This window comes from Erythranthe guttata, chromosome 12, assembly GCF_056151865.1.
Source record: "Erythranthe guttata isolate IM_541 chromosome 12, IM_541, whole genome shotgun sequence".
Classification (NCBI taxonomy): domain Eukaryota; kingdom Viridiplantae; phylum Streptophyta; class Magnoliopsida; order Lamiales; family Phrymaceae; genus Erythranthe; species Erythranthe guttata.
The window spans coordinates 5,774,099-5,846,187 of NC_142544.1; the positions used below are offsets into that span (position 1 = coordinate 5,774,099).

Below are 72,089 nucleotides of genomic sequence, written 5' to 3' on the forward strand. Positions count from 1 at the left end.
AAACAATTAAACTTTTCAGGTAAAATACATTTTGCACACTTCAAAATTTTCAAATGGGTGGAAAAGATGATTTGACGCGTATACCCTTAAGTGGTGGAGAAATTTGGTTTCTGGTAAAAAATACACTGTAATTCTAATTTTGGGGCAAAGTGCAATTGGGACACAATTTTGAAGGGGGAAGTCTCTTTTTTGGTTTCTTAGGGGGGAAAGTGCGAATTGTAAGTTTTTTATGGGGCGAAGTGCATTTTGCCCATTTTTAAATATGTTGATGAAATGTATTTTTATTTTTGCACTTTATAGTTTCAAAATGACTTGTGAATAAAATATTTGACATTTGACATCCCAAAAAAGTATCACTAAGAATATTAAATTACATTTTTAGCTTTAAAAATTCATTTGGGGTGCAATATGCATGATTTATTATGTTTCGAGGGTGTAAAGTGCTATTAATTTTTTTCGAGGGTTCAAAGTGCCAAAATGGTATATTTCAAGGGTGCAAAGTGGGATTTAGGGCCGGCCCAGGGGTGGGGCAAACATGGCCCACGCCCAGGGCCCAATTTTCTAGACGGGCCCAGTTTTCCATTTTTATATATATATATATATATATATATATATATATATATATATATTATATTTTTTACACACAAAAATTAATAGTTTTGTTAATTTTTCTTTTTGCCAAAAGATTTTATTATTCCATTAAATATAGGTGAAATGGGGCATCGTTAAAACCTTGTGGGCCTAACACAAAGAAAAAGAGTACCCCTACAATGGTAATAAAATATCCGTGTCTAATCTAACTAGACTATTACAAAACAGCCCCAAAATGGGGTAAAAAGTGAAAGAAAAGAAACTACAAGTCCTAATTCTAGAAACCCAATAAAAGTTTGTATTATTGTTGTTAACAACATATATATGATCTTACTATATTTAAGAAGGTAGTTTCTTTACTACATTTGAACAGCAAAACAAAATGATACAATATAAATAAACGAGATGCAGAAAGGATTTTTTTTCTTCACAGCTTATCACGAAGAAGAAGATTAATAATATTTTTACCGAAACATCCGTAGATAAAGAAAAGAAAAAAGTCTTGGCTTGATTTGTGAGTATACGCCCAGTTAATTGCAAGACGATCAACAACCATATTTTTTTGACGAAATATATGCTGTAAACGGAACGTAGCATTGACCTCTTGCATGCAAAGTCGATGAACGTATGCAAGATCCCAGGCAACCGTATTGGTCCCAATGGAGTTTATAACCAACAAAGAGTCTGATTCAACAGTAACCGAAGTAACTCCCAACAATTTACATAATCTCAGCCCATGAACTACTGCTAGAAATTCCGCATAGTTATTTGAACCCACGCCAAAGAAGGTAGAAAAGCCAGCAACAAGATGTTCTCCTGAGTCTCGAATAATACTTCAACCAGTACAGTACTCTGCCGTAGCCAACCATCCGTATATACCACGCCACTCATTTCACTGGTATTGGAAAAAATCGAAAACCCTCAGCCTCCACTTGTACCCGTTGATTTTTCGTGGAAGGCTGCCTTGGCACATGTACCATGCCCATGCTCTGGACGTGATAAAAAACTCTATGGATAATATTTGCACTAGTCATCTTACCGCTATCGTACATCACCTTACATCGAGCAACCCAAAGTTCTCGAAGAATATTGCAGGCCACCGAGGTACGAACCATATTGTAGAAAGACACATTCTCGGGCATTGGAATCCACACATTTAATGCTTGTTGACGACCTAAGCTAAGACCCTAATATGATCCCAGTATGCTTTGCTTGAGAATTCACCATTTTGCGTGAGAGTAAAAATCAATCGATCAGGGCAATTAACGTCTAAAATAATCTGTCGAATCTTGTCATGCCAATGGGTGGGGATTATCGGTAAATATTCCTCGATATGTATGAGAGCTTCAGCTACCGTGAGACGAGCATCACATGGCAAGGGTACGGTCCAGTAAGTTGTTCACCAAGCCAATTCTCTGACCAAAATGTGACCGCTCCTCGCGACCCACGATTCACTGAGTGCATTCCTCCATTGTATCAACATGGCCGTGAATCAAGTTCCAAAGGGGAGACACCGTCCGCTTACTTATATTAATCCTCTTATTGCAGTATTTGGCTTTGGCAAAACGAGCCCATAACGAGTCACCTTTCATCACTTGCCATAAAAGTTTTCCATGCATGCATCTCATAACTTGTTTACTTGGACGAATACCCAATCCACCTTCCTCAATTGGTGTACAAACCGTGGGCCATTTAACCCAATGAGCACAAACATCACCACCCGAGCTCCATAAAAAGAAAGCCATAAGCTGTTCGAGACGGTTAAGAACTAATGCTGGGACTTTCGAACATGCTAATGTGTAAATCGGAATACTGGAAAGCACCGATTTAATTAGCGTGATTTTGGCCGCAAAAGAAAGGATCTTGCCTTTCCATCCGTGGAGTTTTCGACGGACTTGCTGAACAAGACATTCAAAGTACTCGATTTTACTTCTCCCCATGTAAATTGGCGCCCCAAGGTACAGTAGAGGTAGGTCTTTCGTACGTATCCCAGTTAACTGCTCGATACGTGTATACTCAGACTCCGCCCACTTTCCAACATATAGATGAATCTTTGATGTGTTGATTAACTGAGCAGAGGACTTCTCGTAGGCCGTAAAAACGGTCATAAGCGCTTGTATAGATTGTTGCCCCCCATTAGCAAAGACGAGGATATCGCCCGCATAAAGCAAGTCAGAAACCGCCAATTTCATTTTCGCCACTCTATACTTGAATTTGATTAGCTTCAATTTTTTGGGTGATATTGATCGTTAGAATTTACTGTGTCAGGATAAATAGGAGTGGAGATAGCGGATCTCCTTGGCAGACCCCTCGAGTCGATTTAAAATTACCCACAATATTTTTGTTGACTCGGAATGAGTACCAGATACCACAAATATTCCGATAGATAAGGTCACACACGCTGCATGTGAAAAAACAAAGGAGCGCATGGCTCGTAAGAGAAACCGCCATTCCAATCGGTCATAAGCTTTGGCCATATTCAATTTAAAAACAATATTCCCTCATTTACATTTACGATTGATGTCACGAATTAGCTATTGGGCTAAAACAATATGAGGTGACTTGCTGACCCTGAACAAATTCCGCTTGTTCATCCGAAATAAGAAGAGGTAAAATTTTCCTTAATCTGGTAGTGAGAATTTTGGAGATAATTTTTCCAGAGAAGTTACATAAACTAATGGAACGGTAATTGGCAATATTCCGAGCACTTTCGGTCTTTGGCAGTAAAACCAGGATGGTTCTATTCATCTCCTTAAGCATATAACCTCCACGGAAGATGTCGCCAATAAAGTTATTTAAGTCGTACTTAATATAATGGTCTCCCAAAAGGCTACATAAAAGTGGCCTGTAAATCCGTCATTACCTAGAGAGCTCGATGGATTCAAACCTTTGACGACATCATATATAGATTTCGTCCATGCTCGGAATTCGGCAAAAATCAACGTTAAGGTCATCATTAACCAAAGTAGATACTGTAAACCACAAATTTTCGAGTCTGCAAAATATAATAAAAATACAAGACAAGAAAATAGGGAACAAATATTAATCAAAACGATGTGGATTACAATCTCCGTAATTCCCCTGATTCTTCTCTCCTATTCTAATTTTGATTCAAGGACTTAAGAGCATGTTCTTGAATCGAACATATGATTTTCTATCACGAACACCTCGAATTCAAATATGTTATGAATTCGATAGATTTGACACAAGGGCTTAAAAGCTTGATCCTGAATCGATCGACTGATTTACTATCACGAACACCTCGAATTCAAATATGTTATGAATTCGAGGCGGAGGCTCGAGACTTGAGCTTGAGAGCTCGATATGTGTCTGTGTGAGTCTTATTTTTAGATGCACCAAAGATCTTCTTTTTATAGGCACAAGCTAGGGTTAGGATTTCTCGACTTGTAGAGTGGGTCGGACATTTAAAAGCCCAAATATGTTATGGACTTTAATTTGGGACCTCAATTAATAACCGATTTATTTTGGTTATTAATTAGTAATTTATCTCAAAATTTCGATGTCTACAAATGCCCCCACTTCTAGTCTCGGCGAAGAACATGCGTAATACTTGAGAGCCGAGACTTGAAGTATTCGGTGAAAAACATACCAAGTACTTGTAAAAGGCAAGACTTTGTTTTTTTTTTTCCTTTCTTTGCAAGACTTTGCTTTTTTTCTTTCTTTCTTTCTTTCTTTGTTGGCTCCAAAACCCGTTTCTTCCATTTTGGGGTGTATATGGAATTGCCATCACTTATGGGGACTTAAATGAAAAGTCCATTTATGTTATTGGAGGGCTGAAATTTGAGGCAAAATTGATATTTCTTTCTTTTCCACCTAGGGACCCAATTGCAATTTAAGACTTGATCGGAGGATTTGATTTTTTTTTTCCCGCCTTCTTTATTCAGCCGACCAAAATCCTCTTCTCCATTTTCACTGCTACCATTCCACCGCCGGGCGACATATTTTGGTTGCCATCCGCCGTTGGAACTCAACCTTTCACCAACTCTCGTCCCCTTCTCGTGGGTTTAACGAGATTTGTATTGAGCTGCCATTTATGTATACCGTGACTGCGGCGACCACGGACTGCAGCAAGGAGGAGCGGCAATGGGGTGAGATTTGGCTCGTACGCAACCGTCTTTATGTCTTCGAGAGAACAGGCGGCGCGGTCCTCTAGTCGAGGGTGAGTTTGAGGAGGCGGATCTGAGCGGCCAACGGTTTGCAGCGGTGGGAACATGAGATAACACCGTCGAGTACTTTACGCGGTGATGGCGTTTCTGGTCGGCGGCGAGGTTGAGGCGGCGGAGCGGAGTGCCATGGTGGAGTGTTCTCCGCCTATTGCCTTGTGTTTGTGGAAGAAGACATGGGCCAGCTGTTCCGTCGACGTGAGTTGAATGTGGCTGACTGGACTTTGTACTGGCCGGCAATTTGAAGCAGACTCTTATTACAGTAGCATCCTCGAACAAAAGCACTTCTCTCGCAGGCAAAAGTGATGACACCGGTGAGTGCTTCGGGCGACGATTGGTAGTTCGCTGGTGCAAATCTATCTTTCGAGAGTTATCAATGGGGTTTCCGGTGGAAGAGGAGGTGCGACACTTCCGATGGCGGAGACAGATTTGGATATATGGAGGTTGGAACGAGATTACACCGACGGCTGCTTCTGGTGGCGATGTGGCGTTTGTCGGCGAGCATCGTCTGACAGCCTCCTCAATTTGATGTGGTGGAGAGATTATTTGTTGAGGACGGTGAACTCTGACGGATATGGGGATGTTTGTCGTGGGTCCACCGTCGTAGCTTTGTTTGTTGCCGTGGCATGTTTCTTTTTTTCTTTTTTCTTTTGCTGAACTTTGCTGATTGTTTAGGAAATTTCCTTCAATATAAAGATTTGGTGGATCCTTAAATTGAGCACAAATCCTCTCTCGTAATGAATTTGAGGTATTTGAGTTTTGACTGAATTTTGTGAATTGCCTTGCCCCCAAATGTTTGATTTGACTATCGGTAACAACAACAGTATCGAGGCCTCTTTTTCTTATAGACCGTAGAAGACATGGATATCGGAGGAAGAGATGAGGGGGCGAAGATTGTCCCACTGGGCGTGCCAATTTGTAAACCACAAATTTTCGAGTCTGCAAAATATAATAAAAATACAAGACAAGAAAATAGGGAACAAATATTAATCAAAACGATGTGGATTACAATCTCCGTAATTCCCCTGATTCTTCTCTCCTATTCTAATTTTGATTCAAGGGCTTAAAAGCATGTTCTTGAATCGAACATATGATTTTCTATCACGAACACCTCGAATTCAAATATGTTATTAATTCGATAGATTTGACTCAAGGGCTTAAAAGCTTGATCTTGAATCGATCGACTGATTTCCTATCACGAACACCTCGAATTCAAATATGTTATGAATTCGAGGCGGAGGCTCGAGACTTGAGCTTGAGAGCTCGATATGTGTCTATGTGAGTCTTATTTTTAGATGCACCAAAGATCTTCTTTTATAGGCACAAGCTAGGGGTAGGATTTCTCGACTTGTAGAGTGGGTCGGACATTTAAAAGCCCAAATATGTTATGGACTTTAATTTGAGACCTAAATTAATAACCGATTTATTTTGGTTATTAATTAGTAATTTTTCTCAAAATTTCGATGTCTACAGATACTCCATGAAAAAGGTCATCGATCGTCTATATAGTAATCTGAGGCTGAAAATAAATTAGCGAAATTTTTTTCAGCAGTGGGACCAATATCTTGAGGATGTGTAGTAAGAGAGCCATCTTGACGAGCAACTTGGATACATGATCGTTTTCGCCGATCTTTAATATCGATGAGAAAATTATGTGTCTCTATGAATGCAGTATAGGATAACGTGTACAAATGTCTAACAGAGACTTGATATGCTTTGAGCTGACAAATGTGTCATATTCTGAATTCTGATACAGAAGTTGAAGGGAGCATAACGTGCATCTGTGGAATCAAGTAATGGCGGCTCGTGATCATAGGTGCATGCATCTCCAGTTTTAATTGCACACGGGTTGTATGTATATACACGAATATTCCTGAAAGAAACTTTGTAAATTATAAAACGTACTTTTGTTGTATTAAAGTGATCGAGTGGACTTTTGTTGTGTAAATGGACTTTTATCTTTAAAATGTAAACCACATAAAGCGAATTCACGTAATTTATGTCTGGAATTGGCATTGCTTAATAATGGAGCGGGCCTCGGTTGATTGTGATTGGGCCCGGAATTGGCATGTGTTGAGACTGGACTGGACCTATTTTTGTGGCTGCATGAATTATAGAATGCATGAAATGGGCCTTTATTTGTTGTTGATTAGGCCTCAATTAATTAGTATATGGTCCTTTAGTGGGCACGTTTTGGGCCACGGACGGGGCCCAAAATATATGCAAAATAAATATAAATCGGGGCGTTGCATAATGGTTCACTCGAGACCACTATTAGTCGTACAAATTGTATTCTCGTCCCGGGCCCCCAAATACGTCGGACCGGCCATGGAGGGATTAATCCTTATTTCGTTCTTGTCCAATTACACCCTTAACCCTATGTTCCACCATTATTGTTATTGCACTTCCTTAACCCTATGTTTTCAATGTCCTTTGTGATTCTTTAATTAAATTATTAAACGTGCATAGAATAGACCACTTGGTTATGAAATTATTGAAAAATAAAGATCTTTATTAATATAGCAGCGATTTTTGGAATTATAATTTCACAACCAACATATTGATGAGAAATACATATCACCAATCATACACTTTTGTGAAATCCTTTGGAGGATTACTAAATGACTTATATATACCATCACTCCTCGCTTCCCAATAACAAATACCGTTTACGCCGCAACGTTCACCATTTGTCTTATAAACAACAAAAGCTTTATCTTTTCCGTTCCACCAAAGATGGCAAAAGAATAAGGTTCTGCTTTCAGAGCAAAATTGGAAATTAAAATTCTGACCAACACCAAGTGTATGATATCCTAGATCATCATCACCTGACGCGCAATGCAAATACAAACTTGGAGAATTTGTAGGAAGATTGTTGGCAACATACACATGAATATGTTCCTCCAAGATACACGGTTGCGCTTGAACAATGAGAGTTGAAACAATAATGAACAGTTGTAACACGTATTTACCCATAGTTAAATGCATTTTGATATATGACGTTGTCAGTCTTCTTTTTCGTTGAATTTATAGATGAAATCGCTGCAATTTGAAATCAATTAATAAAAATGTAATTTGAAATGAACTATTTTAGAAAATTTTGCCAAATTTCGGTAATTACTTTCTATTTTCATGAAGTTTAAAATTACATTGAGTCGATTTGTTGGATAATATATTACTAAATGTGACTGATCGAATATTGTGCCCCAGAAATGACAATATTGGATTGACAAAACCAATCCTCAAATTATGGCATGAATCAATTCTTATTTTACATTTTTATCTTCGGAGAATGAGAAACGCCACAGAAAAGTTTATTTAAACGGAAAATATTCGACACGTTCTAGACATTTCAATCCCATATAAATAGATATAGAATCAATTTTCCACTGTGCTATTTAGTTTGAATTAAGGAAGCAAATCAAGATTTTTGGAGATTTTTTAGTTTCTTAATTAACACACCCACGTGAGAAGTTTGTTGCAGTAGGGTTAGAAGTTTTCTTAATTATGCTAATCCAATGAAATATATTTGACAAATTAATTACATATATTTACACACAACTATATATATATATATATATATATATATATATATATATATATATATACACACACACGCGGGGTGGTTGGAGAAAGACGAACTCATGATGTATATAATCATGGGGTTTTTGTGCATAAGTCCTGACCAACCATCTTTATTATTCTAGGTTCAGGGGCTATATTTTTTTGGCCAATAAGCCGATTCCTTTAATATGTATTATAAATAAAGGAAAAATTAATGTATACAACAAAATTACCACTAATCATTTACACTAAATTCTTAATTGTAACCCCAATTTAATCAATTTTGATGACAAAAATCCAATTTTGACGTTTTTTTAAATTTTTTTTTTTCAGAAATTATTTTCTTTCCGTCGGTTTCCAGCGTTGACTTTTTGATTTCTTTTTTCCGCCGCCAGTCTCTGGCGTTGACTTTTACGATTTTTTTTGTTCGTGTTTTTCCGCCGCCGATCTCCAGGTTGAACTTTGTAGTGGAATTTTTTTTTTGGCGTTTTTTTACGCCTGTCGCTAAATGTTGACCGTAATTGTACTGTCATTAACAACAATTATACTGTCACTGACAGTAAATTAACGTAATTATTATACTGTCGTTGACAGTACACATTTATGTAATTGTACAGTAGTTGACAGTACAATTAGAGTCAACGACAATATTATTATTTTTTTTTCATTTTGTTTGATTTGTTGACAAGTGAACATAATTATATTACTGTTGTTGACAGTAAAATAACTGTAAACACAATAATATTATTGTCAACCACATCAATATTATTATTTTTTGGGTTTTTTTGGTTTTGTTTGAGTTATTGACAGCGTAACGTAATAATATTACAATATATTGTTGTAATATTAATGTAAACACAATAATATTAATGTGGTTGACGGTAATACTACTGTTGTTACAGTAATATTACTGTCAATCATAGTAATATTAATTCTCTTGGCTTTTTATTATGTTTACCTTCGTTGAACGATCAACATATTAATATTACTCTATTACACAATAATAATGACTTTTCTTGTGTTAATATTATTGTGCTAGAGATTAATATAGCAATATTAATGTGTTAAACTGTAGTATAGTTAATTTTACTGTATTTAACAGTAATGTTGTTAATATTATTGTTAACCACAGTAATATTGTTGTTTAAAATTTAAATGAGTGGACATTATTTCTGTTTAAACGAGTGGGCAATATTGCTGACCGGCAGAAAAATCAGGAAAAAAAAAATCGAAATAGTCAACGCTGGAAACCGGCGGAAAAATTAGGAAGAAAAAAAAAGTCAACGCTGGAGACTAGCGGTTGACCTGGCAGTCAACGATGGCGACGGACGAAATTGTCCATAAAATATGTTTTAGATCAAAATTGAATAATTTGTGAAATTTGGGGTCAAATTGAGGTTAGATAATATTAAAGGATGAATTGGAACATATTAAAATGTGAGGGGCTATTTTAGTCTTTTACAAACCTCTGGATCATGTGTTGACTTTTTTGTAAAAGATTTTTTGTCTGGATTCCTTTGTGAATAAGTACTTATTGATCGACTTATTTGCAAAGTGCTCTATAAACATATGGGCAATGACAAGGCACTTAATTAGAAAAACGACATCCTATTTTTTATCTTGCAAATATATGCATATCATTCAAACTTATTTGTAAATAAAGGAACACTCTTTTATATATACCAAAATTACCCCCAATTCCTTGAAACACTAATTCAACTCCAATTTCATGATTTACACCCTAATTTTGACCGCCACCGCCGGTCCCCGATGTTGAATTTTTTTTTTTTCCGGCAGGTCAGCCGTCGTTGACTCTTTTTTTTTTTTTTTTTTTAAATTTAAAAAAAAATGTATTTTTTCAAAAAAAAAAGTGAAATTGGGGGTTAATGCGATATATTTGTTCAAATCCAAAGTCAATGTGCAATATTAAAATTGATGAAAATTATATTATGATGAGTATTTTAGACCAAAGGCATGTTTTTAACTCATTTATCTCTCTTATTAATTATAAGATAATGTCACTTTTTTTTAATTCATTTATCTCTCTTATTAATTAGGGTAAATAGTACTTAACCCCCTATGGTTTCCACGTTGTGCACTTTAGCCCCTTCTGATATCAATTTAAGCACTTAACCCCCTGTGGTTGTCAATTTGTAGCGGCCGTCTAATAATCCGTTAAAGTTAATGGCGATGTGCATCTCACTCTCCCAAAATTGAAGTAGTTGAAGGTTTTGCAAGCTAAAATTTCTGATAATACCCATATTGCCATTTTTCCTTCAATAAAAACCCCTACATAATAGATTTTTTTTTTAAATTCTATACTACATAATTTTTTCAATTTTAAATTAATTATTGTTTAAATACATATCTGAATTCTTTTACAGCTAATAACCATCATCTGCTATGCTATGGTCCGTAGAAAAAAACCAGTTACAAAATAAGGCTTTAATAAGGACTCGTTGATTTATCTAGCCCAATCAAAAATTCAAAATGAAAAAAAAGGAAAAAAGGTAAGAAAAAAGAGAAAAATAAACAGGCGTAAGAAAACAGAAAATATGGATGGAGAAGATGAGGATTTTGATCGATCGGCCACCGACAATCGAAAACACAAGTTTCTTTCTGGAAAATTTCGGAGGCCAACTCAATGCCCCGATTCAAGATCCTCAAATCTCATGTATTCTCTGTGTCTATAATAATACAAAATACTTGTCTTTCCAAAACCGTAAAATATCAAACCTCCAACCAAGTTCTCTAAATGTAATCATAAGGAACAGAGAATTATCAATATTCTTCACAAAATTGAGGACTTCAAAGAAGAATCGAAACCCTAGGAATCTGAGTTGTTCGTCTTTGAGACAATATTATATTTTGTTTGTTTAAAAGGTTTTCAAAACGACTGTGAAGAAAGAAGTCGGAAACTGCAAAAGTAAAGATCCGAAAATATGACCCTTTAATAAAACATTGTCATTACTCATTACAAATCAAATTCAAATTAATATATTCCTATTGTAACCTTAGAGCAACTCCAATGGGGTTATCAAACATAGTATTCAAACCATTAACCACTATTTATACACCAAAAAATAGAATTTTTCACTCCAATGGGGTTGTCAAATTAGGGTTATATTTTGATAATTCAAGTTTGGGGATGTAAAAATACTTGCTAGCAATTGAGTTATCAAATGTGCAATTATCTAAACATCCAATCAAAAGTGGACATGTGGCAATTACAAATAAAATAACCCATAAACGTCCAATTGACAATTAATTTGATAACCATAGTTGAATTAGATGAATTTTAATCAATATTAAAATATTATCTCAAATATCAAATAAATATTTGGTAATTCAATTTTGGTTTAAAATTGAAGTTGCTCTTATAAGTGGAATTTGACCGGACTATTAATTAAACCAGTATGAAAATAAGTACAGAAAATTAATATTGGGAGACAATTGCTTAAGTAGGTCTATCATTTATGGTCTGTTATATACAGTTCAAAAATTTGTTATAGAATGAGTTTCATTTTTCAAAGGTTCAGATGCAACACTTTCGTAAAAAAATATATTATTGTTTTGTTGACAAAACTAGAAAATAGGGAAAGGAAAAAAAAAATCGGGGTTTATTTTACATAACCCCTTAGACACCAAATAAACTAGGGATAAATCCAAGTTCCAAATCATCCTTTGACATAATCCCTGGAGAAGCGAAAGTACTATACTACCCTTTATATGCAATTTTCGGCCAAAACTGCATTCAACATTTCTGGACCTGTATTTATCATTTTCGCTGATTTATTTATTATTATTTTTCCTTTTCTTTTAAATAATTAACCTGTTTGTTAAATTTATATATATATATATATATATATATATATATATATATATATATATATATATATATATATATATATATATATATATGTATATCATTTTTTTTCATTTTTTAATTTTTTTTAAAAATTAAAAAAAAATTTAATTATTTTTTTTATATTTTTTTTAATTTTCAAAACAATATGTTTACTGTACTAAAACTAGAGTACCTTTAGTAATTCGTAGTTATGTTCGTTTTTTTCCCCATATTTTTAGTCGATCAATTGTATACTGTTAAGTGTATATTTTTACACTTAATTGTACCTTTTAATTGGAGCTTTTGGTGTGTTTTAACGATAATTGGTGCTTAAAATGGTTATTATTTGTATTTTAGGTGCAAATTGAAGAATTGTCAACTTATGGGGTAAAAATTGCAAATTTGGAGAAAAAGTGGGCCAAAAGTAGAAAAATCAGAACTCTGAAGAATTAAAGACCGGACGGCCGTCCGGATTTAAGAACGAATTCTCGCATGGCCGTCCGGGTGAACGAAGTGGCGCAGTGAAGGAATTTTAATTACACAAGGAAACCGCCCTTTTATATTTTTGCACCCTATTTAAAGGCCAAATAGCACACAATTAGGAATCTATCTTTGATCTTTCTACACGCTATCTAGGAGCACAAGAACGGGGCAACGAAGACGAAGTCTTGACGAATCTTCATCATAGTTCTCCTCTTTTTATTTTTATTCATAGCTTTTATGATTTTTCGTATTTTTATTATGCTTTTCGTAGAGAACATGAGTAGCTAAGTTTTTATTCTAGGATTTTGTTGGAACCCTATGTGGTAATTCGAACCTCTTTTTCTACTTTTATGCAAGTTTAATTCTTCGATTATTTCTTCTATTTTGATTTTATTTAGCGCATGAACGTAGCTAATTTATGTTGCTATTAGTTATTGTTAGAATTGATTGACAGAGCGTTTTAATAATTAGAACAGGGATTGAAGAGCCTTCGAGTAGTTTTCACCGGATAAGTGTGTTAATTGAATGTATTATCGTAGACATATAGATAATACCTTAGGTAGCCGTTTACGAGACTTGTTATTTAATGTTTTATTCATACTAGGTTTGCATAGACATATAGTAAATCGTTTATGAATAATAGACTTATAATACACGCGACAGCTGGTTATGAGTAATTTAGTGTCTTGGGTTAATAATCGGGAATCGTAACTTGCATGATAGAAGATTAATTGGGTGAAAAATTATCGCATAGGGGGAAGATAAAATCCTAGATCCGTTTTTATATTGATATTTTCTCATGATTATTTGCTTTCTTAATTAGTTTAATTTATTTAGTTAATTAATTTGACAACCTTGCGTAGGCTGGATAAAAATCATAATTGTTAGAATTTGGTACTTAGGATTAAATAATTTGAGTATTCCCTGTGGGATCGACATCCGACTCTCACGAGTCCACTTTTACTACTTGTTTGCGATACGTTCACTTGCGTGTTGGTATTTAGCACCCAACAAGTTTTTGGCGCCGTTGCCGGGGAATACGGCTAAATTATTTATTTATCCTAATATTAAATTTGAGCAATTTTTCTTACTTCAGTCGTTTTATTTATTTTATTTAATTATTTTATTTTTATTATTTTGTTTTAGGTACTTTTTATGCGAAGAGGACACGACACGAACTTGCTACCTCTCGATCCTGAAATTGAGCGAACGTTTAGGCAAGCCAGGAGAAACCAACGGTTAGCTCAAAACGCTCCCGCAATGATGGAAGAAGAGATTAATCATGGGGGAGATGACCAAGGGCGCCTACCGAATGCGGTGGAGGAAGTCGTCATTGAGCAAGAGCAACGCCAGCTAATTAATCCACCACCTCGTCAACGAGCACTACATGAGTACACCGTTCCAACACTCAATGGGTTTCAATCAAGCATCCAACAGCCCCCCATTGAAGCCAATAATTTCGAAATTCGAGCGGGACTCCTCACGATGCTCCAAAACAATGGGTTATTCAGCGGATTGGCTCATGAAGATCCACATCTCCACTTGGTCAACTTCCTCGAAACATGTGATTCGCACAAGATGAACGGAGTATCACCCGAAGCGCTGCAACTCCGCCTGTTCAAGCACTCCTTACAAGGAGCAGCCCGAGAGTGGTTACAAACTCGCGCACCGCACTCCATCTCGTCTTGGGCCCAGCTAGCACAACTTTTCATGAACACATACAACTCTCCAAAAACTGAGAGAATCCGGAGAGAAATTCAAAACTTCATACAAGAAGCCGGTGAAGCATTATTCGAGACGTGGGAGTGGTTCAAGCAGCTAGTAAGGAGGTGCCCGAATCACGGACTTCAAGAGTGGCGCCAACTGCAAATATTTTACGATGGATTGCAAGACAACTCGAGAACCGTGCTCGACTCTGCAGCTGGAGCCATGTTCATGAGTTTAACTTACGACGAAGCATACGAACTCTTAGAGCGAATCGCTAGAAATAAATACATGCGGGCATCGGACCGGTCGAATAGCGGAGCCGCTAAAACGGGAGGAATTTTGGAGTTAGACGGGGTCACGGCAATCACAGCCCAGTTAGAGAAGCTATCAAAGCAAGTAGCGGCTTTGCAGACTCAGCAAGTCCATGCAGTCCAAGTTCCCAACCAGCGCGTAGAAGAAACGGAGTCTTTGAATTATGTGCATGACATCAACCGACAACAGAGGAATCCGTACTCCAACACGTATAATCCGGGATGGAAGGATCACCATAACTTTGGGTGGGGAGAAAATCAATAAGGACAAAGGCAAACACCACCTCAAGGTCAACCGCCTAATTATTCATGACCAGCTCCCGAATTCCAAAATCCGCCTCAAGCTCAACCTCAAGGTGGAGATCTCGCAAATATCTTGGCGCAATTTATGACAACCACCCAAGCCTCCATTCGAAATTTGGAAACACAGATGGGTCAACTTGCAACCCAGCTAAGCGCGAGGCCATCGGGAGCACTGCCGTCAAATACAAAAGATCCTCGAAAGAACAACGTCAAGCAGTGCAACGCTGTAAGCTTAAGGAATGGTAGACAATTGGAGGAAGCCCCACGAAAAGAGAAGCAAAACACGGTAATCGAGAAGCCGAGAGTGATTGGAGAAAAGGAAGCAACTCACGAAGAACCGCTATCATCACAGTGAAATCACGGGCCCCTCCAATTCCATATCCTCAGAAGCTTATAAAGAAGAAACTCGATGCCGAACACCAAGGATTTTTGGACAAGTTGAAGGAAAGCCACATAAATATTCCGTTTATCGAAGCCATTCAAAAGATGCCAAAGTGGGTGAAATTCCTCAAGGATATCGTGACAAAAAAGGAATAAATTGCAAGGGAACGAGATGATCCAACTCACGGAGCAATGCAGTGAAATTCTTACACGGCCCCTTCCACAAAAACTCGGCGACCCAGGTAAATTCACTATTCCTTGTACTATAGGAGGCAAAAACTTTAGATCGCTCATTGATTTAGGCGCTAGCATTAATCTTATGCCTTATTCCACTTATAAAAATCTTGGGTTAGGTGAGATTGAACCAACGGCTATAACTCTTCAATTAGCCGATAGGTCTTTAGTTTACCCAAAAGGTATTTTAGAGAATGTGCTAGTAAAAGTGAACAAATTTATTTTCCCTGTGGATTTCGTTATACTTGATATAGATGAAGATAGGGAGATACCTCTTATTCTAGGAAGGCCATTTTTAGCCACGTCGAAAACTCTAATTGATTGCGCTAGTGGTGATCTTACAATGAAGGTGCACAATCAAACGATCAAATTTAACGTTTTTAGCGCTAATAAAAATCCATGTGATAATAATGATTATTATGCTATTGATCTTGTGGATTTTACAAATCATGAAGATTTTGACGTTTTGATCTTAGACCATGGGAAAGCATCTTTGAGTGCAGGAGATGGCGGCGGAAACGGTAGTCGAAAGGAGCAAGTTTATTATGCGAACTCAAGGTCAACTTCTCCGAAAGATAGCCGAAAGAGTTGGGGTGCTAACGACGATGAACGTGCAAGGAGGATGTGGCAACCTAAAGAACCAAACGAGCACTATCGAGGAGAGGTATTCAATCGCCAAGTGACTTCGGTCACGCTAGCTTTAACAAAGAAGCAGACAAAGTCCGGCTGAAGACTGTAAACTTAGCGCTTCTCGGGAGGCAACCCGAGATTTTTTTTTTCTTTATTTTATTTTATTTTATTTTAATTTTATTTATCTTGTTAGTTTTAGTTTTTATTATAAAAAAAAAAAAAAGTTTCAGGGGCACTAATAAGAAGTTTTTATTTTTCAGGGGCTTAATTGAAATTTCTGCAACTATTCACACGGCCGTGCAAGCATAAGGGCATAAATCTCACACGGTCGTGTGAGATTTTGGAGAGGCTACTGCCCAATTTTGAGAAAGGGCGCGGCCGTGCGGATTTCATGCCTAAATCTCGCACGGCCGTCCGAAATTTGAAGAGGCTACTGCCCAATTCTGCAAAAAGGCGCGGCCGTGCGGATTTTTCACTTAAATCTCGCACGACCGTGCGAATCAAAAAACGGGCATATTAAAGAAGGGTTTTTCACACCCCAATCTTCACAATTCCAAATCCTCTATCTCTCCTACTTCAAACCCTAGCCCTCCCCCTTCAAATTTTTTTCTTTTCTTTGACAAATTTCACCGAAACTTCACCAAATACACACATTTAATACTCAAACACGGTGATTTGTTGTTGATTTGTGCAGGGAGGACTCAAGAAGGGTGCAAATTTCTCTAAAAAACATTCAACAAGGACCGCCCACAAGGTGTTCGACGATTTGCCCAAGTCAAGTTTGGGGGAAATTTTGCACACCAATTCACTTCAAATCCCTTCCACAAGCATTCTCACATCATGGTGAAACGAGGACGTGACGGGGAGGGCACCTCACAAGGCGAAGGCACTTCTAAAGGCAAGGGGAAGGGCAAGAAAACCGATCAAATTCCAACACCCGACGACGATGCTTTTTGTGTCGAAGGCGCCAAGGCTCGTTTTGAGAAACAAAAAGTGAAGAAGCTTGTGACGGAGCGCGCGTATGAGATCACCCTTCTACAATTTGCCCCGTTGCATCAAGAATTCATACGACGAGGGTGGCAAGAATTATTGGAACCGGAGGGGTCGATCAACTTATCTTTGGTCCGCGAATTCTACGCCAACACCCGTATCCTCCTAACCACGGATCAGAAGAGGAGCACGGTTCGAGGGAAGCGGGTCGATTGGTGTGCCAAGGCCATCAACTCCTTCTATAACCTCCGACATGAGCCATTCAATTGGGAACAAATGCAACTCGCGGTTACAAGAGATCAACTCGGCGAGGTGTTGTGCGATGGCCCCCCAATTTGGTCCGAACTCTCAACCGAGGAGGCATACGAGTTAGAGTGGAAATGCATCCACCAAATAGGCAAGGCGTGCCTTACTTTCATATGTTCCAACCTCATCCCCACCCGCTCGTGGACGCACGTGGACCCCGAACGGTTTGCTCTTGCATACTACATTCTAAAGGGCACACCGATCAATATTGGCGAAATCATAGCCGACCGTTTTTGGATCTCCATGATCAACAACGCCAAAGGGTTCTATTTCCCTTGCCTCGTTACCGGCCTATGCAAGAAGGCGAAGGTCCCAACCAAAACGACGGATATTCTCACACTAATTCGGAAGCCGATGAGTAACCTTGCGGCCCGACAATACAAGGCACCCATCCAAGATGGCGAGCAACCCGTCGATAACCAACCAATAGCTCCACCCGAGGGTCATAGCACAAGTTCGGACCGCCGTTTTCAAAGAAGAATGGAGCGGGAGTTGGTGATCACTAGAAATCGGCTTGCCACGGTAGAGCACAAGGTGAGCACAATCGAATCCCTTCAACAGTGGTCGGGGAAGATGCTCCAAGCCATTGTACGCCATTTGGCATGCGGTACTCCCGAGTGCGCTGAACCGGCTCCGTTGCCCGTACCGATTCTTGAGCCGGTACCCGAGCTTTTGGATGATGAGGAGGATATGGATGCTCATGCGCAAGGTGGAGTTGGTGAGCAACCCGACGATGGTCCCGACGCTTAAACATGTGTTTTCTATCCTTAAACTCCGGGCGAATCACATTGAGGGCAATGTGAATTTTAAGTTTGGGGGTGGTTAACTACTTGTTTTCTTTTATGTGCGCCTTATTTGTGTTTTTTTTTTTTTTTTAGTTTGCATGCTTTAGTTTTTGTTTTAGTTGTCGTTTTATTATTTATTTGAAAAAAAAAATTGGTTGGATCGACGCATCAATGAATTATGATGATGGGAGATGGTCAATGTTTGATGATGAGATTACTTGTTTTATGTTGATAAGGAGTAGATATTCGTTTAGCTTTCGATTCAACGGAACGTAGAAGTGAATTATTCCTAGGAATCACGCCTTATGCATTGCTTTGGTTGAATGTTTTGTATTTTAAATTTGGAATTTATTTGTGCTAAATCATGCTTTGTTCGGTTTTAAATCTCACCTTAGGACGTTTATGATACGAAGTGTTGGGTAGTAAGTGATTGGGGATATGATTTGGGCCTTCTTTGAACCGTTTGAGCCTTTCAAGCCTACCTTTTTATCGAACTTATCCTTAGAACCTTGATTTGAGCCTCGGAGAAAAGGTGTTCTTTCTTTTAGCCAATATGTAGAAGGTAGAAAAGTGGAGATTTTTGAATAATTATCCCTTGGAGTTCGGTCGAAATGTTTTATAAGATCTTTCTTCTTCTTCGAAAAAAAAAAATAGATAAAAGGAGAAATAGATATATATGTGCATCTTTATATATATATATATATATATATATATATATATATATATATATATATATATATATATATATATATATATATATATATATATATATATATATATATATATATATATATATATATATCTAAATTCTTCAATTAAAAAAATAAAATAAAATAAAATAAAAAAGAAGAAGAAGAGAATCGAGTTTATAAAAGTCCTTAGAGGTGAATGCATTGTTTCAAACGCCTATCGTTCAATTTTTGGCGTAATCACCTCAATTCAAGAAAATTAGCCACACATACCCATATTACCTACCTCGGACCAAAGAGCCTAACAATTGAAAGCCACAAAGTCCCAATGATCCCAATAGCTTAATGCTCAATATTAGTTGAGTAAAATAATTTGGTTAGTATTTGGAGTCAAATATATGCATGTAAGTATAAATTCTTTCTATGTTTAACTTGCAAATATTAGATACTTGAAGCAATTGTATGATTTGTGGTTTTTGGTGATAGTAAGTGACTAAGTGCCGTTGAATGTTAAGCTTGCGAATACCTAGGAATTATCATCATCATTGCAAGTTCTGAAAACGCGAAGTTGACCAATCGATCTATGTAATGAGATGTATAGTCGAGTTTTGTGCTCATAAATTGATTTTACTTGAGGACAAGCAAAAGTTCAAGTTTGGGGGTGTGTTAAGTGTATATTTTTACACTTAATTGTAGCTTTTAATTGGAGCTTTTGGTGTGTTTTAACGATAATTGGTGCTTAAAATGGTTATTATTTGTATTTTAGGTGCAAATTGAAGAATTGGCAACTTATGGGGTAAAAATTGCAAATTTGGAGAAACAGTGGGCCAAAAGTAGAAAAATCAGAACCTTGAAGAATTAAAGACCGGACGGCCGTCCGAATTTAAGAACGAATTCTCGCACGGCCGTCCGGGTGAACGAAGTGGCGCAGTGAAGGAATTTTAATTACACAAGGAAACCGCCCTTTTTTTTATTTTTGCATCCTATTTAAAGGCCAAATAGCACACAATTAGGAATCTATCTTTGATCTTTCTACACGCTATCTAGGAGCACAAGAACGGGGCAACGAAGACGAAGACTTGACGAATCTTCATCATAGTTCTCCTCTTCGATTATTTCTTCTATTTTGATCTTATTTATCGCATGAACGTAGCTAATTTATGTTGCTATTAGTTATTGTTAGAATTGATTGACAGATCGTTTTAATAATTAGAACAGGGATAGAAGAGCTTTCGAGTAGTTTTCACCGGATGAGTGTGTTAATTGCATGTATTATCGTAGACATATAGATAATACCTTAGGTAGCCGTTTACGAGACTTGTTATTTAATGCTTTATTCATACTAGGTTTCAATAGACATATAGTAAATCGTTTATTAATAATAGACTTATAATACACGCGACAGCTGGTTATGAGTAATTTAATGTCTTGGGTCAATAATCGGGAATCGTAACTTGCATGATAGAAGATTAATTGGGTGAAAAATTATCGCATAGGGGGAAGATAAAATCCTAGATCCGTTTTTATAGTGATATTTTGTCGTGATTATTTGCTTTCTTAATTAGTTTAATTTATTTAGTTAATTAATTTGACAACCTTGCGTAGGCTGGATAAAAATCATAATTGTTAGAATTTGGTACTTAGGATTAAATAATTTGAGTATTCCTTGTGGGATCGACATCCGACTCTCACGAGTCCACTTTTACTACTTGTTTGCGATACGTTCACTTGCGTGTTGGTATTTAGCACCCAACATATACACACACGAATATTGGCTTATACAAAAGAAATTCATAAAAACCGAACAAAAATTTACAAATTTCAATATTTTTATTATGAATCACATCAGAACCAATAAAAAACAAATCGAAAATACACAAATATACGCATATGTAACTACATGTTACTATAGTAATGTATAGTAATGTACAATAATGTATACAGTCTGTTGAACAATTGAACAAAGCACATGTAACTTCAAAAACAAATATTGACACCTTCAAGGAAATGTTCAATGGCCTTCATTAAACTGCAATTGCAAAATCAAAACAAAAAAAAAATTACTTTAGTGCAAATCAACAAAATTTTTAAAAACATCAAAACACTCAAAAATCAACAAACACGAAGAGATCGAGAGATAGATAGAGAGGTTATTGCTGGGAAATGCTACAGATTTTAAATCAAACAAATAGTGACTCCTCACCCCCCATCGCCTCTTACCAAAACCCTAAACGCCGCTAATAACCACCCACGGTTTCGCGCGCTCATAAATGCAAAAAATATAGAAATAAATTTGAAAACATAAAAATAAACGGAATTGCCATCAAATTATAGATTTCGACGAGAGAAATCCAACAGTGGATAGCCCGTCAAATTACGACGGGTGGAACACAAAACAATGCTCCAGCAAGACCACCATCGTCGAATGAAAAAAATTTGCAGAAATAGATCACGGCTCTAAACTGAATGAAATCACCACAAAAAAAAAGAGCTCGGCGAGAGGAATCCAACGGTAGTTAAACCATCGAATTCCGACCACCGGAGAGGGAGTTATGACTCCGGGAAGCAATTTCACCGGTGGGAGATTTGTGGAGGCGGGATTTTGAATCTGAGAGAGAAAGAGAGAGACGATTGTAGTGGCTAGGGTTTAAAACTGATTTTAAAAGGGTAGGGACTTCAGGGTGTCCCAGGGGGTATGTCAAAATATTTTCGAAATGAGGGGGGTTTCCCCTAGAGTGTAATCCACTTGATAGTTAGTTCAATATAATTTGGAAGTGAGGGGGGTCTACAAAATAATCCAAAAAAAAAAAAAGACTTTTTTGCATTAATTTTTTTGTATAGAAGACTTTCTTTTTTTTGCATTAATTTGAGTTTTGCCTGGCCTAATTAATAAAAGTTGGGTGGACTAAATAAATATATAGATAAGATCGTAGAGTATTTTTAAATTGAGGGTAGGCTTGAGTCCACCCTTGTCCAAGGGGTGGACTTGACCCTGATTATTTGTGACAACCGATATGTGGCGTTTAAAAAATTGATTGGTTAGTTGTGTAATATTAAATTTATGGAATTGCCAAAAAACCCATGACAAGAACACTTAATTAAAAAATGGGGATATTTTACTTTTCTTTCTCACAAATATATCAATCTATCCAATATTTATTTGCAACTACGGAAAACTCTCTTGTAGATACCAAAATGACCCATATCTCCTTCAAACCCTAATTCACACCCTATTTCATGATTTAAACTCTTTTCCCTCAATTTTGACCCATAATTCCACCGGTCTTGGCATGCGCCGTGGATCCCTCGCCATCACCGCTCTCTTTTTGCTTCCAATTTCGGCTACCCTTGCCACCGAACTTCTTTCCCTTGGACTTATCCTTCTTCGAGCCTTCCTTATCGGAATCATCGGCACCCATCACCTTGTAATCGACAAGTCGGTCCGCTGTCGAGATGGCACTTGGCAGATCCTTCACACCTTGTCTCCGCAACTCGGTTTGCGCCCATGGCTGCAATCCAGCCATGGAGTTGAATAACTTATCTTCATCGGACATATCACGTATGTCAAGGAGCAGAGAACTGAAGTCCTTGACATACTCCCTCACGGTTCCCTTGTGCTTCAATTGCCGAATGGATTCCCTTGCAATCCAGCCCACGTTGCAAGGTAGGAATTGCTCTTTCAACTCCCGTTTCAGCACCTCCCAAGTCTCGATCTTCACTCGGTTGGCACTTGCATCGTCTGACAAACGAGCACGCCACCACAATTTTGCATCACCCACAAGATACATACTTGTAATGGTCACTTTCTCTCGGTCCGGAACCTTTGCTGCCTCAAAGTAATTCTCCATATCCCACACGAAGTTTTCGACTTCTTTGGCGCTGCGCACACCATCAAACGTAGTCGGTTCCGGCACACGAACTTTGGATCCCGATGTTCTGCCCTCAGAACTTGATCCTTTGTTTCGAACAGCCCTCTTAAGCACCGTCAAATCAGTAAGAATCCCATCAAGCTTTGTCTCAACGGCATCAACGAGAAGTCCCATCTCCTCGGCAACGGACGTGAATCTGCTCTCCACAAATTGGGGCAGATCGTCCAACGATCTTGACAAACGATCGATATCTCGCTTCCCATCAGCAAGCTTTTGTAAGATCGGTGGATCCGTTGGATTTAGGGGCGGCCCAACCAAGGCTTCAAGATGTTGCAGCCTTGATTCCATATCTAGCAACATCACACGAGTAGGATTTGGATTTGTCGAAGAACCAAAATCTTCAGCCATGCCGAACAACAACACGTTCAGAACCCTTGAACCGGGCTCTGATACCAACTGTCACAGGGGTTAATTTATCACCGAAATTTTCGCCCGTGCGGCCTGATTTGCCCACCAAATCAGTCAGCCTTCCTCACAATTTTCTTCGCACAAAATGCACAAACACAAGTCTTTTGAACCACGTAAACGAACACAAGAGTATTCAGCAGAAATCGAACAACACAAACACGTTTACGGGCAATACCCAACCTTTATATTAATTCCCACAAAGAATACAAAGGAGACTAAGGTGCACACACAAAATCCTCACTCAGAATGCCCAACAATTGCAATCTGAACTCTCCTATGCTAGATAATGCTAGATAATTCGGATTTGTGCACTCATAGCCCAATAAATACAAGGAAAAGGTCATTTTCACATAAAACTACCTAAGGACACATGGCAGCATACAAACATGACACTTGTCCAACTATTACAAGTATAAAGGGGCAGGTTTTCATGCTTTTACAGGCCTCAACCGCTCCGTAACTTCCTCAAATCCGCCCACAAAGCTGATTTCTGAAGCCCAACTTGACCGGGCGCGCCCCGCGCGCGCCAAACGGCCCAAACAGCCCGGCCGGTTGCTAGGCAGCCTATCTGCCTTGCTTTTTCCGCACGTTTGCTTGCCTTTACCGATTACTTGCCAGTTCTTTTCCCACACAGTCATCGGCACGCCCGCTCATCGGGCTGCCTTGCTTGACTTGCCAATTTGCCCACACTTGTCAAGTCGTGGTCGATTTCCCTCGAACGTTCATTTACCCACGTTATCGGCCACATGCCAATTATTGCCCACGCTTGTCCGTCTTTGCTGCGGAGCAACGCCCGTGCCAGCCACTAGTACTTTCGATCACCGTTCCCACTTGAATCAAGCCGATCCTTGCTTTCTCGGCCAAGCACCCCAAATGCTTACCGAACACTCGACCACTCATTGGCCGGTTGTGTGGCTGTCTTGTGCCAATCCCCACTTGGCACCATTTCTCGGCCATGACTCGGCCACACTCGAGTCATTACCGATATCACCGATTAAGGGGGTAACAGACCTCCCCCACCAACGGTGTTCGACGCCCTCGTCGAACCGAAACCATCAGCTTCAGTTTTCCCTCGTTTCCACTTGTCTTGCCACCGTCTTCGATTGTGCTTGATCAACAGCACCACATCCAAACCCAACTCCCAAGTCTAATCCCACGAACATCCCACATATTCTCTCAGCCCTCGGAAAAACGAACGCCAATCACGTTCAAACGGCAGCACCCAACCACAAGTGAAAATACTAGTTCTTGGCACAACTAGTATTTTATCTCGATTGCCCCGCCAATCAAGAAAGGAGACCTCCAACCCACAGAAATCACCCTAACACGGCTTCCATTCCATCAACAATAGAAACCAGCCCAACAAAAACCCAAGATGCCACATAAATTCAGAAAATACTACATTTCGAACCCACGAGTTGTGCCACGCACGACAGCAACTTGGAACAAAAGTAAGGCCACATTGCCCATTCATAAGCCCAAATGAATACCTTGACTTGCCTTCGGCTCTCGTCACATTTCCCGGCAATGCACGTACAAGCAAACTAGCCCGAGAATTCACCGTCTTGTTTCTAACGGCTGCAATTTGGCTCGATGACTCCTCGTCGTTCGATTCTGCCCCCAATTGCACCGCAGCCAACATAGCCACCGGTTTCTTTCCCGCCTTTGCTTTTGTGACATACGAGCATTCAAAGAAGCATGGACGCTCTTCGTCCATAATCATCAGCCCACCGAGAAACGGTATCACCGCAGCCTTGGCAGCAAGTAGGAACTCTTGCCCCAATATCACATCGAAATCATCTAGTGGTACGGCAGTCAATCCGCACTGCCCTTTCCACGAACCGATCACTAGATCATCATCGGTTCTGCCTTTCACCGGCCCTGCTTCTGAATTTACAGCCTTCACTTGACTTGCATGTTTTGAGAGAGTCAAGCCCAGCTTCTTGACTTCTCTTTCGGCAACGAAGTTGTGAGTTGCTCCCGAATCAACCATCGCCTTCACTTTTTTGCCATTGATCAGCACCGTGGCATACATCAAGCCCTTGGTGCCGTTAGGTGCCTTGTCCACGACCAAAGCACTCAACAATTGAATCGGATTCGCACGCCTCGTCTCGTCCGAATCTTCCTCACTATCCGACTCCCGCATCAAAGCATTCAACTTGCTCCTCTTCGGACAGTCCCTCATTCGGTGGTTGCCATCACATAGAAAGCAGCCACGGTTTTGTTTGTTGACGACGGGTTGTCCACCGGTCTTGGCATGTGCCGTGGATCCCTCGCCATCATAGCTCTCTTTTTGCTTCCAATTTCGGCCACCCTTGCCACCGAACTTCTTTCCCTTGGACTTATCCTTCTTCGAGCCTTCCTTATCGGAATCATCGGCCCCCATCACCTTGTAATCGACAAGTCGGTCCGCTGCCGAGATGGCACTTGGCAGATCCTTCACACCTTGTCTCCGCAACTCGGTTTGGGCCCATGGCTGCAATCCAGCCATGAAGTTGAATAACTTATCTTCATCGGGCATATCACGTATGTCAAGGAGCAGAGAACTGAAGTCCTTGACATACTCCCTCACGGTTCCCTTGTGCTTCAATTGCCGAAGGGATTCCCTTGCAATCCAGCGCACGTTGCAAGGTAGGAATTGCTCTTTCAACTCCCGTTTCAGCACCTCCCAAGTCTCGATCTTCACTCGGTTGGCACTTGCATCGTCTGACAAACGAGCACGCCACCACAATTTTGCATCACCCACAAGATACATACTTGTAATGGTCACTTTCTCTCGGTCCGGAACCTTTGCTGCCTCAAAGTAATTCTCCATATCCCACACAAAGTTTTCGACTTCTTTGGCGGTGCGCACACCATCAAACGTAGTCGGTTCCGGCACACGAACTTTGGATCCCGATGTTCTGCCCTCAGAACTTGATCCTTCGTTTCGAACAGCCCTCTTAAGCACCGTCAAATCAGTAAGCATCCCATCAAGCTTCGTCTCAACGACATCAACGAGAAGTCCCATCTCCTCGGCAACGGACGTGAATCTGCTCTCCACAAATTGGGGCAGATCGTCCAACGATCTTGACAAACGATCGATATCTCGCTTCCCATCAGCAAGCTTTTATAAGATCGGTGGATCCGTTGGATCTAGGGGCGGCCCAACCAAGGCTTCAAGACGTTGCGCCCTTGATTCCATATCTAGCAACATCACACGAGTAGGATTTGGATTTGTCGAAGAACCAAAATCTTCAGCCATGCCGAACAGCAACACGTTCAGAACCCTTGAACCGGGCTCTGATACCAACTGTCACAGGGGTTAATTTATCACCGAAATTTTCGCCCGTGCGGCCTGATTTGCCCACCAAATCAGTCAGCCTTCCTCACGATTTTCTTCGCACAAAATGCACAAACACAAGTCTTTTGAACCACGTAAACGAACACAAGAGTATGCAGCAGAAATCGAACAACACAAGTACGTTTACGGGCAATGCCCAACCTTTATATTAATTCCCACAAAGAATATTAATGAGACTAAGGTGCACACACAAAATCCTCACTCAGAATGCCCAACAATTGCAATCTGAACTCTCCTATGCTAGATAATGCTAGATAATTCGGATTTGTGCACTCATAGCCCAATAAATACAAGGAAAAGGTAGTTTTCACATAAAACTACCTAAGGACACATGGCAGCATACAAACATGACACTTGTCCAACTATTACAAGTATAAAGGGGCATATTTTCATGCTTTTACAGGCCTCAACCGCTCCGTAACTTCTTCAAATCCGCCCACAAGGCTGATTTCCGAAGCCCAACTTGACCAGGCGCGCCCGCGCGCGCCAAACGGCCCAAACAGCCCGGCCGGTTGCTAGGCAGCCCATGTGCCTTGCCTTTTCTGCACGTTTGCTTTCCTTTACCGATTACTTGCCAGTTCTTTTCCCACACGGTCATCGGCACGCCTGCTCATCGGGCTGCGTTGCTTGACTTGCCAATTTGCCCACACTTGTCAAGTCGCGGTCGATTTCCCTCGAACGTTCGTTTGCCCACGTTATCGGCCACCTGCCGATTATTGCCCACGCTTGTCCGTCTTTGCTGCCGAGCAACGCCCGTGCCAGCCACTAGTACTTTCGATCACCGTTCCCACTTGAATCAAGCCGATCTTTGCTTTCTCGGCCAAGCACCCCAAATGCTTGCCGAACACTCGACCACTCATTGGTCGGTTGTGTGGCTGTCTTGTGCCAATCCCCACTTGGTACCATTTTCTCGGCCATGACTCGGCCACACTCGAGTCATTACCGATATCACCGATTAAGGGGGTAACAACGGGTATGATAGACAAAAGACACGGGGATTGATTTTTTTACGACACTATTTTTAATCTGAACATATGTGTATTTAAGTCTTCCACCTTGCAATAATTATATGTAACCTTTTAAATTATAACGAAAGGCTTAATTATAAGAAGGGATTTTTATGTATAGGTCTCTGACCAACCATCTTTATTATTATCGGTTCAAGGCGTTATATCTCTAAAGTCTATCTCTTTAATATTTATTATAAATAAAGGCAAACTTAATGTATAGGACAAAATTATTGACCACAAAAATTGAATTTTGACTTTTCCTTTTTTCAAATTTTTTTGTGGCCAATTTTTTGCATTGATTTTTTTAAAAAAAATTTTATTTTTTATTTTTCTTTTCCTCCTGCCGCTACCATTTGATGGTAATTGCCTTGTCGTTGACAATACAATTACTGTAAACACAATAATATTATTGTTAATCACATCAATTTATTCTATTTTATTATTGGCTTTTTTATTTTGTTTGATTTGTAGACAGTCTACGTAATAATATTATTGTCTACTATTGTAATATTACTATCGTTGCCAGTAAAATTACAGTAAACACAATAATATTAATGTGGTTGACTGTAATATTACTGTCAACCACATCAATATTATTTTTTTTGTCTTTTTATTATGTGTGCAGTGTGCCTTTATTGAACGACTCAACATATTCATATTATTGTATTACAAAATAATTGTTATTTTTGTTGTATTAATATTACGGTGTTAGAGAATAATATAACAATATTACTGTGTTAAACAGTAATATATTTAATAGTATTGTCTATCACAGTAATATTACTGTTTAAAGAGGCAAAAAAAATTCAGGATTGTTTAAAAAAAAGTCAACAGCCCCGGAGACTAGTGGTCGACGGCGTCGATGGTCAAAATTGGGTTATCAGTCCAAATTAAATAACTGGTGAAATTTGTGGTCTAATTGAGGTTAAATTAAATTAGATGATGGAATTGGAGCATATTAAAATGTGATGGGGTATTTTATTCTTTTACACACCTCTAGACATTGTGTGGATTTTTTTATAAAATAGTTTTTGAATCTGGACTTATTTATGAATATATAGCCAATGATAGTATTATTTGTAATAGCCCCTTAGAAGAATCACTTAAAAATACAAAAAAAAAAAAAAAATGTTTCCCTTTCTTCTGGGATTTAATTGCGTCTGGATCAATCCAAACTCAGAAGTGCATCTTCTAGGTCTTATTTTGCTTGGTTTCCTTTATAGCCACCCTCATAAAAGATGTATTTGAAGTTTGAGCAATCTTTTGTCTTTTATACCAGTATTTGGATAAATATTAAATGTTCTTGAGGCTGAGACATAAAAGTGACGAAGATCATGTTACAATGAAAATTAACAAGACACGTGACATATGAGATTATTAACGAACATGTTGTACAAAATATAAAACAATGAATGCATATGGTGGACAAAATTGCAAATTCTATCACCATTTAAAAAATAAAAGTTAACAATAAAGCAACTTTAACTGGAGAAAGAAATAATTGGAGACATAAAATCTTAATTGGCAATATTATTGTTACTAGCAAGTACCACGTGCGTTGCACGTGAAAATGTAAGATTTTAATTATATATAAAATATAAATTTATATTTAAAAACTTAAAGTTAGATATAATATTTAAAAATAAATAAAAAATTAAGTAAAACTCAAGTACAAAAATTAATGAAAATATATGTATCTATGAATGGTGAAATACAATTGTTTTAGAAATGAAATGAATAACAATATATAATGAAGAAAAAAATAATAAAAATATTTTTTATGCATTATTTCATACATGCTCACATTAATTTTTCTCCAATTTTATTGTGATAGTTGAAACAATTTCATTCTGATGAGTAAATATTTTTACCTTGACCACATGTTGGGTAATTAGAGTTGTCTGCCCTAATATTAGGTCTAATTACATACATATACATATACATAGTACTTTTCACATTAAAAAAATATTTTATATTAAAGATAAACCCCTTAAAGTATAGTTTTAATTAAAATTTGAATTAATTAATTATTAATAACTAAATAATTTTTTAGAATATATTTTTATAGATAAATTATATTAGAAAATTAATACTATTTGAAAATCTATAGCATAAATGAAATTAAATATTTGGTTATTTCCATTTTGGACCCGAAAAATGTAGCATTTTCGTACTTAGCACTCCCGGAAAAAAATTAGAGCACTATTAATGAGGCCAATTTAATCTTTTAATAGTATTTTGAAATAAAAAAATTCTTGGTGTGATAAATATAATTCCGATAAAATAATTTTCATGATAAAATTATTAAATAGGTATGTCTTTAATTTTATTTGAATTAGTAAAAAAGTTGTTATTTTCTTTTTGTATTAAAATATATTTTTATTGTAATTTTAATGCAAAAGTAGTTGAAGGGTGGAAAACATAAAGTTGTAATATTCTGTACCAAGATGAGAAAAGTTTTTGTATAGATGTATTTATTGAGGGTATTTTTTATCTCTTAGTACTTATTTTTGTGCTAGAAAGTGTGAAGTAAAATTGTTTATTTTCATACATCATTAAATTATTTTCTCACTAAAATTACTGGAAACTTAAATTTTGTTATATACAATAAAATCCACTTCTTCTTTTGTTTTTTTTTGGTTTTCTTTTGTTTTATCAAAGGCATGTGAAAGAAATATTATTGAGAAAATTTTATTAAAACATTAATTGGAGTGCAATGTGAATGATTTATTACTTTCTAAGGGTGTAATGTGCTATTAAAGTTTTTCGGGGGAGCAAAGTTCCAAATGTATATTTCGAGGGTACAGTTTTTTTTTTTTTTTTTTTTTTTTTAAATTAGTACCTTTAAATTTATGATTACATATGTTCGTTTCAATTTCAAGTATATTTTTAACAATGGTAGTCATGTTTCAATACCATTTATTTTATGTAAAAAAAATTGATTGTATAAATATAATATTTAAAAGGGTAAGACGCGTAAAACAAATCACATTATCATATTTGTGCGATATACGTAATAAATATTATATAATAATTAATTTTAAATTTGAAACTACTTTAAGTATTGAAATAAATAAATTTCTACATCCATGCTTATAATATGTCATTGTAAATCTCTTCGAATCTAGTTTAAGACAAATTGACTTTTATTTAAAAATTTATTATGTAGAAAGAATTATAATAAGAAGAAAACTAACGATCACCTTATGTAAATATTTGAGCATATGAAAAGACACTTGATAGTTAAATAATATTATTTAACTATATTAAATTGTTATTTCATTATTCTTATTACACAATTGACCGTAACTAATTAATGGTGTACGCTAGTTATAAGGGGCATAATAGGAAGTACAAAAATGTTAAGAAACCAAAAACACATTCATCCTTTTGTAGTTGGTAGAGAGGTAGAGATAGAGATAGACATAGAAATTATGTTGATTTAGTTTTTACTATAATTATAGGTACGCACTAACTAATTAAATTATAAAATGTCAAGATCAAATGTTAAGGCAACCGTTGAATTTAACTGATTATAGCATAGAATAGACCGCTTGGGTAAGAGATTATTGCAAAAATAAAGATCTTTATTTATAAAGTATTGATTTTTGGGATGATAATGTCACGCAAGTTAAGAAATAGATATTGACCTCATCATATTGTTGAGAAATACAAATAACCAATCATACACTTTTGTGAAATCCTTTGGAGGATAATCAAATCACTTATTCATACCATCACTCATCGCTTCCTAATAACATATACTATTTATGGCGCAACGTTCATCATTTGTCTTATAAACGTCAAAAGCTTTGTTTTTTCCATTCCACCATAGCTGACATAATAATAAGGGTCTGACTTCAGCGAAAAATTTAAAATCAAAATAACGACCAACAATAAGTGTATGATTTCCTAGATCATCATCACTTGATGCGAAATGCAAATACGAATTCAGAGAATTTGTAGGAAGATTGTTGGCAACATTTACATGAATATGTTCTTCAAAGTAATATTTTGACTGCGCATGAAGGAGGGTTGAAAAGATGAACAATTGTAACCATTATTTACTCATTGAAAAGTGCATTTTGATATATGACATTATATGTTTTTTCATTGAATTAGTGGATGAAATAGTATGATTTTGCCCGACTTTTGAAATCGAGTGAATCGTTGCAATTTGAAACAAGTAATAAAAATATAATTTTAATATGACTATTGTAGCACGACCTTTGAAATTGAGTAAATTATTGCAATTTGAAATCAAGTCATAAAAATGTGATTTGGATTTTCCTAGTTTAGAAAAAACAATTTATCTTTTCAATTATTTCCTTATACCCCAACTACTTCCTTAACTGTGTATGCGCATTTTCTTTAAATATTTAAATTTTATGAGGCTGAGACATGAAAGTCACGAAGGTCGTGTTATAATGAAAATTAACAAAGACACGTGACAAATGAGATTATTAATAAACATGTCGTTAGAACGATGAATGCATACGGTGGAGAATTGCAAATTATGTGACCATTTAAAAAAAAGTTAACAATAAAGCAATTTTAACTTCTTTAAAGAAAAATGAAAAATAAATAATGGAAAGGTTATTCAATGGTTGAAGACGGTTAAGGAGATAATTAGAGAAGGAAATAATTGGAGACATAAAACCTTAATTGCCAATATTATTGTGATTTTGTTGATTTAATTTTTACTATAACTATAGTTACACACTAACTAATTAAATTATTAAATGGCAATATAAAATTGTTAAGACATCGATTGAATTTAACCGGGTATAGCATAGAATATACCGCTTAGGTAAGAGATTATTGCAAAAAGAAATATCATTATTTTTATAGTATTGCTTTTCGGGATTACAATGTCACAAGTTAACAAATAAATATTGGACTCAACATATTGATTTAGAAATACACATCACCAATCATAAACTTTTGTGAAATCCTTTGGAGGATAATCAAATGACTTATATATACCATCATTCCTCGCTTCCCAATAACATATACCGTCTAAGCCACAACGAGCACCATTTGTCTTATAAACATTAAAAGCTTTGTTTTTTCCGTTCCACCAAAGATGGCAGAAGAATAAGGTTCTGGCTCCAGTGCAAAATTGGAAATTAAAATTCTGACCAACACTAAGTGTATGATTTCCTAGATCATTATCACCTGATGCGCAATGCAAGTACAAATTTGGAGAATTTGTAGGAAGATTGTTGGCAACATATACATGAATATGTTCCACAAAGTAACATATTGATTGCACTTGAAGATAGAGGGTTGAAAAGATGAATAATAGTAACAAGTATTTACTCATTGTAAAGTGCATTATGATATATGACATTGCCCGTCTCTCCATTGAATTTATAGATGAAATAGTATGCTTTTGTCCGACTTTTGAAATTGAGTGAATCGTTGCAATTTGAAATCAAGTAATAAAAATGAAATTTTAATATGACTATCGTAGTGCGACTTTTGAAATCTTTGCAATTTGAAATCAAGTAATAAAAATGTGATTTGGATTTTCCTATTTTGAAAACTAGGTAGGTGCACGTGCGTCGCACGTGTCGTGATAATATAAACGTTGGAAAGCAAATAATGTAATATTTTGATCGAGCGTGTCTTGTGCATAATGTTTATATATGTTATAAATAGATCAGTTGTTATTTCCAGCAACAGTAGTTTTTCAAGTATTGAGTATGAATGAAATTATTTTGTTCGACTGCACTGAATATTCAAAAAGTAAGTAGACCTGAACATATGCGCCTAAAAACAAACATATTTTCAATGGTATATAAACTATCCACTGAACAGACCGATAAACAATACCAAAGATGAATGTTCTATATGAAAATGAGATATGTAATATCATTTCATATCAACATATTGACGAAATCCAAATTTATAACTACAGTTTACTATGATGACAAATAACAAAATTGTGCGGTCGATCATAAGTAGTTGAGATGCCATCGACCAATAAAGTATTTCTTGTTGTTTACTCTTTTTTATTTTTGATTTTAATAATAGTTTCTGCTTTTTTTTTAAGAACTTATGTCAAGATATGAAAATTGCTATCAGATAAGACATCCTCAGTTTATCCACTTATTGAACGCCAAACTCATCATAATATGGTTGTAATGCACTAATACTTATAACTTCAACTGAAATATCTGTAGAAAACTTCTAAACTGCACATTAGACCAACTATTTTTTTTAAATGTAAAAACCGTAATAGTTGAATTAGAAAAAACCAATGAGAAAAAGAAATATACATCTGATCATTCGGGAAACTTTTAGAATTATCTCAACATGTTGCTTGACTCCATATATTTCCCTCATCTTTTATGATTGAGAAGCTTCCTAGCAAGAAATAAGACACTGATAGCAATAGCTAGTGGTATTGAACAACAAGTAAATACACGAGGTATATATATATATATATATATATATATATATATATATATATATATATCGAACTCGAGATATAAACGCCTATACTTATTCATTATTTATTTTATGTGGTACTCTCATTCTAAATCCCCTAGTATAACAAATTGAAAAGTTTGAACAGTAAATAGTGGCATATTTTTTCTAACATATATAATGTACCATTGTAGATGTAACTTGCAGCGCCTGTATCGGGAACTCATGTAAAGTTAAGCATGCATCAGAATAGTGTAATGTAACATGTAAAAATTTGTGAATGGAATATGAAATGTGATATTTCTAAGTACAAGTACCTGCATGTAGGACTTCTTTGTAAACAACACTTTTTGTTGACATTTTGTGTCTAACATTGGCAACATCCTGCTTTATTACAACTTTAGTTGTAGACGACGGAATTCCTCTTGATAGAGCTACATATAGTTGGCCATGAGAGAAAATTGATTAGGGTAAATATACGCCTATATTATGAATTGTTTTCCTTGTGCTTTATTGATCGTCATTGAAAAACCAAGTTTCATAGAAAATTGTTTGCGCTTAAACTTGAAAGGATAATCTTCATTTTGAGCAAGTGGAAGTGGTATTGTAGTTATGAATACATGTTTGCCGGTGTGCTGGCCAAATACAATCCCCGCATCAATGACATTGTCTTTAAAATTTTACATACCATTCGTGTACATTACATAACCCATTTGATGGTTCTAAATTCCACAGGAGGATTATTGGACAATTTTTCTTGTGTACCAACTTATGTGGAGGCAAACCATTCGGAGTTAAAGAATTTAAGAACTCTTCTTCAAATTAGAATTTGTGTCATCGATAGCTTCATCAAAACTCTTAAATATTATTGGTTCTCCAGGAAACAAATCAATAGTCTTGTCACTCAACTTGTCAACATCTTCATTTTTTGCCGCTACTACCACTTGAGTTGTCATGTAGGAAAACGATTCAGCATTTACACTAAATTTTGCAAAAATGCTAGCAATAAGACGCTCTATTGAGTTCTCTTCATTGTTGTACTTAATAACCATCTTATCAATGATTTTTATGTTTCCTTCGGCATCACTCGATTCATCTCCATTTCCAACTCTAAATAAGAAGTCGCTAAATTTAGAATCTTTTTAGGCTCGAATATTCCTCGATAACAATTTTTTCTGCATTCTGTTCCAAAGAGGATGTCACAAGGCTTGCATATTTTTTTGGTGAATTCTTTCCCTTGGAACAACTGGTAAAACCTGTCGAAAATCTCCTCCAAACACCATAACTTTTCAACCAAAGTCATTAGTGTTTTCCATGATGTTCCGTAAGAATTTATTTACATTCTCAATAGCCCATCTCTTTGCCATTGAAGCTCATCATAAATAAATAATGTTGTTTTTCTTAATAATTCCGCAACACCACTCTACTTGGATATATTGAAATCAACTGACTCCGTTGGATTACTTGAGATTTTGAAACGCGAGTGAGCCGCTCTTCTGCCAGACAATATAGCAGCTGCAACTCCTAATGTTGATGTCGCAATTTCTATTTGTTTCTGAGATCTTAGATGAGCCAGTAATGCTCGATATAAGAATGTTTTCTGAGTAGCCCCCCCCCCCCCCCCCCCCCCCCCCCCCCCCCCCCGTTCCATAAATAAATAACATCCCACCTTTGCGTTTTCTTATGCAATCCAATATTATTTTGAAGGCCTTTTCTTGTTCTTCATTGAACAAAAATTCAGATTCTGAATCTTGAGAAGGTATTTCGTGTGACATCTCATCTTGTATCTCTCGTTGCACATTGTCAATAGAACTAACAATATGAGCTGCAATGCATCGAACATCATATGAATGAATATGTTTTCCGATTCTCTACAAGAAGAAATTGACACATTCCAAAGTTTTAGTAACTTGAAGCTCATTTGATGTTGCTGGCTCTATTTTGAAATACTCAGACATTGCTTCAGAGTATGTGTCCCAAAGATTTCTCACATGTATCGGAGCACAATAAACATAAATTGTTGCAAATAATCTCCGCAATTCATGTGGCATTTAAAAACTTATTGCTTCATTTAAGCATTCAATAAAACTTTGGCCAGACTCAAGTAGTCCTCTTTTTTGGGCTGATTTTTTTTTTTTAAAATCGAGCAATGTTTGCCATTGACCGCTAAAAAGTCTTCAAAGGATGTTGGACCTCGTACATGATTCAATAGCAATCGAAGATAATATCTTTGCCCTTCCATAGGATTTTCCTATGTAGACGGTCTATAACATCTTTTTTCTTCATTCCAACATCTCCCTTGTTGTCTCATACATAATGTTCAGGAAACTCTCTATACATAAATTTCTTGCTCTCACTTTTAGAACAAAGTAAAATATCCAATGAGCATGGTTTTGGGTATATGATCCCATCCGAGAAATTTATGTAAATCTTGATTTACCCACTAAGTCACAAATTGTTGGTTAGGAAGATGAAGATGTAGGTCGATCACGGGTGAAGATATTTCATTCAAATTGAATTCATAAATTCTCCAAATAGCTTCTTGAGATGAGACCCATCTAGTATCTTGAAACTCTTTAATTTCATCAATTGTAGTTTCTTAAATATTTTTTTAGATATTGATAGCCACTCTATCATGCCCTTTGTAGATATATTTGTAAAGATATTTCACTATTGTCATCCTAGAACATATCTCCACTTTAAAATAAAAATTGTATATGGACAAGAGATATGGGTTATAACGGTACTACCCATTAGTTATTCAGCCGACCCCTCCAATATAAATCGGATATCCATCCTTTCCTTGAATATTGTTTTTATAATACGGGCATGGATAATAATATTTGTATTTTTCATCAACCATGCAAGCGTTTCTTTTGTTCATTTCTTTAAATGGTCCATGCATCATATGTTTAACCACCAACTCATGAACTGCCCGATGTTTCTCATCAACCTGGAAGTTCGACACTTACAAATATATCATAGCCATATGGGCTTCAAATTTTATAATCATATTTCAGTATTAGCAACGTATCAGCTTGTGGAAGTCCTCAATTCTGAAATTCAATTACCTGGATTTCTGTTAGACTTTTTTTTTTATAAAATCGATAATTAAGTGCATTTTTTGTATTCAAAATTCTTCTGGTATATGCTTGTTCTATGCTTAAAATGTGAAAAAGTATGGATCCCAACTTACATTGTCCGCTTTATTGAAGCATATTTAATATGTTTCTGTTGGTTGAAATACCTACACGCAAGTGCACGTATCGTACAAGTAATATAGTGGACTATTAAGTCCGGATATCGAACCCACAGAGAATATTTAATTATCTAATGCTAGACGCTAAATTCTACCAATTAATATCAAGTCCACCCTACACAGTCGAAAAAGGATTAATAAACTAAATTAAACTAAAAAAATTAAAAAGACAAAAACAAGAAAGCAATTAAAATGAAGATTTAATCAAAGTAAACAAGCATAGGATTTTATTCTTCCCCCTATGTGATTATTATTCCCCAAATTCCTCCAATTATGCAAGCAATTAACTCGAATTATTAACCTGAGATGCTAAAATAATCATAACCCGCTTCCGCGTGTATTACGATTCTAATACTCTAGATTCAATTACTATATTCCTATGCAATTAATTCTAGAACACAGCATTAAGCACAAATCTCAATAATGGCTACCTAAGAGATTAACTAAATTCCTATGTTAATACCACAAAGGCTCTTCTACCACAGTTCTAATTATTAACCCGATATTCCGATTCATGCGATTAACAATAACATAAAAGCACATAAGTTGATCAAGTTCATGCACTTAATAAAACAAGTTGAAGAAATAATCCGGAATTAAAACTTGCATAAAATCATAGAATTGGGTTCGTAAATCCCACATAGGGTTCCAAATAAAATCCTAGAAACTAAAGACTTAGTTACTCGTGATTCTTATGATAAAGAAAATAAAAGAAATAAATTAAATAAGAAAAACTATGCTTGAGTCTTCGTTGATCTTCGTTCCTCGCGTATTGTGGTGTATAATTTCGTCCTGTAGAGACTTGTTGCTTTTATAGGCTTTTCTTGATAAGGAAGTAGTGGAAACCTAGTAGGAATCAATTTCCGCCACTTCCCCTCATCAGGATTTGTTCTTCGATTTTCTCCATGTTGGAGTCCGAATTGTGGAATCTTGCGTGAATAAGAATTCTAGCCCTTGAAATTAGCTTTACAATGCCACCAAAACCAACTAATTTGGAGTTCGTATGAGAGAGATATGCTCGAAATGGTGGACACTGCCAAATCTGTGGCGAGATTCCTTCTTCCAATTTGATTTATTTCCTTATTTGCAAGTTTTTCCTTTCTTTTTGATCTTTTTTCCTTTATGGACATATAATTCTCGTTTTTGACCTATAAAACACAAAATCAATCAATTAAAGCACAAATATAATTAAATCTAAACAAAAGATACACGTAAAGTAAACGTATTGAGCGTAAAATCTACACTCAACACACCCCCAAACTTGAACTTTTGCTTGTCCTCAAGCAAAATCTACCAATAAGCAAATAACTCAACTACTACATCTCATTACATAGATCAATGATCAACTTCAGGTTTTCAGAATTTGTAATTATAATGACAATTTTAGGCATTCGCAAGCTCAAAATTCAACAACACTTAGTCACTCACCATTACCGAAAATCACAATTCATACAATTGCTTCAAGCATCCAATATTTGCAAATTAAAGATAGAAAGAATTTATACTTACATGCATATGCTTGACTCCAAATACTCACCAAATTATTCTACTCTACTAATATCGAACATTAAGCTATTGGGATCATTGGGGCTTTGTGTCTTTCAATTGTTAGGCTCTTTGGTTCGAGGTAGGAAATATGGATATATGTGGCTATTCTTCTTGAATTGAGGTGATTACACCAAAATTTGAAAGATAGGCGTTTAGAACAATGAATTCACCTCTAAGGACTTTAATAAACTTGATTCTTAAGAGTTCAAAAGTCTCCACTTTTGCTCTTAAGACAATGGATCGAGCTTTCAAAACAATTCAACAACTAGTCCTTACTTCTCCCTTCTAGTCTCTTCTTCTTCTTCCCTTTTTTTTTATATATATAGACACATATATATTTTTCTTCTTTTTTTTTTCTCTCTCTCTTTTTTTTCGAAGAATAAGAAGAAGGACCTTAAAAAAATTTCCAACCGAACTCCAAGGGTTAATTTTTCAAGAGTGTCCACTTTTCTACCTTATACACATTGGCTAAAAGAAAGAACACATTTTCTCCGAGGCTCAAATCAAGGTCTAAGGAATTTCGATAAAAAGGTCGGCTTGAAAGGCTCAAACAGTTCAAAGAAGCCCAAATCATATCCCAAATAACTCACTACTCAATACGTCGTATCATAAGTTTCCTAAGGTGAATTCTAAAATCGAATATAGCATGATCTAGCACAAATTAATTCCAAATTTAAAATTCAAAACATTCAACCAAAGCAATGCACAAAGTATGATTCCTAGCAATAATTCGTTTCTAAGTTCCGTTGAATCGAAAGCTAAACAAACATCTAATCCTTATCACACAAAAAAATCAATTTCATCATCAAACATTGATCATCTCTCACCATCATAACTCATCAATGTGTTCGACTCTGGCAATTTTTTTTTTAAAGAAAACAATAAATAAACGAAAAAAACTAAAAAGAAAAAGAAAAATCCTAAAGCATGCAATCTAAAATATATAAAGAACAGAAAAAGTGTTTTTCCACCCCCAAACTTAAAATTTACATTGTCCTCAATGTAATTAAAATGAAGTTTAAGGATAGAATACACCTTGATTAGTCGAAACATCCTCCACGTGTTGTACCCCTCCATCTCTTCCTCTTTCAAGCACACACCTTTTTATTTTTATTTTTTTCAAGGGGTGTTCCGGACAGCCGTCCCACCTTTTGCACTGTTTTTGGGATGGCCTTCCCACAAACAGTAGGTTCACAACTCGCCGTAACTTCTCCGGACGGCCGTCTGGGGTTTTTGCTTGATTTTCAGACTGCCGTATGGGCTTTTTGTGTCCGTTTTTAGACCTAAAAATTCAAACATGATTAAATTATTAGATTGCACGCTTATATATATATTCTAAGAAAATTAAAAACAACTAAAAATACGAAAAAATATGAGAAAAAAAACCGATAAATGCTCGGGTTGCCTCTCGAGAAGCGCTAAATTTTAAGTCTTCAGCCGGACTTTGCTTCTTGAAATTGTTATGTCCAATCCAAAGCCTTGTAGATTGCGCATCCATCCATGAGCTTTGTCACTTCAATTGCAACCGATACAGGGATAGGATTGCAATATGTCAGGGTCCACTTTAGTTTGTAATCTTTCTTGGTTGTAATCAATCGGTACGAAGCCAAGATGGGATCTTCATCACCCGCTCCCTCAAATCGGTACACAAAAACCTCAAGTCCGCGTATAACCTCCACTTCAAACACATTCGTCTTCTCATCAACCTCTATTGATGCCTTCAAAGCCACGTCGGGAACAATGATAAGATCCTCAATTTTAATATTTGCACTAACCACATCCATCTCCTTCTTCTCTTGTTCCGAGACATCTTTGGAGTTTAGCTTGATTGGATTCTTATATTCATCATCCTTAAGCGTCTTCGTAATTTCTTTTTCCCTCTCATCGACACTATTTTCTAGGTCTAAAGGATTTTTCTCACTACAAGTTTCAGACGAAATTTCTTTGTTGCAACCATTCTCGATATCATCAGGAATATTTTTAAGAGACATCTTGGACTTGATCTCTTCAAACATTATTTCCAGTTTTCGGATACATGCTTGAGTGGATTTCATAAAATCTTCAAGGATGGATTTCCTATAACACTCCTCAATAGTGGGTTCTCGTGACCTTGCATAATAGGTTTGAAAATCATCAAATTGCGGCTCTCGATGTTGAAAATTGTGGAAATCTTGGCTTGGAATGCTCTGCTCGTACGTGTTGGAATGTGTTCCAATAACCTCTGTTGATATTTTCTATGAAATTATTCACCTTCGGTGCATACCAACAGTGGTTAGTGTAATGATCTCCACCACATATTGAACAAAATAATGGCATATCGTAGGTGTTTTGGAGGTATTCGCCAGACGGAAGCCATTCATTTCCCGTTTGAGATGCAAGGAAATTATACCCTGACATGTAACCAAAGAGAAAAAAAAAATTAAAAAAAAAATAAAACGGAAAAAATAAAAATTAATTTGGGTGAATCGTGAAAATTGTTCAAATTTAGAGTTAGAATAAAATAAATAATTAAAATATTCCCCGGCAACGGCGCTAAAAACGTGTTGGTTGAAATACCTACACGCAAGTGCACGTATCGTACTAGTAATATAGTGAACTATTAAGTCCGGATATCGAACCCACAGAGAATATTTAATTATCTAATCCTAGACGCTAAATTCTACCAATTGTTATCAAGTCCACTCTACACAGTCGAAAAGGGATTAATAAACTAAATTAAACTAAAACAATTAAAAAGACAAAAACAAGAAAGCAATTAAAACGAAGATTTAATCAAAGTAAACAAGCCTAGGATTTTATTATCCCCCCTATGTGATTATTATTCCCCCAATTCCTTCAATTATGCAAGCAATTAACCCGGATTATTAACCTGAGATGCTAAAATAATCATAACCCGCTTCCGCGTGTATTACGATTCTAATACTCTAGATTCAATTACTATATTCCTATGCAATTGATTCTAGAACACAGCATTAAGCACAAATCTCAATAATGGCTACATAAGTGATTAACAATATTCCTATGTTAATACCACAAACGCTCTTCTACCACAGTTCTAATTATTAACCCGATATTCCGATTCATGCGATTAACAATAACATAAAAGCACATAAGTTGATCAAGTTCATGCACATAATAAAACAAGTTGAAGAAATAATCCGGAATTAAAACTTGCATAAAATCATAGAATTGGGTTCATAAATCCCACATAGGGTTCCAAATAAAATCCTAGAAACTAAAGACTTAGTTACTCGTGATTCTTATGATAAAGAAAATAAAAGAAATAAATTAAATAAGAAAAACTATGCTTGAGTCTTCGTTGATCTTCGTTCCTCGCGTATTGTGGTGTATAATTTCGTCCTGTAGAGACTTGTTGCTTTTATAGGCTTTTCTTGATAAGGAAGTAGTGGAAACCTAGTAGGAATCAATTTCCGCCACTTCCCCTCATCAGGATTTGTTCTTCGATTTTCTCCATGTTGGAGTCCGAATTGTGGAATGTTGCGTGAATAAGAATGGTAGCCCTTGAAAATAAGCTTTCCAATGCCTCCAAAACCAGCTGATTTGGAGTTCGTATGAGAGAGATATGCTTGAAATGGTGGATACTGCCAAAGCTGTGGCGAGATTCTTTCTTCCAATTTGATTTATTTCCTTATTTGCAAGTTTTTCCTTTCGTTTTGATCTTTTTTCCTTCATGGACATATTATTCTCGTTTTTGACCTATAAAACACAAAATCAATCAATTAAATCACAAATATAATTAAATATAAACAAAAGATACACGTAAAGTAAATATATTGAGCGTAAAATCTACACTCAACTGTTTCCCATTCTCTACTATCTTTGTTATAGTTGTGTTTTTTTACTGCTGTTTTTTATTCATACTATTGAAAGTCCTAATAGTGATTATTTCACTATTAGAATGCATCATTCTTGTAAAATTATTGAGCTTAATAGTTGAGTTTATGTGGGTGGTAAAATTGATTATTTTGACTGGTGTGATGAAGATTAAATGTTTATGATACAATTGAATGAAATGGCTAAAGAGTTAGGATTGGTTGATGTGCTTCATTTTCTTCACAATAGGGATATGGTGAATGACTACAATTGTGTTTCAAAATTGTAGCATGATATTAATACATTGTTAATTGTGAACTTTCCTAACGATCAGAGAGTCACTGAAATATTTGTTCAACATACAAAGTTGGAACAATGGAGTGAAAATGAATATGGGAAGGATGAAAATGAATAGATGGATCAATTTCCTAATATAGATAAGCCTTTAGGACATGTAGGTGATATTGATGAATACCAAAATAATTTTAATGACCAGCTTGGATTTGATGTTGACAAACCCCTTCAACCAAATGACCTCAACGCACCTGATACGGAATCATTCGATGATGTGAATGAACCATTAGATGGTTTAATAAACATGAATGACAGTGGGGATAGTGATGGACAATCGATTGGGGAGGACTCAAAGCATTCTGATTTCTTGGTTGACAATGATTTTGATGTATCCGATGATAATTTCCAATATGATGAGGATTTGGATTTTGATGCAGAATGGTGACTTGTAAGGGAAAAAACCAAACAATATCCTATCATGACAAGATCTAGGAAGTTAAAATACCTTAGTTGATGAAGATAGATCAAAGAAGAAAAAACGGAATCTATCTTCCCACAACAACTTCCCTGTTTTCAATGAAAAAATAGATACGACAGACCCTCAGTTTTAACTTGGACTTTGTTTTGTTGATGTTGCAACATTTAGATGTGCTATTAGACAACATTCTATAGTTAATGGTAGAGATATAAAGTTCAAAGAAATGAAAAGAAACAAAACATTTTGAAGTGCTATTAGGCAACATTCTATTGTTAATGGCAGTAATTGTACGTCAACCATATCAATATTATTATTTATTTATTTTGTTTTTTTATTTTATTTGATTTGCTGAACGGTCAACGTAATAATATTATTGTCTACTATTATCACTGCCGTTGACAGTAAAATTACTATAAACACAATAATATTACTGCCAACATCAATATTATTATTATTTGTATTTTTATTTTATTTTATTATATTTGTTGACCGATCAACGTAATAATATTACTAGCACTAACAGTAAAATTACTGTAAATACAGTGATATTACTGTAGTTGACAATAATAATACTGCGGTTGATAGTAATATTACTATCATCCAAATTCGTATTGTTGGGTATCCATTGAACTCAATAGGATTACAAACAATATAATCAAAAGATAAATACAGAATAATAAATCATGTGGGGAATGAGATTAGAAGTACAAGCAGACTGATTATTCAATAACAATAAAATTACAGATTATTATAATAATTATAATTGCTAGCCCAACATATCCAAAATCAGATCTGGCTCTGTCCTGGCTTTGTCGATCGTCTTCGTCCAAGACCCATTTTACTGCCTCCAAGTAGGGGTGTGCACGGCTCGGTTCGGTTTAGTTTGTGGCTAAAAACAAACATGAACCGAATACATCGGTTTTTGTAAATCAAAAATCATATGTCGGTTTTTCATCGGTTCGGTTTCTTTCAGTTTCGGTTCGGCTTCGGGTTTTTTTGGTTCGGTTTCGGTTACTTTTCCGTTCAAGAGTAACTATATATTCAAGTTATACAAACAAAAGAATGCAAGTACAATTACTTTCACAACTAACTAATACAATGAAAATATAAAATCTTTAATCCATAGGACTTCCCTTAATTTAGATGATATATTATGCTTCATTTTTTTTCCTCCTTTCATCAACGAGATTATTAAAACCTCAAACTCAAGTAAAATTTTAGTTACTAAATAAATAAAATAAAATGTCTCAATTTATGAACAAATGCTTAGTATGAGACAAGTAACTGAGAGATAGAAAGTAAACATTAGGTTAAAATAATACATATATGACATAAAATGAAGTCATGTTATAGTTTCGGTACGGGTTTTCGACTCGATTATTTACCCTTTCCACCATATAGCGAACCGAATAATTCGGTATTTCAAAAATAAAAAACCATACATACGGTTTGCTATTCGATACGGTTTGAAATATCTCGGTTTTTCAGTTTTTTTGCTCACCCCTACCTTCAAGCATTCATCGGAACGCCTTTTACTTAGCCACAATGTTCACCTCAGTAACTCAGGAACTCCGTAACCCTAAGGTACCACTGAAACGCACGAAGCAAACAGATCTTACCAACTCTCACTCATACATAGAAAACCCACAACCCACACACAACAAAGAAGAGGATTCGAATGTGGGAAAAGGAATAAAGGATATTTTTGTCCCACGCAGAGAGAATTATTATATAACCACCACTCAACTAATCTCTACGGGAAACCGGAGTCAGCCATGTTTTCCAGCAAAAGAAATGGATCGAAAGAGAGAGAGAGAGAGAGAGAGAGAGAGAGAGAAGTGAGCAGCGGCGGAGGTTATGTTTAGGGTTTTTGAGAGAGAGAGAGTACCTTTAGACATATGTAATCAAAGATCAAGATTAATCCCTCATAATTGATGGACATGATTGAACTCTCATAGAAGACTATGCTTTTACTGATGGGCCGATTCCAGAGAGAATAGACTGCAAAGGTGTTTTGGTTGTTGGGCCCAGAGTAAAAAACCCATTTGGGCCCATATATCCCAATAATTATTATTTTTTCGGCTTTTTATTATGTATTCCTTTGTTGAACGGTCAATATATTAATATTATTGTATTACACAATAAAAGTTCTTTTTTTGTGTTTTACTGTCCTAGAGAGTAATATAGTAATATTACATTGTTAAACAGTAATATACTTAATTTTATTGTCAACCACAGTCATATCACTGTTTAACCGGGCCAAAAAATGTTCAAAAAAAAGTTCAAAAATGATACATAAGATCAAGGTCTCCAGAGACCGGAGTTGACCACCGGTCAACGCCGAAATCGGCAAGGGTAAGGGAAAAAAAAAAGTCAACGCCAGCGTCGGTCAAAAGTGGGTTAGGGTCAAAATTGAATAATTGGTGAAAAGTTTGGTCAAATTAAAATTAAATTGGATTAAATTATGAAATTATAGCATATTAAAATGTGAGGGGATAATTTAGTCTTTTACACACATGTGGATATTATGCGGACTTTATTGTATAATAGTTTTTTGTCTGGACCCCTTTATGTATAAGTAGCTTACGATAGACTTATTTGTAATAACTAATAAGCCCCTTAAGTGGTGTTTGCAAAAGCTTATTTAAAAGCATAAGTTTGTGATTGTATTTTAATTGATATTAAGTGTTTGATTCTAAATGTTGAGGGTGTTTGAAAAAAAAAATGGAAAATCAAATTAAATAGAAAAAAGAGGTATATGGGTACTTTTATTATTATAGCTTAAAGCAACTTATTCTAATAGAAGCAAAACCAAAAGTCGGTTTTGCAAACACCTAAAAATAAATTTTAAAATAAAAAAAAAGCTCATAATTTGTTTTTAACATCTTTTGCAAACACCAACTTAGCTTAAAGTCCCTAGACCACGCTTTTATCATTTAACCTAATCTACTTATTGAAAAAATACCAAGGTTACCCTCTAATTTTTTATTCATCATCTTCCTAAAATGGGAGAGAACTATCGATCTAGACCAGAAACACTTCTCTTATGAACGATTTTATTGAGGCCACCTGTCGTGACCTGGGAAGAAAAGAAATTCGAAGAGCTAGTGCAAGAGTAATGAAGATGGATGAAGAAAATATGGGGATTTAATTAAATTGCAAGTGGAAGCGACAGTGTTTTGGGTGACACGCGTGTTTTAACGCATGAAAAAAGGTAGCGCGTGAAAGATGCTTTGTGAGGAGCGTGAGAATTGCTGATGAATATTTTATCTGCAAGAATAAGGACACTTTTTAATTATTTTACTATCACAATTGTACTACATTGTATACTGCACTTTTAGTAGATTTGAGTATTTGTAAACGTTGGAATTATGGAATGATTATTCAGAATTTATTTCCAACATCTCTTATCCAATTTTTATCTGTCTCTCCAAGTTTCTCTATATTTATCATCAATATTTTATTACCAAAATACAAAAAACACAAATAATATCTGGATCTTACATTTGGTATTCGAAGCAAGGCAACATATCTTACAACTAGGATTATGGATGAATCTACTAGGGAAAAACACATGGAGAAGAAGCTACAACAAGAACTAGACATGAGGCAAGTTATGGATGTATCTTCCTAGGACCAGCTCAACATACTCTCCAAATATGTGGCAGATAGTCAAGCACATATGCAGAGATCTCATTACACATCGGTCCAACAGATGCAAAAATCACAAGAGATGCTCCAGATACAGTTTTCCAAGGTAGTAGAGAGGATGAAATTTTTGCAATGATAAATCTATCATGGGAAGTGTTGGTTCTACCTCTAACTGTTAGAGCATGTCACCGAAGAGTCAACTAATTGTTGTGTTTTTTCTCACGCTACTTGTTATTAATCTATTTCATATTAATGATAAATACATTTTGGCATTATATATCTTTGTCTCTGAATAAGTATAGATATAGTCCTTACAGTTACTTAATTACTATAAATAGATCTAGTAGAATTATGATATTATTCAAGTATAGTAACTGTTAAACATGGCCGGTCCTACCGTTTGGGGGCCCTACACGAAAGTATAAATCACGGCCCTTTTTTATATATATAAAAGTTCGAATTTTTCTATGTGGGGCTATAGGTCTTGATATTAAATCATTTTCATAAAAGAAGTAATTGAATTCACAAGAAAGAGAAAAGAAAAAAAAAACCAATGATAAAGAAAAGGAAAAACCAAAACTCTCACCATTATTTTAATTATTTTCTACACATACGTACATATATTTTACATATATATCTAAATATTGCCATGTGGGGCCCTTGGGTTAATATTATTTTATAAGATTTATAAATTCTTGTATATATGTGCAAAAATTTATTTCACATATTATTATAATACGCGTTATTAAGTTCTACGATATACGCTCCTGTCTCTCTCCTCTACCCGCCCTAACCCTAGCCCCTATTGTCGTTGTCCTCCTGTCGCTGCCGGCATGCAGCCACCGGATAAAGCTGATCCGCCAGGGCAGCAACTCCCCTATCAAGTTACCGGGCGCCCTTCGTTTGCGGAGATGATAGTCTCCAAGCGAACAATATCGCCTCCACGCCTCGTCCTTGTTGCCCTAGCGCCACGTCCCACAGCCTCCTTTGAGCAAGGGCCTGCTGTGTTCTTCTCGCCGGTTGAAGTAGATCAACTAAATCGCCAAGTGGATAACACGTTGATCATGAAGTTCTCGGCAGGCCGCCTGAGCTTACATGATATCTGCACCCACATATACTCGGAGTGGAATTTGGCATCGGAACCGGCAATAGGGTTTTGGGACCCCCATCATATTACCATTCACATGGGATCTATCCAAGATGCAAAATTAGCACTCTCCCGTAACTCTAACAACATCAAGAATTGCATGTTCCGCTTGTTTCGGTGGACCCGAGATTTTGCTATTTTTTCTTTGAAGTGGGTTTTGGAAGATCTTGTTTCTTCGTAGACTCACCTACAAGAATTCGGATAGCAAAATTCTTCGCTATCCGAATTCTTCGCCGAGGTGATCCCGAGACTACTACAAAATTTGACGATCAGCCTGCTCCTAAGATGGATTTCGTTGGTGCTAACCCTCATCCTGTAGTAGAGAAAGAGGCTCCCAAAGAACCATCTCCACGTCTCAAGTCTATTGACGATGGCTTAAAGCCTAAGTGCCAAGAAAACGAATTTCCAAATCCTAATTTACAGTTTTCCGCTGGTAAGGAACTGCGCCAGGCAAAAGACGTGAGGAAGGAGACGCACATTCAGCCTCTTATCGATCAACCTCACTCCACGGGGGTGTATCTGAATACGACCAACAAGTCCCAAGAACATAGATTGGATAAGAGAGACGTCTCTGTTGCCGTTGGAAATCAGCTTGAGGCTCTTCTAAGCTCCATAGGCGAGGAGCAATATGCCATTACTGTTTACCATTCGGATGGGGAACATGATGGCGAAGCAGGTATCTCCTTCTCGCCTTAATCGGATTGTGAACTTACAGAGATAGAGAGGGCGCCTGGAACAAGAGTAGAAAATCCCAATAGTAGGTAGTTTGTTCCACCTACCGACCGAATTACACTAGGCCAAAACACAAGACTGGCGACGAAAAATCGCGACGAATTTAATCTCCTAGCGACGTTTTTTTCTCGGTTAGCGACGTTTTATTTTCGTCGCCAAATCAGTCCAAATTCGACGCCAAATACCCCGTCGCAAAGTCAGCGACGAAAATACAATTGCGTCGCCAAGTTTGACGACGAAAAACACACTTCGTCGCTAAAACCGTATTTTCTGGAAAAAAATATTTATTTATTTTTCGCGACGGATAATACAAGTTCGTCGCAAGTTGTTGCTACGATTTCATATTCCGTCGCAAGTTCACAGAATCTTTTGGCGACTAAATAGTTTTTTCGTCGCCCGGCTTTAATTAATTTGGCGACGTTAACGGAATTATATTTCGTCTCAAGTACTCATTTTTGCTTGTGACGATTTTGTTTTCGTCGCAAACGTTTTTTTTTTTATTTAGTTTATTTATTTTAATTATTTTCTATTACAAAATAAAATCAGCTGTTAAAAAAATTAAAAAAAAAAAACAAAACCATATTTACTCAAAAATACTAAAAACCACGATTACCAATTAAATATCAAAATACAACACAAACATCAATTCAAAAATTACATAAAAACTTGAAATCATAAATGTATTAGTTGAAGAGGCACACTAATTTCATCTCGTGTTTGTACTCCACTATTAAAACGCTCGAGCAAGGTGTTCTAAATACCTCGGGTTTCTTGCAATTGCTCTTCTAATCGATCAACTTTTTCATCTTTAACTTTATTTTGTTCTTGCATTGTTTCTCGGGTTTCCTGCAATTGTTGTAAGGACTCAATTTAACTTAATTGAAAATTAATGACTCAATTGAACTTTTAAACTTACCCAAACTAGAAATTGATTGAAATGAAGCTCTGGTTCTTCTTCTCTTCCATGGGAGTTTCTCCCCCACTATTTTTTTCTTGACTAACAATAATACCCTTTGAAGGGTAACCTCTGCGCATGTGCATCAAAATTCCTGGAGACAAATGGAAAGAAAGAAGGGGCCCAACGGCAACGGAATTGAATTTCGTAAGCCTATCATACTTTAACTAAATCGGACACAAACTATAGCACAAATCAGAGCTGTTGTCGATTATTTTTATTTTTACAGTTTAACCTTTTCTTCTAGTCGAACACAAATACGAGTTTGAGCCAAGTATATAAGCATTTCCAGAACACAAATACGAGTTTAAGTTTATTTCGTACTGTTAACAAAGTGAGTTTCAATAATCGTTCGAAAGTCCGTAGTTTAATTTTTTCTTGAATTATCGAATGTTATGGAATATAACATTCGATAATTAAGAATTAGCAAACAGTATATATCTTGTTCGTCCCACGACGGAACTCATTAGCAAAAGCTTCCCAACAATCCCCAAGTTTAATTATGTCATGCATAATATGGAATGCTTATGGAGTTAACCAACAAGCTACGGTTAATCATATTCAAAACATAATCCGACAACAAAGGGTCGTATTAATGGTCATCCTGGAACCCAAACTTCCAGCGTCGAGGTTAAAAAAATTTGCAAGGAAATTAGGGTTCTCATCGTTCTTGCATGGGGACGATACTAACAAGTATATATGGATTACGTGGAAAGTCGACATTGATATCGAGTGCTTGAATGTGTTTGAGCAGGCTATCAGTGTTTCAGTAACTAGCCTTGTCAACCATTATTTACATCTACATTTATATAGTTGCTCGTACCTATTGCGTAGAGACTTATGGGCGCACCTCTCGTCATTGAACGAGGTTATTACTGGACCGTGGTTTTTGGGTGGTGACAATAACGCCATTCTGGATAGTTCGGAGAAAAAGGGGGGATTGGTTGATAACTCTAAACTGTATGATTTCCAAAACTTTGTTCTCCAGAATGGATTGTTAGATGTCGGATTTATAGGGAATCCATATACGTGGAGTAATAACAGGACTAGTCTTAATAAGATTTGGCAGAGAATAGACCGTGTGTTGGTGAACACGGATTCCATACAAGTTTTCCGACACTGAAGGTGGTTCATCTTGAGCGTGTGGTATCTGATCATGCTCCTCTGCGTATAAGGTTTGAGCAGGTGCCATCACTGGGTCCTCGGAGGTTCATTTTTCAGTTCATGTGGACCAACCACGCAACATATCAAGAGGTTGTTAGAAAGGCTTGGGATATTCCAATACTTGGGTTGCCATCTTATGTTTTCCAGCATAAGTTATATAATGTACGTAAGGTGTTGAAGACTTGGAATTGGGAGATATTTGGAGATCTTCATAGGAATATCAAGGACTGCCAAGATAATATTCAAGGTTTTGAAAATTCATTGCAGCGTGGCTGGAGTGACTTGCTTCAGAGAGTTGTAAGTGATTTTTTTCGTGGGGATACTTACTGAAAGAGATGAACCGGTCTACCTTGGTCTTAATCCCGAAAGTCGAGAATGCTAGTATTGCAGACTACCACCCTATTAGCTTGGGTAAGTTTTCTAGAAAGATTGTCTCTAAAATTCTTACTACACGTTTGGGTAAAATATTGCCTAATATCATATCGAAGGAGCAGGTTGGATTCGTTAACGGTCGACAAATATCGTCGCACATTGTTATTGTTGGGTTTCGGGCACGTGTACGCAGCGGAAAACAAAAATTTAATGCGATTTAAACGACTTTAAAACACATAAGCACATGCCCGACAAATTAAAATCAATTAATTGCGTACCTTTGCGCTTCCAGCAAAATTAAAAACAACATTCATGCTAATTAATTTAACCAAATTTAAATCAATTAACATACTCGCGTTTAAACCAAATAACATGCTCGCAATGATTTAAAACGATTACATTTAATCACATAAAATCATACGAAAGCAAACATGAATACATATAGCGTTTAAACGAAACAAGAACTTCGAGTCCGTGTGTTTACCTCTTGAAGCGTGAGGTAGGAGCGCTAAACAAGTCGAGATTGCTACGGAAACCAATCCGTACAATCGGGGCAGCAACGGTGCAGCGGCAGCGGCGGTGAGATGGCCACGGCGGCGCGTGAGTTTCACGCGCGGTCTTCCGGGGCGGCGCGTGGGGCAGTGTGCGGCTTCGGCTCGTGCGCTGCTCCTCGATTCTTCGATCTTCGGTCTTCCTCCTCTCGGATTTCACCTCGTATACTTCGATCTACTAAACACGTGGCACTAGACATGTAATAGTTAGAAAAACGGAAGAAAAAGAGAAGGAAAGATAGTACCGAAACAATCGGCCGACGAACGGCTGATTCCGGTGAAGCTCCGGCGACGGCGCCGGTGACGGCCGCGGGGAGAGAGCGATAGGGAGAGGGAGAACGGCTGCTAGGGTTAGGGTTTCACTTGTTTGTGCAAGACCTATAAATCTTGTATTTATAGTGTCTTGCATAAAACCCTAGCGGGCTTAAGTTGGACCGGGCCCAACAGCTTAAGTTTGCTAGTACTTTTACTTGCTCGTTTCTCTCAATCCAATGACCGAAAAATTGCAACGATTACATTTTCGGAATCATTATAAAGTCCTCGTCATTACGAGTGTCAATTCTTATTTTCCAACTTTCTAAAAGTGGAAACCCTAGTTCAGTGCACTTTCTAAATTTGGAAACTTCCCGATTTAGAAAGTCCACTACAACTTTCGCCTATTCTTTTCCTTATCTTATTCTCATTCGTAATTCCAAATCACGAATGTTGGACTCAATCGTATTGACTTCCAATTATGCAAAGATAAACTATTTTATCTCTGACCGTTTATTCAAAGATCTCATGTGCACGAGCAGTGTGACCCTCGATGGTTCAGGTGTAAGCTAGCCGTGGGCCCACAACTCTTTGTGGTCAAAACTCGTCCCTTAGAGTTACGATTAAGATGAAGCTCGTTTCACCTTAATCACCCAACGAATCAAGATTGGCGTCTAGCAACTACGCGTCATGATTCCCTAGATACAAATGAAGTGCCTGCAAGAACCTTCAGATATAGTTAACGTACAGTACGGTCCCTTCGATTCATATGTCCCGATCGAACTAGAGGCATTGGTTCATCGAGACATCTTTATATGTTCGATGACGGTGCGATCGTTCCAAGTGTTGTATTCGTCACGTGCATGACTTAGAGAATCGAATTCTCTAATCATCACTTAGTCAGCTCTGGCGAGAGACTTAGAATGATTACAAACTTTCAGAACACACAGGACATCCAAGACTATTCTAGCGATCGAATCCCCGACTACAATGCACAGACCTCCCACTAGATTTCGGACTGCACGAACACTGGCCCTTGGGATGGTCCTCGGTGGAACTCAGGGACAGGTGACGATACAGCTGGTCCTCTAGTGAAGTCACGGTGATGTCTAGGTCATAAGGACTAATGGTGTACAACTATACCATAGATATCTCTACTCGATTATGCATGCCGATATCACAATACCGTTTACTGATGAGATGCAGTACACATACACTAAGTGCTAGTCTTAATGGGAAAGGCCGATATCCTCATTAGTGGCGTAACCCTTCGACTAGGAACACGTTTAACAGTTATAATACTTAAGTAAATATCTCACGATCCTAATGATCAATTACTAGTACTTGTAATAACTGTAAGGACTATATCTATGCTTGTGACAAAGGGACAAAGATATAGAATGCCAAGGTGTTTTATCATTAATACGAATAAAGGTTCGTTTATTACAATAATAAATACGAAAGACCACAGCCACATGTTGGCTTGTTGGTCACCTACTCTAACAGTTATGGCACGAGAATTGATTAGAGATATTAATCGTCCGAGTCAAGGGGGAAACGTGGTCCTCAAACTTGATATGGCCAAATCATATGACCGCCTGAAATGGCAATATATGCAATATATGCAATATATGAAATATATGCAATATTTGGATTTTCTCACTCTGCATTCAATCTTATTTATTGCAATATATGCAATGTATTGTATGGTTTTAGCATTAACGACAATATTGTAGGTAACTTAAAATCTTCACGCGGGGTACGCCAGGGTGACCCTCTTTCTCCCCTTCTTTTCATAATGGCTCGACAAATTTTGACGAATAATATACATAAGGCAATTGCGGCGAAGCAAGTTGACCAATATAAGGTGGGAAGACATGAGCTGGCTATTTCCCACCTACTTTAAGCGGACGACATTCTCGTTTTTTACGAATGGTGGAAGACACTCTATACAGGCCCTTATGGAAATAATCAGATCTTACGAACGGTCCTCCGGTCAGTTAGTTAATGTTTCGAAGAGCCACTTCTACGTTGGGAAGGGGACGGAAGGAGAGTATGAATTTCTTGCACAAGTGACGGGGATTCGACGAAAAGCTCTTCCCCTTCGTTACCTTGCGGCGCCTATTTATTTTGGTATAAGCAAGGCGGAGTATTATGAATATATTGTGAAGCAAATCAGAGGCAAGGTCATTATTATGAATATATTGTGAAGCAAATTAGAGGCAAGCTCATTGGATGGAAAGGGAAACTCTTCTCTTTTGCTGCCAAAATTACTTTGATATAGGTGTAACTAGCCAGTATTCCCGTTTACACATTGGCCCGTATGAAAGTTCCAGCATCGATTATTGCCCATATCGAACAAATTATGGCATTTTTCCTATGGAGCTCTGGTGGTGAAGCAAGAACCCATTGGGTCAAATGGGCAACAGTATGTACACCCATAGAGGAATGTGGGTTAGACCTTTAAAACAAGTGATGGATTGCCTTCATGGTAAACTTTGGTGGCAAGTTCTCCAAGGAAAATCATTATGGGCTTGTTTTGCTAAGGCAAAATACTGTGAGGAGAGGTTTAATATTAATAGACGGACGACTTCACCGTTATGGAATTCGATTCATAAGCATGTTGAGAGCATGGATGAATTCACCCAATGGATTGTAGGTTGTGGAGAAATTAAATTTTGGACATATAATTGGCTTCGAGAGCAATCGATAGGCCCATTACGATAATAATATCACTGTGGCAGCCGCTTTTCATAATATTGCGGAGTTTATGCAGTTTATCCATGTGCAATTACTTGATAAAATTAGACGTGTCAGGCTAGATAGAAATACCCCTGATCGGCTATTTTTTACTCTTTCTCAAAATGGAGAATTCTCGATCAAGGCATATTATAATCATCTTCGGATTCGGGGGCACCCGGAAAGTTGGACGGATCGGATTTGGTTTAAATATCTACCCCCTAAGGCAAGTTGGTTTATATGGAAGCTAATTCACCATGCACTTTCGGTAGATCAGCGCATTATTTCTCGGGGTATCCCTCTAGTATCAAGATGTGTTATGCTGCAAAAATCCAAAGCAAGAAGATGTCCTACATTTATTTTTTTGGATCAGAAATTGACACGGCAGTATGGACACGCTTGGGTGATTTATTCAATCTCCCATCCGAATTTTCTTCTACCAAATATGCTTTAAGTACGTGGAATCCAAAGCCGAAGGCGCTTTCCAATTACATGATAATCCGAGCGTCGGCGCGATGTGTCACATTCTTCGAGAAATTTGGCTTGCTCGGTGTAAGGTGGTTTACGACGGAGGAAGTATGTCTTTTGAAGCCATAAGCAGACGAGTTTTCCATAATATTCAACATTTGGGTACAGTACATGCTCCTCGACAACCCTCCTCGACACTAAGATTCAAAGGTTGCAATTGGAGGCGGCTGGATTTCGCTTGTTTCATTCGCCAGAGAAACGACGAGCGTGGCACAAGTGGGAGTTTCCATTAGCGGGCGGCTATAAGTTAAATACTGACTGCTCTGCTAAAAAACATAGTTGCACGAGGCAGGCGCTACAGTTAGGAGATGATATTTTTTTAAGGGAGGCCCATTAGTTGTACGGCGGCAATCAGTCGCTAAAATTATTGGAGGAAGTTGTGACATTGTGAGGGCCTGAGCCGCGAGCACCCCGACAAAGTTATAGAGGGTGGTTGGGGTAAGCATGACATCACGCGGCAAGGAAACTCGTGCGGCTGGGTCAGCTGCAGCTAGTGAGTCAACTCGATCGGCTCAGGGTCAACAGGTCTGCAACTTGCTCGAAAAAAGAGGGTTGACTGGTGACGTGACGTCAGCTGGGGAAAGTGTGTTGTCATGCGACTCAAGGACCGAAACAGAAGCTGTAGTGTAGTTTAAGGAAGTTGTGACGTCTGTCATGTGGAGGCCTGAGTTATGTAGCGCTGACTTCGAGGTTGAAAGGGTGGGGATAGATAAGGTGTTGGGCGGTCATACCCCAATTCACCTTTTTTTATTTATTTTTTTATTTATATTATTATTATTATTATTATTATTATTATTATTATTATTATTATTATTATTATTATTATTATTATTATTATTATTATTATTATTATTATTATTATTATTATTATTATTATTATTATTATTATTATTATTATTATTATTATTATTATTATTATTATTATTATTATTATTATTATTATTATTATTATTATTATTATTATTATTATTATTATTATTATTATTATTATTATTATTATTATTATTATTATTATTATTATTATTATTATTATTATTATTATTATTATTATTATTATTATTATTATTATTATTATTATTATTATTATTATTATTATTATTATTATTATTATTATTATTATTATTATTATTATTATTATTATTATTATTATTATTATTATTATTATTATTATTATTATTATTATTATTATTATTATTATTATTATTATTATTATTATTATTATTATTATTATTATTATTATTATTATTATTATTATTATTATTATTATTATTATTATTATTATTATTATTATTATTATTATTATTATTATTATTATTATTATTATTATTATTATTATTATTATTATTATTATTATTATTATTATTATTATTATTATTATTATTATTATTATTATTATTATTATTATTATTATTATTATTATTATTATTATTATTATTATTATTATTATTATTATTATTATTATTATTATTATTATTATTATTATTATTATTATTATTATTATTATTATTATTATTATTATTATTATTATTATTATTATTATTATTATTATTATTATTATTATTATTATTATTATTATTATTATTATTATTATTATTATTATTATTATTATTATTATTATTATTATTATTATTATTATTATTATTATTATTATTATTTGGAAAGAAAAAAAGAAATACCATGGTCAATTTTCTTTGGAGAAAATGTCTCGAGACTTTGTGAATTGGGAGTCCGTTCCTCATTAGGAACGAGGACTTATTTTATCTTCCTTAGTGGGTGATATCCCTTGGCTTTGTTGTCTAGCGAGAATTGCGCATTTCCTGAAGAATGAGTTATGTTTAAACTTTTCAAGGGAGACGGTATCCCTTGGCTATATCGCTTAGTGGGGGGTCCGTCTCTCGTAAAGAATGGGCTTTACTTTATCTTTTTAGTGGGACAAAATCCCTTGGCTTTATTGCCTAGTGGGAAACATGCATTTCGTAATGAATGAGTTATGTTTCATCTTTTCCGGTGAGACGGTATCCCTCGGCTATATAGCCTAGTGGGAGGCTCGACTCTCATAAAAAATAAGCTTTTACTTTATCTTTTTAGGTAAGACGGTATCCCTTGGCTTTAACGCCTAGTGGGAAGTCAATAGTTTTGTAAGAAATGAGTTATGCTTCATCTTTTTTAATGAGACAGTATCCCTTGGCTATATCGCCTAGTGGGAGGCTCGGCTCTCGTAAAGAACAAACTTTTACTTTATCTTTTTAGGTAAGACTGTATCCCTTGGCTTTAATACCTAGTGGGAAGTCCGTATTTTTGCACTTGGTGGTTTATCAAACCCTCAAGTTTTTTATGCATAATGTCTGCCCGTTTACCTAAGTTTTTTTGTGACGGGTAAGACTCCCGCCTCAGCTTTAGTTGCTCCTTTTTTTTTAGCTTTGGGGAGCGAAAAAACAAGGTTCAGGTTGGCTGACCCTTTGTGATCCTTGATATCTTCCTATTTAGCTATTTTTTAGTCCATTGATTTTTTATTAAATCGATTGTAGATACCTTGAATGAAAACGCGTAGAGAAGAAAAATGGTTGATGTAGAAATCACGGCGGTGATATCCCACCGACTAAAATAGTTTATTAAGAATCATGCGGCTGGCAGTATGCCTTGAAAATATTGTGCGGGGCGGTATGCCACCGACTTATTGCTGAAAAGAAATTACATGGGGCCCGTGTAGGGCAATAGTAAATACTAAGTAAAGTGTTTCATCAGGATTGCGATTGTTCTAGGAATTCTCTCAAGTGCCCGTTTTGGACAAGTCTTTCGAGCGCTCGCATAAGCTCAAAACACTCATTAGTAGTGTGACCTCGATCTCTGTGGTATTCACAATAATCATTTAAATTGTGTTGTTCTGGATTCTCCTTCATCCATCTCGGTGGTTGTAGAATTCATTTCTTCTCTGCGATGATCATCATGTCAACAAGCTTATCCTTGAGAGGTGAGAACTTCTCGAAGGTGCGATTTTTGGCGGGACGCCTCTCTTCTTCTCTATTATAGTTGTGGCTTCCCTCATCGCGCTTTCACTTAAGGAGGACCCTCATCTCTGCAGTTTCCTCAACATATTTCTCAGTGCGGTTCAGGAGCTCCTCTAGGGTCATAGGGGGGTCGGCTTGCGATGTACTCTTGAAAACAAACATGCTTTAAATTGTGTTGCGGTATGTCGGTTAACATTTCGTGATTAAGGAGGAGCACTTCATGTACTGCTTTAACAAATCGTTGCAGGTAATTCATGAGTGAATCTCCGTCCCGCTGTGTGACCTTGAAGAGATACGACCCAGTTTTGGCATTTTCTTACTTATAGAGTATTGGTGAAGGAAAACCGTTGCTAGTTGGTCCATATTGTCTATGGACCATTCGGGCAAGCTGTTGAACCAAATTTGTGCCAGATCAGCTAAAGTGGTCTGAAAAATCTTGCAGTGAGCTGCGTTACTAAGACCGTAGAGGTCAATCTTGGCGTAAAAATTAATTAAGTGATCTTGGGACCCCCGGTTTCATCGAATTGGGAGAGATTGGGATCCTCAATCAGAGAGGAAACACTTATTCCATAATATGAGGAATAAATGAGTAATTCGGGTGGAGAATGCTCCAAAGTGAGCAGCCGTTGACTTCGAGACTTCTCGCCGAGGACTCCTTTAGTTGCAGTCGCCGGAGCCTTTTCGATGCCTTCTTGTTTCCAGGTGTCGGGAAGCTCTACTTCCGAGTTGGTTTCGAGGGGAGTTTTCGCGATGATGTGCATCTTCGCGGTGTCCTCCGCCTTGAATCCCTTGACGATAGTCATACGACCGGGAATAACCGTTTCTCGTCCGACGGCTTTGCGTCGCTCTCTTCCTTGAAGGGGCTCGGGCTCTTTGCCTTAGTGGACGCTGTGATTAGCAACGAGTTTCCCTTCGAGGCGCGCGGTCTGAGGATATGTTACGCTGAGGCAAGTGGCGGTGAGCGTATCTTCGAGGCGCGCGGTCTGAAGATGTGCTACGCTGAGGCGAATGGTGGTGAGCGTATCTTCGAGGAGCCCGTTCGGAGGAATAATTTTGTTCGTAGAGCGATACTCTTTCCTCTGAGTCATGGAGCTCCACGATTGGCGGATTGGTACGTGATGCATGGAATTCGTAGAATCGCTTCCCATATGAATAGTTTCTTCAAAGCCAGTTGTACTTTGAGCATTGATATACTGAGCTACAGCGTTCGTCGCTGCCCAAGCTGCTACTTTGGCCACCGTCTTCTCCGGTAAGGCTTGTAATTCCTCTGCAGTCATCTAGATGACCGGCGCTTAAGATCCCGCAAGGTTGGCCACTCCCGTCCTTCTCTTTCTTCGATGCGGCTCTATGACTCCACCGCTACCTTGAAGCGGCTGGTTGAGATTGCCTTGACCACCTTTGTTGTCCTCTCCCGTAGTTCTTTTTCCTTCGAGGCAGCTCTGAGACTCCACCGCTATCATGAAGCGGTTGGTTGGGATCGCCTTGACCCTCTTCGTTGGCCTCTTTTCCTTCGAGGTAGCTCTGAGACTCCATCGCTACCTTGAAGCGGTTGATTGGGATAGCCTTGACCCTCTCCGCTGGCCGCTCCCGTAGTTATTTCCTTCGAGGCGGCTCTGGGAACCTGTCGCTACCTCGAGGCGGCTAGTTGAGATCGCCTTGACCACCTTCGTTCGCGACACGCGCTCTAGTTTTCATTCCCAGACGGCGCCAAAATGATGTTGCTCCAAAATGTTGGGTCAGCCCAATGGTCTTGAAGCCCACATGTCTCCTAATTCCGCGAATCTTCAAGCCCAATATCAGGAATGTCGAGAGTCACTGACACGCGTCCGAGGTAGTCAAAGGGACGGCCTAACTTGATAACCTGCAAAACAGTTGAATACACTAGGTGACACGCCGGGGGTAGCCCGGCGATTGTCCTCCGACGCTCAAGTCATAAAACTATCACAGTATAAGCAAATAATATTAATTAATTGCATAAATAGTACCTACCTTGTTATGTGATTGATAACACATATTTATAGGTGGAGTTTGGTATGGTTTTCTTGTAGAAAACCAATGTGTGATAAAAAAAATATAAGCTTTCTTCCCATAAGCTTCTTATGAAGTTCCCAATTAAGGGCATTTGTGTTGGCATTTCCTTTTAATGAGCTTCTTGGACTTTTGGGTTAAAGCCCAATTAGGCACATCATAAGGCAACTTGTAATTCATTAAAAAGTCATAATCATGTTGTATCATCAATATTTAAAAATTCTAGAAACTACTCTTCTATATTAATTGGAGAATGTGAGACACACATCTGAAGTCATTTGTTTTTTATGATTTGCATCCGGTGTACAATCAAGAATCAATGAAAAATACATTGTTTTTTTAATTTTTTTAATTATTGCAGTTTTCAGGGAAAATTATATTTTTCGTCCTCATACTTTACCAACTTTTTCAAAATTGTCCCTAAACATTTTGGAGTTACAATAATAGTCCTTATTCACGCCATTTTTTGACAGAATTGGTCCGCCGTTAATTTTTGCAGTTAAGTTGGATGGAAAATGGCATGTGCGTCTCACATGCCTTCAATTCACAACACTACATTTTAAAATAATATTTTCATTAAATTTCCAAAAATGCCGATTTTAAAACACAATATTATTTTTTTAGACAATATTATGATTTTTTAAATAATATTTCTGGATTTATTTTGAAAACAATATCGAGTTTTATAAGATTATTAAATAAGGGTGAAAACTAGAACAGGGTTTTCTTACTCCGCCTATTGCGATCAGATTTTTATTTTATTTAAACAATAATTTTCATTTGGATCAAGAAATTCCGATTTTAAAACATTATATTATTATTTTATAAAATACTTCTAAAAATATTTTGAAACAGTTTATCGAGTTTTACATTATTAAATTAGGGTGAAGATTGAAATGGAGGTTTCTTATCCCGCCTATTCGGATCGAATTTTTATTTTATTTTCAAACAACGTTTTCATTCGAATTCCGAAAATCTTGATTTGGAAGCAATATTTCATTTTTTTAAAACAATGTTTTAATTGTTTAAAGAATATTTCTCGAAATATTTTAAAACAATATGTATCGATTTTGTTTTTTTGGAATTTCTATAATTTCGAATTTCAATCAAGTTTTAATTATGAAAAATATGTTTTAACTAGACGCAACGCGTTTTGTTTAAAGTTCATTTTCATGTAGTGATGTATATTGAAGGCATGTGAGAGGCACATGCCATTTTCCATCCATCTTAACTGCAAAAATTAAGGGGGGACCAATTCTGTCAAAAAATAGCATGATTAAGGACTACTATTGTAACTCCAAAATGTTTAGCGACAGTTTTGAAAAAGTGGGTAAGGTATGAGGACGAAAAATGTAATTTTCCCCAGTTTTCACCTTAGAGGATAAGATAGATATCCCAAATTATGACCAAGATAGTGATAATGTCTCTTTTTATCCCGAAATAGTCCAAAATGCCCTTGCATTATTGGATCAAAATCCGCAATCATTTCAAGCATGCCTAAAAAGTTACCATTACTATCTTCATAATTTTTTTCATGTGTACCACGAAATGCCAAATTATGTGTAGCAAGCCATTTAACAACAGCAATAATTCTCAACATAACATGCTTCCAATGTTTTTTATATTTTCTAATTTGTTCTTATAATTCTTTATCAATGGTCTTATTTTTATTTAATCGCATTTCTAGTTCAACACAAGCTCTCAAAGTAGTAAGGTGTTCAACACTATGTTCATGTTGTTTCAACTTATCACCTAAATGTTTCCAATCATTAATCACATCGCTTGCTAAATTACTTCTAGTGTGCATTACTTTAAACAACTTGCAACAAAAACAAAATATTTTATCTAACTTCTTTGAGTAAACCAACCATTTTCTATCTCGAGTTTCACCATTTGGTAGCATCTGCACATAATATGTATATGAAAAATGTCTAGATTTTTTATCCAAAGAAAACTTGAGATTGTATTTTTTTTTTGGGACCCTTTTCAACAAACAAATTTCTCATTTTTGTATTTAAACCATCCCAAACTCTTGGGTCAAGAATGTCTAACACATAGCTTGTTTTCAAATGGTCATTTTCATTCTCATGTTCTGTATTGCAAGAAGAACCAATATGTTTTTTTTTTTTTTTTCATTTAGATCATTCTCATTTTCTACTAACGCATTCACAACATTCTCATTTACATTCACATCATTCTCATTTTCTACTAATTCTGCATTCACAACATTCTCATTTTCCACAAATTCAGCATTCACAACATTCTCATCTTCGAAAAATTCAGCATTTATGTCATCTTCATTATTTAGTAATTATTCATTTGCATCAAAATTATTTTGTTGATTACGAACTAAATTTAAAGGACCAAAATATCTATTCAAAGAATACTCCAAACTTTTGGCAATTACTTCTTTTCTTTCCTTTTTCTGTGTTTTTTTTTTATATCCAGATAATTGTTTCATGCTTAGAGAAGTAAATTAAACGCTCAAATCCAAATAAAAGTAACACACAAGAAGAAAAAAACACAGAACCAGCAAACTATTAATAAAATAAAAAAAGAAAATAATAATTAGCAAAAAACAATAAAACTTGATGCAGAAAACTTCTTGTATTAATCAGTGAATCGTGGCAGAGACAACTTCTTGTGTTTAATTGGTGAACATCTTAATCTGCAAAATATAGACAAATAATCAGAAATACATAAGAATATGAGAGATATTAAGAACAACAGGCTTTAAAATTGAACACATACCACTTTAATCTCCATGGGTCTGAAACAAATATATATAAAATCAATACTGCAAACACAATTTCAAAGATCGTTGTTTTGAGAAAGATGTGAAAAACTTTTGTATGATTTCGAGCGAGAGAAAACAAGAGACGATTGAGAACATTGAATACATTTAATTAATCGAGAGAAATTAAGTGTGTAAAAGTTGAAATTGAACTCATTTAAATAAAGAGATGGAGGCAAAAGTATCGGCAGTTTAAAAGGCAGGAGGTTGTAATTGCAAAAGTATCGGTAGATTAATTATTCTTTTGGAAAAATCTAAAACAAAAACAAGAATAATTATTTTTAAAAGTACATTAATATATTACGTTTTATAAAAAAAAAAATAGAAAAAACACAATAATATATTATATTTCTCATTTTACAAAAAAATACATTAAACTTTTCATTTTATAAAATAATTATTTTGACTTGATAGAATTTAGCCTTTTCCAGTTTTCTATTCATGGGGTTTATGTGTCAATTTCATATCATAAGGGGGTCATGTGCAAAATGTCAAAACCACAAGGGGGTTATGTGTCTAATTTCATACCATAAGGGGGTCATGTGCAAAATATCAAAACCACAAGGGGGTTATGTGCATAATTTCATACCATAAAGGGGTAATGTGCAAAATGTCCAAATCATAAGGGGTTAAGTTCTATTTACCCTATTTTTAAAATAAGGTGGTGAAGTGAGAAAATTTGAGTGTGGAAATAGCACAACTCCTACAAAAATCACTATTATTGTGTTAACAATAATATTAATATGTTGACCGTGATAATTAAAACCAAAAACATTAATATTGATGTGGTTGACGGTAATATTACTTTCAATCACAGTAATATTGTAATAGTGCTGTCAACCGCAGTAATACTACTGTTAACCACAGTAATATTATTGTATTTACAGTAATTTTACTGTCAACGACAGTAATATTACAATAGTAGACAGTAATATTATTACGTTGGTCGGTCAACAAATCGAACAAAATAAAAAACCAAAAGAAAAATATTGATGTGGTTGATATTAATATTATTGTGTTGCAATTATTTTTACTGTCAACGACGGGATATTACAATAGTAGACAATAATATTATTACGTTGACCGGTCAACAAATCGAACAAAATGAAAAACTCAAAAAAAAAAAAGTAATATTGATGTGGTTGTCAATAATATTATTGTGTTTACAGTAATTGTATTGTCGTTGACAGTACGACAATACAATTACTGTTAACGGTCAGCGGCGGGCGGATAAAAAAAAGCCGAAAAAAACTATAAAAAAAAAATCAACACCGTAAACCGGCAGCAAAAAATATTAAAAGAAAATTGAAAAAAGAAAAAGTCAAAATTAAATATTAAAGGGATGAGTTTATTGGCAAAAGAGATGTAGTCCTGAAATTAGAATAATAAAGATGATTGGTGGCCAGATCCTATGAATAAAAATCAATCCTGTAAGCTAATGAGAAAAAATTAACTGGAGATATATTGCTAGTAACATTATGAAAAGGGTAAATTGCAGTGTGCCCCCTCAACTTAGGGTCATTTTCCACTTTGCCCCAAACAAAAAAAAGTTGCACGAGTTTACCTAAACTCAATTTTTCGTTGCACGGTGCTTTAAAATTGCCATTTTTCGGCAATTTTCCCCGGAATCTTACACACACACTATTCACGCGAGTTTGGCAGGGGCAAAGGCGTCTCTTCACAAACTTGTTAACCACGTATTTAATTTTTCCTCCATTTTGTGCCCATTTTCTCTTCCCCTGTTCTTTTGTGGACTGTGGTATGGTTCAATATTTCCTCAATTTTTTTTGTTGCCGTCACCCTGGAATTTCCATTCTATTTTCTTTGTCAACTGAAGAATGGAAGCAAGTACGGTGATAAGAATGGTAACAGAGATGATGTAAGCAAAGAAAAGAAGAAGAAGAAGTTGAAAGGAAGAAGACTATATTTCACATATCCTTTTCAACGTACAAACATTATGGCTATATTGCCGTACATTGATAGAGGTTAATTAACTTACTAATACTAATAATAAGGATAATGCTATTAACTACTCAATACATATCTCTAATAACTTCCAAGAACTAAATTAGAGACAACCACTGCCACTTAAGGATTATCACATATCATACGGTGGTCACAGAAACTTCATGGACCGCTTTAATCCGGGGAGACGTTACGCGACATGTGACAACTACAAAGTAGTGTTAATAATAAGTTTTTATTTAGTTACAATTTTAGAAAATTAACCAGTAATTTGTTTAGAAAAAAAATGACGTTTTAGAGGATTCGAGGTTGTAGCTACTTTTCCTGGATTGATCCCCGAATGTGCGAAAGATCTCATCAAATTACTCATGGCTTGCTTCGAAATATTAACATGCGTGAAGAGGAATTGGAGAAAAAGAGTTCAAGGAAAAAATGGTTGTGAATTGCACTAATAATCTCATGGACGTATGTGTATCTCATTATGTAATATGTTGTTATGTTCTTGAAAACAAATTATGTTGGAGATTTTGGTGCTATTTATGTATTGTTTTTATGTTCGTATGTAATGTTGTTTTTATGTTTTTATGTATTGTTCCACCATCTTGTTCTTGTGTATCTCATTATGTAATTCAGTCTGCTATTGTGTTCTATGTTCTTATGTACTGTTATGGAATTTCGTGTGTTCTTGAATATTTGTTCATATGCTGTGCCGAAGCTCTCATAGCGTTGATCACCAAGTCGGAGGAATGAGGGCAGCTTAAAGGCGTTCGGATTGCGCCATCAGCACCAACCATTTACTTCCCTATGTTTTGCCGATGATACGCTGATTTTTTCCCAAGAAACAGAGGAGGACGCTAATATGCTCAAAAATACTTTAAGCAAGTACGCACGAGTGTCTGCAGGCCAGGTGGTGAATTATGATAAAATCAAATGTTACATTATGCCTGACTACCGTGGAGACTCAAAGAGATAGAATTCATCATATCCTGGGATTCAAAATCGCCGATCGCCACGACAAATACCTTGGGATGCCAGCATGACTAGGAAGAACGAAAAAAGAGATCTTTGGGTACCTAAGGGACCGTTGGGCTCGAGTTAGAGGATGGGGGGAGAAGCAACTGTCGAACGCGGGGAAGGAGGTTCTTATCAAGTCCGTACTTCTAGCAATTCCATCTTATGTGATGAGTTGCTTCCTTCTTCCAATCGGGCTCATTAGAGAGTTAGAAGCCATTATCAAGAGATTTTGGTGGGGAAATGGAGATAATAAAAAGAAGGCGTCAGTAGCATGGAAAGAGATGTGCAAGTCGAAAGAGCACGGAGGGATGGGCTTTCGCGACTTGAGAACTTTCAATATAGCTTTGATTACGAAGCAAGCTTGGAGGATTTTAACTCGGTCGGACCTTCTTCTTTCGAGGTTGATGAAAGCTTGATATTTTCCTCACGGTAATCTGGCTACAGCTGCGATCCGTACACGGCCTTCAACCACATGGCGATGCATTTGGCAAGTCCGAAACTCTTTGGCCACGGGACTACGAAAAAGAATCGGCAATGGCGAAGGTACATTTATGTGGGCGGACCCATGGATGCAAGATGACGGGAGTTACAAAATCATTACAAAGAGGCCTATTAATACGGCCTACCCGAATACGGTTACGGATTTGCTCGTCCCGGGAGAATGTATATGGAACAAAGAGATGATCGAAGAAGTTTTCTGGCCAATCGATCACGAAAGAATTTGTTCAATCCCGATTGGAAGTTCGTTGGCGGAAGATATATATATGGATTTGGTATTTCTCGAATACAGGTAAGTTTACGGTTAACTCATGCTATCATAATCTATTAGCTAGAGGAAGTATGCTGGGCAATCCTAGGGTCCAGAATGAGGCGTTAAGTAGCGGGACAATAGCAATGGAATGGAAGGAATTATGGCAGATACAAATTCCCCCCAAAAATCGTATTTTCCTATGGAGAATATGATCCAACATCCAGCCATCTAGTGCTGAACTATTTCGTCGAGAAATCATTGGTTCCTGCCTATCTTGCACGTGGCTTTGAATTGTCGTGGTATGAATACAGTGTGGAGTTCAAGCCCTTTTGCTCTTCCTTTCTTTGAAACCAGTATGTCGCTGGGGAGCTGGCTGGAAACCATGTGGGAGAAACTTGACACGCAATGGTTTACGTTGGCTATGATCATTGTGTGGAAGGCCTGGGAAAATCAGAATAAGGAAAGAAATGGGGAGCATATATCATCCCTTCAACTGAGTTGGTGCAATGGGGGGCTGATTATCTTCACACATACCAGCACACTAGAAACCCCCACCAAATGGATTTATTAAGATAAATTTTGATGTTTTTTTACCGCTAGGGGGCAGCTGTTATTATACTGGCATCGTCAATCGAGATTGGGAAGGACAGTGTATCGGATGGAAGACGGAGAGTGAAAGCGATAGAGAGTTAGGCGCATGCAGCACTAAAAGCGATGGTCATGGCGCGGGAAAAGAGCTGGTGAAGGATTATTATTGAAGGGGACAATTTCATGGTTATTGACGCGCTTAATAAGAAGGATTTTGCTTCGTCTTCATTCGGTGTTTTTATAGAAGAGTGTTTAATTATTGCATCTTCTTTTGGTAGGGTTATTTTTCAACTTGTTAAACAATCGCGCAACAATCTTGCTCATACGATAGCTAAGTTGTTTAGCAATATTTGTAATGAGGGTTCGTCCCTTCCTCAAATCCTGGCCACTGTGGCCTAATAAATGTCTGGTTTTCGGAGAAAAAAAAAAAGGGGCTTTAAGATATGAATCCCTAGTGGCAAAACATATTAGAAGCTACTCCCAAGCCCAAAAAAACATTAGCCCCACATCCTTTTGTAAAATAGTTCCTATACTACCCTTACGGTGATTTTTAACGCCGTGTTTTATGATTTGGCAAGTTGAAATAAAATCCCACTAATCTCGCCATTACTAATATACGTGATTCTAATTTCCCAAATCCCTTATTAACCGCATCATATCACACCCAATTTTATTCTCTTTCCTTTCTTTCTATTCTGCAAATTGGACGGTGTTTATTCTGCAAATCGGACGGGAACACCGGTGTAGTATACAACAGAAGAAGCCAACTTTCGTTGCCATCTATTCATTCCAATGTCTACGCTTACTCATATATCGAGTACGAATTTGATTTTGTAATTTACGGTTTTCATTTTACAAAATAAAAAACTAGGGTTTTTATAAAATCGATTTCGCAGGGGAGATGAGGATGAAAGGCACGCAAACCATAAATGCGCTAGATCCAGGTACGATATACATATGTTTTGTTGTTTAATTATATTAAAGTCTTTTGGTGTCTATGACACAAATCTATACAAAAAAAGTTTGATGGTTTGTTTTGTAGTTGATTATGTGAAGATTGTAGTATATATATTCTAGATTATTACATATGAGTGGTACAGTACTGCATATTATGTAAACGTTATTGAGTTGGGTGATTCGTGAAGATTATTGTTCGATATGTATCTGTAATTATCTATGTGTTCTATGTACTACTGTGATAATCTATGGGTACTATAGTACTCTATGGGTACCGGTGATAGGCTGGGTATTGATTTAATGATTATAGTCTATCTAATCTCCTTGAATGTATTAGGACAATTCATGATCTGGGTACATTCAGTTTGTGCAAGTCCTATAAGACACTCAAAATTTTATTATTGAATAAACACAATCATACCAATGTTGAGGTCTTGAATCCTGATTCTTTAAACCACTTTTTTTGGATATGTAGGTTTTTTGGTAACTAATTATATACATATGTAATACTGTGGTACTCTATGGGTACTGTGATATTCTGTAGTTGTCTACGTATTAGAAAATGTCAAATTCATTAAAACATTTACTGCTTTTGAAACTATATAGTCTATGTATTTTTTTATCTTCTACCATACATTTAGCTTTCCTGGTAACAAATATGATTTGTCAAATTTGCAGGCGAGGCAATGTTTTCTTCAGTCTCCCTTGGAAATAAAAGAAGTAGAAGAGGGGGTCACAAACATGAGAAGGAGCATTATAGAATATCTTTTAAATTACAAGATGGAATGAACGATTAATTTCTCCCATTTTTTTTTCTTGTAAGCAAATGAAAAACATTTTGCGAATAATATTTGCGGTGTTGCCTAGTTAAACATAATTATGGTTTTAAACCTTTAGTTTTTGGGTAAAAATATTAGAGACCAGCCGGTCATTGTTAGCACTGTTTCGTATCTATATATTATTGTACCTTTTCAATTTAATGAGTTGAAGTCATAGATATCATGTGACATATACTATTGCATATCTTCGTACGTGTGGAGTATGGCCTGCTTTACGTAAATTAATTAACCAAATGCCCACTGTTACACAGCCTGGTAGTACTCTACAAGGATTATCGACTATATAATCCTATGATATACTGTATGCGTCTTTGGTATGCTATGTTTAGCTACATGAACTTGGTATTTGCGCAATGAGTATTTATTGTGCACCATCCCCGAATAAGTTGTATTATCTTGGAAAATGGCCATTGTTCCAAGACAGTCTTTGATATGAATTGAAAACACAAAAACAATACAATAAGTTTCTATCGAATGTTTATGCGCACTTGTCTACAGATAGTTGAATTTAACGGGAACAAATATGAACTAAATACAACCAAACACATGTAAAAATAAAACAACTCACAAGATTATGCAAACTTGAATTTTGTAACTGCAATAACTATTCAAGTACTCAATCAACAAGAAAATCCATGAAAGTAAAAGAAAACATCCACCGCAAAAACATCACAGTGCTGAAATGAGAAAAGTACTTCTCAAACATAAATCGACGAATGGAAAAAAAAAAAAAACTTATGTTCAACTTAAAACGCAAATTAAAACAGCTTAAACGAAATCCAAAATGAACCTAGTCAATACGCCTTATGCATGTCTTCTTGATGTGCGTGCATGTCTTCTTGATGTGCGTTCCAACCTGGTTGCAACTACTACACTTCATCATCCTCGCTACCACTCACCCCTACAAGCAATTATCTTCGTCTTTGGTCTACCACGGTTTGGCTGGAACTCAGGCTGACCAACGACATTCAACGGAGGGTCGGCAAAAGGTCTAGCAAATGGGAAAATTGCTTTAGCGTAACTTTGTCTGTATGACGAAATATGAAAGTAATCTTCCACATAATTGTATCCTTCCATCTTCACTTTGTAGAGCACACAAGCAGCATGAGCACATGAGAATCCCGAAATTTGCCACATTCGGCATGAACATGATTTATTCCATAAATCAACTACAACAATAGGTTCACTCAACACCTCATATACCGAGTCATATATGCAACAGAACACGAAATATGCAACGAAACACAAATATTTTTAACAAAACACCTAACGTGAACACATAACGATTATACACAATTAAATAATTAAATAAACCATCACCATAAAAAACGGAAAAAAACAGACATCGTACAATATGCATCTGGCGCCATAAATTACCCTTATATTTCAAAACTTGAATCTGCAAACCTGCAGTAAAGAATCATGTACCCAATCGAACCAACACACAACACAAACCCTCTACTACGTGACGATGAAAACCCATACCTTCTTGCGGCTGAATCTTAAAAAAACACACTCAATTTTTAGCAGATTGATAACTGTGATATCTTCTTCACTGGCGTGTTGTGTTATCAATTTTTAGCAGATTGATATTTGTGATATCTTCTTCACTGGCGTGTTGTATATATTAACGGGATGAGATTATGATACAGTTAATCTCAACCTGGAACGTGATTGATACGTGATCCCTAATTTAAAGGGACGTGATATTAATTAAAATATGTAACCCCACAAAACGTCACAAACGTTCTGTTAATAATAAGGGTAATATGGGATTATTTAAAAAAAAAATCCCTTATTTCATATATTTTACCAAACGGGGGATTTAGTTACGAAAAAAATATTAGGCTCGTATTCCATATCTAATTAAGTTTTATTTAAGGGACTTGCAGCATATTACCCCAAAAAAAAAAGACGAATTCAATTAAGTAATAGTACGTTTACATGGAGTAACACTAAAAATATAATATTGAGTTCATTTGTGTGCTCTGTCTAGATTCATAATGTGGATTATAATAATTCATTCATGAGCTTGTATGTATAAATTATATAGAGTTTCATGCACACAACTGTTATTTTTTCTTTTGGGAATTGTGTAGGAATGGCTATGGGACGTGTATGGGGCGGCTTTTGAAAAATTCTAACCTGCCCAACTAGCAAAACTCCCTACCCGTACCCGTTCCGGGTGTAATATTAAACCTACCCCTGCCCCGCCTTCTACCGGTAACAAAATATATATTTTTTATTTAAATTTTATTTAATTAAAATATCTCTAAGAATTATTATTTTATAATATGAAAAATATATAAACGGGTTGGATACGGGTGAAATTTTTAAAAGCCGTACCCGCCCGGACCTGCTACGGGTGAAATTTTTAAAACCCGTATCCGTCCCATTAGCTAACGGGGCGGGGTCCACGGAGATTACCCGATAATTCTAGGGCGGGGCGGGTACCCGGTGGGGGGTTAAGTTGTCATCCCTAGAATTGTGCGTCAATGAATCTTAATAATA

At 36.3% G+C, this 72,089-nt stretch overlaps 2 protein-coding genes, 2 long non-coding RNA genes and 1 pseudogene across 4 annotated transcripts; 3 read left to right on the top strand and 2 right to left on the bottom strand.

The window, feature by feature from the left end:
* Positions 1–27,279: 27,279 nt before the first annotated feature.
* LOC148766307 (uncharacterized) lies at positions 27,280–35,182 on the bottom strand (annotated as a pseudogene).
* A 14,473-nt stretch (positions 35,183–49,655) lies between these two features.
* Positions 49,656–50,483, bottom strand: LOC148766308 (uncharacterized). Its single transcript, XR_016034884.1, has 2 exons — positions 49,990–50,483; positions 49,656–49,919 (listed from the first exon to the last, which is right to left on the bottom strand). It is a non-coding gene; the product is annotated as an uncharacterized LOC148766308 (long non-coding RNA).
* A 140-nt stretch (positions 50,484–50,623) lies between these two features.
* LOC148766309 (uncharacterized) lies at positions 50,624–51,151 on the top strand. Its single transcript, XM_088827226.1, has one exon. The coding sequence runs from the start codon at positions 50,624–50,626 to the stop codon at positions 51,149–51,151; it is 528 nt and encodes a 175-aa protein (XP_088683352.1).
* Positions 51,152–54,244: 3,093 nt separating this feature from the next.
* LOC148766310 (uncharacterized) lies at positions 54,245–54,834 on the top strand. The gene is made up of 2 exons (XM_088827227.1): positions 54,245–54,548; positions 54,662–54,834. The coding sequence occupies exons 1-2, from the start codon at positions 54,245–54,247 to the stop codon at positions 54,832–54,834; spliced, it is 477 nt and encodes a 158-aa protein (XP_088683353.1).
* Positions 54,835–68,272: 13,438 nt separating this feature from the next.
* On the top strand, positions 68,273–69,548 carry LOC148766311 (uncharacterized). Its single transcript, XR_016035114.1, has 3 exons — positions 68,273–68,599; positions 68,679–68,726; positions 69,418–69,548. It is a non-coding gene; the product is annotated as an uncharacterized LOC148766311 (long non-coding RNA).
* Positions 69,549–72,089: the final 2,541 nt, after the last annotated feature.

Bases quoted from the DNA above. Each gene is read 5' to 3' on its own strand.
- LOC148766310 (XM_088827227.1), top strand. From the start codon at position 54,245: ATGAGCTGGCTATTTCCCACCTACTTTAAGCGGACGACATTCTCGTTT. The intron at 54,549-54,661 runs GCAAGGTCATTA...AGGTGTAACTAG, and splicing joins TATTGTGAAGCAAATCAGAG to CCAGTATTCCCGTTTACACA.
- LOC148766309 (XM_088827226.1), top strand. From the start codon at position 50,624: ATGGTCATCCTGGAACCCAAACTTCCAGCGTCGAGGTTAAAAAAATTT.